This window comes from Uranotaenia lowii, chromosome 2, assembly GCF_029784155.1.
Source record: "Uranotaenia lowii strain MFRU-FL chromosome 2, ASM2978415v1, whole genome shotgun sequence".
Lineage (NCBI taxonomy): Eukaryota > Metazoa > Arthropoda > Insecta > Diptera > Culicidae > Uranotaenia > Uranotaenia lowii.
Genome location: NC_073692.1, coordinates 60590528 through 60662616, shown reverse-complemented (window position 1 = coordinate 60662616; position 72089 = coordinate 60590528). Strand labels below are relative to the sequence as shown.

Below are 72089 nucleotides of genomic sequence, written 5' to 3'. Positions count from 1 at the left end.
AAATATAATGAAATGTAAAAGTCTCAAACTGGGGGAAGGTTGAATCTCATCAAATAATTCATCATCGAGAGGATACATTTTTACTGATTCGGATACGTGCGTCTTTAGTAGGCAGGAGCAGAGCTTAGGGGCCGTTCACTAATTACGTAAGCACACAGGGGGGGGGGGGGGGGGGGGTTTGCATTTGCTTACGATCTCTTACTAGGGGGGTAGGGGGGGTTTCCAAAAATCTTACGTAAGAAATGTTACATTGATAATTCATCACAGTAATACGAAACAATAGTACAAATCGTACGAAACAAAAGTTTTTATAAAATTTATAGAGATCCAATTCAAACCAACATGCCACCAAAAACACTAAATCACCATATTTAAAAAGATAGTCGCTTTTCGGTTTTCATCATAATACTCTTTTTAATTTGAAATTTTTAGAAACAAAAGTAAGTGGCGCGTGTCACCACGATTTGAATCTTTTATATTTCGAAAGACTTCATCATGAAAACATCTTTAAAAATCAATATGAGGCGCTGTTGAAAATTAATTTCTAAACAGTTTTTTCAGTGATAGACACTAACAAATCTAAGTTTTACAATCGATTTACCAAAAAAACCCTAAAACTTTATCGCTTACCACTGAAACGAGTCGGAGCTTTTAGGTTATTTGACAACGTGATTGTCGTTTAACATATTTGCACCAATCCTAGTGGAATGAATGAATTTTTCTTTAGATTTATATGATTTTCAGGTCAAAAACATAACAATTTTTTATGTTATCTTGTGCCAACCTGATATTTCACTCTTTTTTAATCGAAATTTAGATTTTATATTGTTTATTCGATTGTGGAAATTTATTGAAGATTATTGTTACCCCGAACATGTTATGTCTTAAATAATGTTTTCTATAACCGTTTATGATATTTCATCTGTTGTTTTGTATACATTGTGCTTTTCAAATTAAGTTAACTGAAAAGTATTACTAAAAAGTGCTTTGGTTTGAAGGTTAGCTGTATGTTTGGATTTTTTTTTTAGTTTTCAAGTTATTTTTGATAAAACGTGTCAATTTCTCAAAGAATGAAAAACGTAAGATCTTACTAGGGTAAATCAACTTAATATCACTATAATATCAAGATATTTATCTTACTGCTGGGAGGGGAGGTTTTGAAAAATCTTACTTTGTCTTACCAGGGGAGGAGGGAGGGTTAAAAATTTCCAAAATCGTGCTTACGTAATTAGTGAACGGCCCCTTACTCTGTTTTGATACTGGGATGTATTTCAATCGAAACTTAAAAGGCTGATTTTCCTTTTTTTCACATTTTCTGGTATATGAAATATACACGGGATATTCCCACATTTATGTTTACCTTCGTGGTAATAATCAGCTGTATTCAATGTTCGAATAATCATTGGTTTTATACATTTTCTTTTGATGACAAAATTTTTGCTATAACATTTGTGCTTAAACAATGCATACATAAAGGAAAAAAAAGTTGAATTCTTAATTCAGGTGTGAGTTATTTTACAATATGGTTCTGTATTTATTTCATCCTAACATTCGAAAATAAGTCCAAAAAATTGCCAATTTTTTATAAAGTTTTAAAAGGGACCATTTAAATATTACGTAACGTGTTAGGGGGCGGGGGGGGTACATGGGGTTTAGCACTTTGTTACGGTCAGTGGATTCTGGATAGAAAATTTGGAACGAATGTGCTACGTAGGGGGGAGGGGGGTTGAAAATTATAAAAAAAAATATATTCAAAAAAAAAACTAAGAGATTAAGTTTGAAGTTCAAATCAGATTTGTTTTAGTCTTGTAAACTCGATTAAAATTTAAAGATTTTAGTTTGTGCTTTGTTTTTAAAAATTTATCATTTATAAAAAGAATCTTGCGAATATTTAAAAAAAAATTAAAATCGAGATTTTTCTAAGAAAAAAATTTTTTAAACGATCTCAAATTCAAATATGATCAAGCTTCTACTCAATATGCTCCTCGCCCTTTTCAACACCTTAGTAACTTTCTTCCTATGGTCTATCCGTCTATCATTCAAAATCTATAATATTCACGGATAAAGCCACTTTAATTAAAAAAAAATTACCTTATATTTGTAATTTCTTCTTATTTGATTTTCCAAACTGGATCTAAATGTATAAAAAATGGTTTTTAATCCAGAATTAAAATTAGAAAACTGGGATCTCTTCCAACTTGAATCCTTAACTTCTCACATTGATATTTTATTTTGATAAAAAAAACTAAACTTCGATTATAAATTCAAATTGAATTATTAATTTAAATTCCAAAGCTGAGTCCTGCCATTTGAATCTGAATTCCGAATTTGAGAACTATTTTAAAATCTCATTTCCAGATAATAATTTCATTGAATTATGATCCAAAATGCGAAATATGTATCAGAGCCATTAGCCAGAAATCCTTCATTAGAATTTTGAATTTTTGGATTCTCAATAAAAATTGCAAATGATGGGACTGTTTCGAATTTTCCATTCTGGATTATAATTATGAAACATTCTCAACACATCTTATCTATCTAGGTTTACCAAGTTTTGATTGATTAATATTATTGAGTTATTCAGATATAATATCGTAGGTATTTTAAAACTAAAGAGTTATTCTTTTAAGTGTATCACACTCGCAGAAAAGCAGCTACAAAATATCTCGAATTTAGTCCTCAATATGATAAGTTCCGATTGTGCTTAAGAATTTGAAGAAAAAATTTCAAATTCATATCGTAAAAAAGGTTTAGAATAAAAAAAAAAATTCTTTTCATATTCCGGTATGGTGTGTTTCGCATCTAGTTTAAGTTTGAAATGCAAAACCTAGATTCAAATCAGGATTTCATCCAATTGATGATCCAAACTGAAATTCATGATCAATAAACTGGATGCAGAAACCAACATCTGATCACACATCAAATTTAAATGTTTATAAGGAAATTTGAAATTACAAAATCTATGAATGAATCTAACCTAAACTTTACTGAAACCCTATAAAATTACTTTACTCATTCATGTTTTTTTCATAAAAATCATGAAGAGAAACACCTGAAAAAGAAATTTTCTATTGAAACAAATCAGTTAATTTTAAATAATATTTTAAGATCCATAAAAATCGTTCATGATCAAATCATTTTGATAAAATTTGCACAAAAATGTTGGACGCAAAATACATAATGCTTAATTTTGATTATTATTTGATTTTGCGAATGAAGTGAAAAAAAATCGTGCTGAATAGAGGCAATCTGACAAGCTTAGTCTAATCTTATTATAACTCGGTATTCGGTCCTAAGTATCTGTCAACAAGTATGAAACGTTTTGAAAAACTGTAGTAGAATTGTGGACTAGGGATAAAATTGTAAGGTTTTAGCTTCAGTTTTGAATCGAGATTATTATTCTTCAATCATTTAGGTCGTTTATCAAATTTTGATTAAAAATTTGAAATTTTGAGTTTAGTGAAGAAAATTTTGACCGCAAACCCCCTAAACCTACGGTTATGTACCGAAGTATTATGCTTCTGCAACTTAATTCATTGATCTGTTCTTGAATTTCAGGTTAAGAAACAAAATTTTCAATTTGAATTGTACTGAAACAAATACAATAGCAACAAATAAGTTTTGAAGAAAGTGTAAAATCAGTTTTTTTCTTCATGTAGGTACCTAAATAAATGTAAATGATATTGATTTATAATAAAAAAAAACATGAAATTAAGCAATGAAGGGTTAATTTAGTGAAGAGTATTTATCAATTGCAATTGAAATAGCCAAACTTTCAGATGTAGAGTATCAAACCTTGAACTGGATTTAAACTTAAAATTTCAAAATTATTTTGTGGATGAGCTGAATGCAGTTTCGGCGATATAATTGGTGTAGATCTTGGAATCTAGCAGTATAAGTCAAAAGTCATCGAAAGCTCTTTCGAATGCTTGATGCATTGCCTTGTTGTCGAAAAAATAATCGGTTGATAACGAGAAAGTATCAATCCACAAGGGAAATAATAAAACATAGACAAACTGATTTTGAAAAATTTTTGCGTCCTTTACTCGAATTTTTTTCTGCCAGATTTTTTGTCAGAAAACTAATTGGTTTAAAGTTTAATCGATCAATGATATCTGATGAACAACAAATAATTATTTCGAATCTATAAATTATCTTTTATTCATTCTTCGATGCAGATATTAGGGAAGAATGCCACTAAGTGGCAAATTCCCGAAAAAACGATACAGATTTTGTTCCAACAACGATTTGAAAAAAATAAATTTAACCTTTTTTTCAAATTCTATAATTTTGTCGTCCAGAAGTCACGGTAAATTACTCACCGTCTTCAGAAAAATTGATCATGAAGTTAGAACCTTTTTTTTCTAAATCTTTTTGAGTGCACAGTACTTTTGCTAAAAAGTTTCTGTTTGGAAGTGATAGATCTCAAACGAAATTAAATCTAATTGGATCTAATTTTTATTTTTTTTATTTCTTAATATTTGTTAGTTTAAAGTTTCATAATTCATATTCGAATGATGTAAAATGGAAGGAGAGATAAATTCGTGCAAGAGTATCTTTACTGTGAGTCAAAAACTCAATTGTTATTTTGCAATCTAATTATAAGTTCCTTGTAAACGCAAGTGAGAATAAATAGTACTGCATTCGATTTTGGAATGAGTTAGACCTCACTTTGTAAAGATTTAAAATTGTCAATAAACCAACTGTAGAAAAAAGAAAAAAAACAGAATTGGAAATTCTAATTTATATTTGAATTTCAGATTCGTCTTAGCTTTTAATTCTTGAAGTAAAGTTTTATTATAATTTTTCGTCCCGATTCCTACGGTTTTTAAGATATTTTGAACCACAAAAAAAACCTAATGAGGAACTTTCGTTGCCGAATCTTCCTTGAAAATAGATTTCATGCGGTCTCAACATGTTGTATATTACGATTGAATTTATTTTGTGAAATATTGGTGTCAAACAGAAAGATAAGAAGGTACCAAATACTGTCAATTAAAGTCACACGTTTCTTTAGCGCCTATTGGAAAACTGATCACTCCAATGGAGAATGTGACTACAATTTAAATTTCTTGTAAACGCAATGTGATTTAACACTTTAAGTCCAAAGGTATTTTTTCACTTCTTAGAATGATCAAGATTTGAAATCCATCAAACATGATAGTAATTTCTGAAAATTGAAGGAAATTTCCAATTTTATGATTCAGTATATATGTATATAGTTTGAGAAATTTTATTGTTTTCTTCTATCTGACCGAATAAAAAAAGGCTGAATGGTAAAGGCAATCAATGTATGACTTCAGAAAAAAAATATTCAAGTATTTCAGTGTTACAACAATATTCACTACCCTATTTTTTTTTCAAAGCACTATGAAGAATTAATAAGCTCAGACTTTTAAACAAAAACAAAATTTATCAAAATTTGCTCATGTAAATTTAGGCATATGAGGGTTGTTAGTGATAATCCCGATCAACCCCCCCCCCCCCCCTCCCCCCTTCCTCATAGGACTGCACCTGCCTGCTCAAAAATTTTTGTTTTGGAGGCTTAATAAAAAAAATTAAATAGATTTTTTTTTATGATTTGCCAAACAAAGTGAAAAAATTCGGGCAAAATCCGGGAATTTTTCAATGCAATCCGGGCAAGTGGGCCAGGCCGGACTGTTCCCAAATTTTGTATCAAATATCCGGGCAATCGGGCAACCTTAGGTATAACTCTGTGCTGTGTTAAACTGATGCTATAGCGTAGGTGGGCAAAATGCTGAGAAAATGCAAATGGCGTTCGAATGAGGTGCAATCATGCGGAAAAAATCGATTTTTGTATGGCTTCATTTTTCTGCCAAGACACTAAATTTGGCTTATGTTGATATTCGTTTAAGGGGATCTCTCGAGTTGAATTTTCTACATGACTTTTTTTTTATTTTTCGACTGAAGATGACCTGTAAACTCTTGACATCCATGGCTCGGACATGGCTTGTGGACCTATCAGGCCCGCGTTAAATCTAAAAAAAAAGGCTCTATTTGAATGAAATTCCTGGCAACAGGTGCCCTAAATTTGCATTAATTGAACATCCATCAATGCTAATGTGCTTCGGCCTAATGCCACTATAGTGCTTACATAGTGCATAAAAGCATTAAAGCAAGCTTGTGTGATGCCAATTTAATGCTTAGAAAATATAGCATTTGTCATTCTGATTTAGAGCTATGTTGCATTTCAAAAGCATTGTGCAAAGCTGTCAAATGCTACACAGCAAAAATTATTTCATGTAAAATTACGCAAATGTCCTATAACAAATAGGAGCAGGGCATTTGCCGTAATTTTACAGGTCGAAAACATGATTACGTGACATTTAATTTTCAGTGTACAACTTTTTTACAGGACATTTGCTGAAATAATAAATGAATCTTCGTAAACTTTCAAGGAAAACAATTTAAAATTGCTGTTTTCAGTGACACGTAATAGTCAAAATTTTTCTCTGTGTAGTTACATTTCAAAAGAGTGGAATAATTCTAATATGATGCAGCATCGAACTCGAAATGCTGTTATAATGCAAAATTGTACTTTATGTGCTGTTATAGTGTACTTTAGCACTGAAATGCTGATATAAAGCTATAAAAATGCATGTCTCGACCCTATGCTAATCGTTTTCGTACTTTTTGACGCAAATTCCTGTCGTTGAGGCTTGCAGCATAGCGATGTAACTAAGTACTGCGTCCTTTTGGTTGGGCTTTTCCATCAAAATCAGGGAGTCAATTAGACCACTCCTGATAACGTAAACTGCTGTAAGTGATAGTAAATATAAATTTTCGCTATGAATATGAGAGGGCAATAATTTCTCTGAATCCTCTGCTGTTTCCAATGATGATCAAGATAACTGAATCAAATTTGTTTCCTTTCCTTGGGTTCAAATTCAAAGCACATTGTTCGTGAATAAAAATAATAAATAAATTTAAACAAACCTAAGAGAAAATGCACATAGAGAACTGACTGAGGGTTTCTTGCAACTATTATTAATGCTATTATCTCAGCTCTCAGCAATTTCTCAGCACGTCTATTTCATTGTTAGCCTTGTTTGTGAGGATAAATATATCTAAGGTTTCTATATTCAAAGCCTAATGAATTACCAAAAAAGTTTTGGTAACTCTGTGTCCAATATAAAGCATTGAAAAAATGGACCTGAGCTTCGGTTTGAGCGGTCGTCAAACGTTCAACGAGCTTCAATGTGTACACGATATTCAAGAGTAAATTATTCGCACAGGTATCAATTTCAATAGCATTCGTCAACTTTCTGAATGGATTCAACTTCATTTTTGTTTGGGAAATCTAAGTCGATGTTCGTTTTTTCAAATCCATTTGCTCTTATAATTATTCATACATATTTCAAACTCATTTATTAAATTATTTATACTCCTTTCTTCATTAGTCATAACGCATTGCTTTGAATGGCTAATGTGCTGGCTGCTGACATCGACCGAGAAGCAGATCGATGCCTCCAGTGCCAATGGATCGGATCGTTTCACGGCCCGCAACGAATCCCAGGTGTACCGTGCCCGGGACCTCACCAGAGCCTATGCCGAGTACTATGCGATGATCAGCTTTGGGTAACATTTTCTTCAAAAGTGCAGTAGAAATATTTTATCAACTTGTTTTTTTTTGCAGAAAACGTTGCGCGAGAGGTGATTTTCCGGAGGAACTTCGACCTGTTCTGAACAGTGTGTATCTGATCTACGGAATGTGGTGCATTGATCGACATTTGGCATCGTTCTATGCCGGTGGATTTGCTAATGGACCACGTTTTGCCGATGCCATAAGGAACACCCTACTGACAGAATGTGGTCGGTTCAAGGATTCTGCAGTGGCTATTGCGGATGCCCTGGCACCTCCGGATTGGGTTCTGAACTCAGTGCTGGGTAAATCGGACGGACGTCTGTACGAGAACATTCAAACCGAATTCATGACCAATCCTGGAGCGCTGGAAAAGGCCTCCTGGTGGAAGGACATCATTCCTACCAAGATGAAATCCAAACTGTAGTGACTCAACTTCAAAGCAGCCACTTTAATCAGATGTAGTAGAAACCTAAACTTTTTACGGGTCACAAAGAGTATATCAACGGTGAACATAAGAATACCAAACCCATAGGTGTATCCTATCGTGTAGGAGTGTGCAATCAACCCCGGTTGTGTTAGTTATCAACGTTCGTACCTCGTCTGTAAAACCTACGTCATCTACGAAAAACTTAAACCGGAAAGCGAAACAAGCACAAAACGTTAAAAAAACCAGATACAGGCCACCGTTTCTCCAAGGAACATTCTAGGAACGTCTGAACTTATACCAACGTAATGTATTTTTTGTCCGAAAAAAAAAAACAGACTTAAACAATCAAACCCCGAATCCAGATTCGTGAAATCAAGCAAAATGTGTCTTATCTTACAAACCTAGATATTTATATTGATTGTCATTAGTGTTTTTTATCCCAGAATCTAGAAGAAGTAGAAACAACTCGCTTATCGAGTCGAATTTCCGAACGCGTTATATTATCACCTAAAGAAGAAAGTGTACGTGTTGTGTGACATGTTTAAGATGTTTGTTTTATCGTTTCGCCTAAGATATTTAGAAGAAATTTACTATCTACCGATTGAACCTATCTGTTGAAAAGAATCTACATATTATTCTACACACCAAGTGAACTCTATCCTTCGAAATTTCCGTCGTAGCGGAAATTTTAAGTTTATGAAATATATATATTTTAACCAATAATCTCTCGAGTCAAGATTGATATCTTCGTTAAATGTTACCGTTCAATGTTTATGAAACCCGCAAAAAAAACACGGCGAATGCTGAAAAAAAACTTCTACTGCTTGGCTACAAGTTGTGAGTTTGATAAGAAGAAAATCAGATCGGAAACGAACCACCATGCTACAACTTATCGTAGATAATACTGGAACAGTATCCCCCCGTTTGTTGTATTTCTTAGTTAGTCTAACGAGTACTAAACAATAAACGAACTATCATGGAGCATTTATCTGACCGTTCAATTATCTGTTGGTAATGGAAAGAACATTCCTTGATTCAGAATAATATTTAGGGGAGAATGAGGATACTTGATTCCTTAATTATATCTCGAAACTGGAATGTCTTACAAAGATCAAATGTTCTAGCAAAATGTGCCAAAATGAGCAAAATAACAATGCTTGTAGTTTGAAAAATTTTAACAAAATAATTGTTTGAGTAATTGAACTTTGTTTGAAAAATTTCACAAAATGTAACTTGAAGATCTTTTTTCATCACTTTAGAATGTTCCTTACATGGGAAAATTATAAAAAAAAATATTTGTTCCAATGTATCAATCGTTCGAGCGTAAAATGAACTTCATAATGCCATATTTTCACGGCAATGGAAAACTCTCGACTTTTTTCAGAAAAAGTTTTCTAAAATGTTGATTATGGGTACTATTGATCCCCTAGAGTTGGGTACAATTGATCCCCCTTCCAAACGGCATATTCTTCTTCTGAATTGATCGTTATGATTGCTGATTACGAAATTAATAATATTTATCCAAAAACTTATATTTATCAAACAACTGTCTGAAGAAAAGAGCAAAAATTATTAATTTTCTCTTAATTATAAAAAATAGCGCCTTTAAGTATGCAATGTTTTTAGCGTTGAAACAAAGTTATAGAATTTTCTTCTTATGTCTGCTATAAATTGTAAAATGAGAACAAACATGACTAAATAGTCAATTAACATTCTATCTTGGGGTTTTGTTTGATTTTTATACAAGGATGAGGGCTTCCTGAATAAAAGATCAAGTCTCGTTCAATAGGGGATCATGTCTCCCCTAACTTCAGAAAAATCGCAATTTTTTTACTCCCACGAAAATGCTTCTAGTTCATCAGCGGGTTCAAGTATCGTTCTAATTTTTGGAGCATAGAAACTTGAAGTTACAAGCTGTCAGAAAATGTCAAAGACGGCGAGTTGCTAAATTTTTATCAAAAAGATATGGTGAAAATAAGAAAAGGGGATCAAGTATCCCCACTCTCCCCTATTTAAAACGTTATTGAAGAGGCGGGTTAAATGCGCATACTAAGGAGAATACTTGTTTTCTCTTGTATTCCAATAGATAAAGTACGCACTTGCTATAAAAATTTTCAATTCCCTGTATCTTTTTTCTCATAAGGAATTTCAATTTATATTCTGATTATATTCTGATGAATTGTAGTATTTTTAATAAACTAACGACAAGTGAAAAAATGGTCTAAAAATACGTTCTTTACACTTAAGCGTAGTTGTAGTCAGTCAGTTTTCGCCTGGACAAAATATACATGCACTCTTTATAACCTTAACAGATCGCTATTTCTCTGCATAGAACGTTTTTCAGGCTTCTAATCAGTCAAAAAGGATTCAATTCTCAGAGAAACGCCTCGGAACTTATATGGTTATCCTTTTCAATGCACGATTAAATCAACTAATATGGTGGGAAAGCAAGTTTCCGTAGATATTCGTAAACTTCAAGCTAACACTGCCAAGAAGTTTTTCTTTCAAAGCAAAATTTGTTGAAAATACTTTTAAAATTATCCAGGAAAACGGATTAAAACCGTTGCCATTCAGCACGAACAAGCGAGTAAGCAATGAAGTGTACAATCAGAAATTTAACTGCTGAATAATTTGTCTCAATTTTCAAAACGTTAATTTTAGAGCTTATTATCATTTCCCATAAATTTATTTAAAGATTATTGATGTCTGGAACAAGCACCTAACCTCACACTATTATACTGCACTTTGAGTGCTTCGACTTGTTTCGAATGTTCTTTATCCGAAAATTTCTCGACAGATGTCGTGACTCCTGCTCGTCTTTTGACGCCTAAGAGCTCAAATTTACTATTGTGGCTTCAGATAAGGTGTGTCTAGAGTTCTATGAGCTTATAAATACATTTTAAGCAAATTTGAGGTGTTTGAGGCGTCTGAAATAAAAAGCAGCCAAAATTGTATGCTGAATGCTAAGTAATCAAATCTGTCAATATATGAAACCAAAGGTTTTCGTTGTACAAATCCATTCTATTACTCCGATTTCAGTTACCTTTTTCTTATAAAATGTTCATTAACATTATGATCAGTATTTTTAAGAATCATCCAGACAGTACAAACATATACTTTTAGCCTCCGGTTTTTAGCCTCTGGCTCATAACTCTTATTCCTGGCTCATTTCAATCGTATTTTCAATCAATTTTTCTTTCAATAACAAATTCTGAAGGAGTTTAGCTTGCAGTTTACGAAAATCTACGGAAACTTGCTTTTTCACCATCTTATCGGATTATGATAAATAAAACCCTTTGTTTAGACGGCTTTTTCAGGAAATTGAAGCCTTTTTGATTTATGAAGAAGACGGAACAGTTCTCTAAGCACTAAGCAGAGAAATAGCGATCTGTAAAGGTTATTTAGAGTGCGTACTTTAGATGTCCCCGCGAAAACTAACTTCGTTTACAAACTACGCGTAAGTTTGAAGAACGTCTTATTTTTTTGAAAAAAAATTTCCACCAGTCTTCAGTGGATTAAAAATACAGACCCCGTTCGATTTTGGCAACACGCCCGAACATTTTGTGTTGCCAAAACCAAACGGTTTTTTTTCAACTTTTTTTTTGTGCATTTATTAACAAAAAAACTATTAACATTAATTTAAGTCAATTTTTGACAATTTTTTGTTTTTTTTTTCAATATTTCTCATTATGTTTTGATGCATTAAGACCTTTTCTTATTTTGATTATAATGTTTATTTTTTGTCATTTTTGCTAGTTGTGTCATTCTCGATCAGTTTTTAGTTATTTTGTGCCAATTTAATCTTTTGTGTATGTTTGTTTTTGAATATTATGAAATTTTCATTATTTTTGTTATATAATTGTTTTAAAATTCTTCTATTTTTATTGGACCCTATTACATAAGATGAGTCACGAGTCATTTTACTCGAGTGAGCCATTTTGGTATTATTTACAGTTGTCGAATCGAGTCGAACTTCAGTCGAGTAGCTTGACTGAGTCGACGGCGACAACTTCAACACTCAAATTAATTTGATCAGTTTAACTCAACTACCGTAATACGACATTTCGCTCGACTCGACAGTGACTGGAGTCAAGTCGATTTACTCGACTCGTTTTATGTAATAGGGTTGAATTTCATCACCATGTGATGTGAGAATATAGAAAAATTATTATGGTGTATGTCTGAATTATATTGGTCCTGTTGTAGCGAGTACGATAAGGTAATGTCGACCCAAAAAACTGATCGATTTTGACACATGTGCCAAAATCGAATGTTGCAAAGAACATTACTAATATGTACTACAATATATCAAAATATTTTGAAGTGATATTCCTATTGTGAAAAAAATATACGTGGTTTGTGCTGTCTGTTTTGCCGAATGTTGCCAAAATATACAATTTTTCTATAGAAATTTATTTTATTTAATTTTCCTTCAGTGCCAAATTCAAATTTTATTTCTTTAATTTAAATCAAATCCTTATTTATCTTCATCTCATATCTACATTCCTTCTTCAAATATTCAGAGACTTGTGTAAAATTTCCAGTGCTCTCTTTTAAAGAAGCCGTTAAAAATGAAGAAAAACAGTGCCATCTATTGCTTGATTTGTAGCTTTTGAACGGCGCAATAGATTGCACTGTTTCTAGGTAGTTTATTTTTTTTTTTTTTTTATTACACATGGTTTAATTAAGGCATTTTACTTATAAAGTTTTTATGTGCCAGGAGTATAGGTAGCTCTTTTGAAAGTGAAAATTTTTCGAAAGGACGCAATGGTGTTTGAACTTATCTATATTTATAAAAATGAATTTCTGCCTGTCTGTCTGTTCGAAAACTATTGAACCGATTTACAGGAAACTTGCAGGTGGGAGTATTGAAGGCCGGGGAAGGTTCCTATAATAGTTTTGAACCCCTACCTCTCACTGGAAGGGGAGGGGGTCTATCAAATAAAAGCAACATGTGTCCATAACTCGAGAACTGATCATGCAAATGGAACAAAATTTGGCATAGGAGTGTATTTGGTTACGAGAAATGTTCCAAAAATGGTTTGGTAGTCCCGCCTTCCAATGAGGAAAAAAGAAGAGGCTCCCATACAATTTTTCGCTCAATTCGAGAACTAATCAAGCAAACGGAACCAAATTGGGCATGCTAGGGTATATGGGTAGAAAGACTATTTTAAAGATGGTTTCAGTGTGAAGATAGAAAAAAGGGAGAGGCCTCCCATACAATTTTTCGCAAAATTCTAGAAATACAATTAGATGCAAAATTTCAAATGCTATCATTTAAACAAACTGAATCAACTTTTGAAGTGCTTCATTCTTGGAAGAGCGCAATAGTATATGATCTCAAAAATAAATAAACCAACATCGTAGTAAAACGGACGGCTTCAATATATTCACAACAAGGTAAATTTATCTGATTCATTTTACCTTGATTCTTTTTACTAAAGAGACTTACTAACAACTTTGAACAAACAAGACGAATCAATTTAATATTTTATCCAGTTGAGATTAAAATTAACAATCCAACGAATCAATACCGATTTTAGGCTTCTTTGAGCAGGCATTATCACGCATCATATCTGTTTCTATTAAGTGCTTCCTGCTAGTTTGAAGCAATACGAAAATCAGCCTCAAGCTCAAAATTTTCATTACGCAAATCATAAATATGTTACGAATTTGCTCAAAACTCTTCGAATAGTAGTACGACCTTTTCATACCTGACAAATAATTTTTTATATTGTTTTGTTAACATTGCCCTTTCTTTTTGATAGTTATTTGTGGTGTCCTTGGAGTCATCTGGTGGCTCAACCAAAAACATAAAATTAATTCAAAACGGTCGTCGGAAATTTTCACACTTTTCAAGGCTTAGCTTGTACATCTGTTTATCTGTGTTCTAACCACTATTCTCAAAAAAAGAAACTTAGTATTTATCGATTTTTGTTTTTCTCTTAATTTAAGTTTTTCATATAAACTTCATTTAAGTTTTTCATTCACGCAGAGAAAACTAGTGCATTGAATCAAAAGAAATACATTTTTGAATCAAGGTTCTTTGAATCTAAATCTTATTCCTTTGATTAATAAAAAATGTTTTTATCGAAACGAAAGAAAATTTATTTCAAATTTATATAAAAAAAATCGAACAAACTTTCCAAAATCTGGACCAGGAAGAAATGCAGTGACAAAACCTGTTTTGTAAGATGAATAAAAATATTTGTAAAATAAAATTATCGTTATTTTTCGTAAGAAACTGATTTCAAATTAAAATTATAAGAACTTGGAAATGAAGGAAAAATGTATGGCATCAAACGAAAATGCTGTAGATTCAAGGGATTCAAAATTTTGAATCAATGTATTTCAAATTTTGAATCAAAGAACATTTTTTGATTCAAAGGAATGTGAAGGGATGAATCACCCGCGAAGTTGAAAATTTGAAGAAAAAGAATTGTATTTGAATCTCAGTAATTTTTATTTATCCCAAAATCAAAGGAAAAAATCCATTGTTTAGTGGTACTTTCCTTTGAAACTAATTTTTTTTTTGCGTGTTCCTTAGAAAAAACGATTGTTTTTTCCCAAATATCCTAAATCTTAAATCCACATCCCATTTTTAGCTAAATCATTTCAAATCTGTACTTCTCCTGCCGCTTTCTCTTTGTTTACCAGAGCTGGAACATAAACAAACATTCGTATTAGCAGCCTTCAAAATCTGCGCTCCTTGAGCCAATCCGTCTTTTCGCCGGTGACCAAATCATAAACAAACAATCGTTGCACAGGTTAGAAAATCTGCGCTCCTTGTGCTTATTCTACCAACTACGCCATTTTCGGGATTTGACGATTCTTACGAACTCAACTCAGAGATTCACTCAGCCACGTAAGTGGCTCACAAGAATCAGGATATATTTGTAGTTCTTTACGAACACTACCTTACTGAAAGGCCTCAGCCCTAATCTCTATACAAGAATTAAAAGTTTTTACTAAGACAAAATTTCCTTTTTCGCCCCTTCGAGAATCCAGTTGGGTTTTCAAAGTTTTGATTTTGAATCCTCCCAATGGAGCCAGTTCAAATTATTCAATATTCGAAATGATTTTTTATAACCTCATCTGAAAATCATTGTGAAAAAAAAATTTAATAGCAAATTCCACAATGTTTTGAACGGGGCCCGGACATTCGGCCGAAGGCCGATAGGCCGATAGAAGTTAGGCCGAAGGTCGCTAGGCCGAATGGGTTAAAAGGCCGAAGAATGTTCGGCCGAATAGGACAATAGGCCGAATGGGACATTAGGCCGAAGGTTATTTAGCCGAGTATTATAAGGCCGAATGGTCATCAGGCCGAATGGACGATAGGCCGAATGGTCGCTAGGCTGAATGGTCGTAAGGCCGAATGGTTATTTGGCCGAATGGTCATTAGGCCGAATGGTCATTTGGCCGAATGGTCACTAGGCCGAATGGTCATTTGGCCGAATGGTCATTAGGACGAATGGTCGTAAGGCCGAATGATCGTAAGGCCCAATGGTCGTAAGGCCGAATGGCCGCAAGGCCGAATGAATGCTAAGCCGATAGGTAGTTTGGCCGGATGGTCACTAGGCCGAATGTTTGCCAGGCCGATAAGAAATATTAACACTTGTTTGCATTTTGGAGCGAATGGTAGTTAGGCCGAATGGACGATAGGTCGATTGTTCGTATGGCCGAATGGTCATTGGACCGAATAGTCATCAGGCCGAATAAATGCAAGGCCGACCATTCGGCTTATCGTCTGTTTGGTCTTACGACCATTCGGCCTAATGAACATTCGGTCTTACGAACATCAGGCCTATCGTTCATTCGGCCAAACGGAGTCATGGAGTAAAACAATAAAATAGATAAATAAAATTAGAACAATCTGACGGAACGATTAGTTTTTAAGAAGAAGAAAAAGAAATGAAATATGTACGCCATATTAAAAGATTGTTATCTTACGTGGTGACCATTCGGCCTTATGGTCATTCGGCCTTATGACCATTCGGCCAAATGACCATTCGGCCTAACGGCCATTCGGCCTGATGACCATTCGGCCTAATAACCATTCGGCCTTATGATCTTTCGGCCTAATGACCGTTCGGCCTAGTGACCATTCGGCCGAACATCCTTTCGGCCTTGCGTCCTTTCGGCCTAATAGCCTTCGGCTGGTTAACCGGCGGCCGAATAACCCATTCGGCCTAGTGGCCTATTCGGCCAGATAACCCATTCGGCCTAACGTCCATCGGCCGAATGACCTTCGGCCGAATGGCTTTCGGCCTCATGACTTTCGGCCGAATGACCCAGCCTCGTTTTGAACAGTCCTGTTCATATCTCAGTTCAAATAATAAAATTAACGTAAAATGTATACATTAGGCCGCTACAAACTTTGTATGAAAATATTAAATTTATACATTTTTACACTTCCCATAACTTTTTTGGGTTGTTTTTACTGCCACAAACAGCATTCAAATGTTGTATGAAAATTTCTATGGGAAAACAAAATTTTTCATTTAAAAATCGCCAGAAATGTACTGAAAGTTAAAAAACAATGTATCTTTGAATTTTAAATATTTATTGACTCTTGCAGTATTTTTCATGAAATTCAACTTATAACCTAACTTTTACCTCAGATATTTATTCGATGTTATGCAAAAAAATATTTCAAAATATTTTTTTTTTTTAAATTTTTTACATTTTTAACTAATCATTCAAAAGCTGTTTAACCGTAGGTTGCAAGTGAAAAATGTCAAAAAAACTGCTTTGCATAGCCAATGAGTTTTTTGACTTATTTAATCTTGACACAACCATTACTTGAAATTTATGATCTCTTGCCAGTTGAATCTAAAATTTGTTAAATAATTGTCTTTGGTTATAACTTTTCCATGAAAAACTTAACTTCTTGGCATTTTTAGCAGAAAAATAAGCTTAAATAGAAGCAAATTCAATAATTAAAGACAAATTTCATTTCATGCTTATTTGATAGCAATATTTTCGTATTATTTATTTAAAAACAGTTAAAACTGTTGATAAGCATACGTCAATGCAAAAATTTTTGCATAACTCACATATCATGTTCTCTTTTGCATAAAACATAGTTTGGGAAGCTATTTCATGGTAATTTTTCGTCCATATGATATTTTTTTATGAAATCAGTAGGTATGCGTATGAAGCTTTCTTATTTTTGCTTAATTCCAATTTGTTGATTTTTTTTTATTTCCATCTGAATTGGAAACAAAAACCACAAAAAAATTTGTTTAAAGATTCTGTACAAATGATCTTTAAAGTTCAATATCAATATCAATTACATCAAAATGTAGCAAAACCATGTTTTAATTTTTTAATTTTTTGGACTTAGTATCTTTGTATTTAATTAAAATTTTCAAATACCATGTGATCAAAACGTATTTCCCTTAAACTAGACTTATAAGATAAGTAGATTTATCGGCCGTTTTGTCAGATGTATGTGCATATATATTACAAAATATGCGCATTTAGGAACACTTCTCCCTACATTTTGATACCTGATATTATTTTCATTTTGTTTTGTACTAGGACCCTGAAGTTTTGACCTAAAATCTTCATTGCTGAATTGATCTTGATCTCTCCGGAATACCTAGCAGAGGTTGTAGTGTGCTACCAAGGAACTTGCTGAATCCAGTAGCCGGCCGATTGAGCTCGACTTGTACGCAAACTGGAACCTATTTCGTCACGATATGAGGAACTTGGGAAGTTGTTTGCCGGCTTATTATTGGTTCCTCCTCCGGGACCAACAGATCTGTTGGCTTAATTAGGAATAATCAATGTCAAAGCATCCTTTACTTCATTATACCAGGAAAATCTGGCTAGAGTTCAAAATAAAATTCTGGAAAGGACTTTATTCCATAATTTTCTTCAAGGATAGAAAACAAAACATGGAATGAGTAACTCATAAAATATTTTATTTTATTTCCGATTTTTTTTTACAATGATAAACTTATTTACACAGATAAAGTTTGTTTTCCAATCTACATCAAAACATGAAAAATTACAGAATCCTTTTTCCTTACATTATCGAGCATTGTTCATTATTTTTATCTGTCCCCTCGGCAGTAGACCCTTGGCCACTGACGCCAACCCGTGCACCTCCTTCCTCCAAGAAGTACTTATCCTGGGGTCCGACCGAACGACTAGTCGATCTGGCTCGAATACGCTGACAGTGAGCGATCTCCTCACCATCCGCATTGATAAGTACCGTTACATTTTCTCCCAAACCACCCCAGGAAGGTGCCTTCATAACTAGGCTTGTGGGAGGATCGGCTTTCTGCTGGGATGCTGAACCGTAAATAGTAACCGTTCCTTCGCCTTCAATTTTCGATGATTTCGAGAACTTGAACGTTATATCGTTGCCATCGCTTCGTCGAACCAGTTTGTAACCTTCAAGTTTGTATGGCTGTTTGGATTTGTTGTGAATTCGAATAAACTTTCCCTCGGAGTCACACTCGGCAATTTCCAGGTCACCCTTGGCCGTCGAGCTGATGGAGAAATCTACCGAATCATCGAGGGCGTTGCGTCTACGCTTGAGCGAAGGCGTTCGAAATGGAGGCCGAGATGTGCTCAGCGAAGCTCCAAGAGCCGTAGTACTGGACACGTTTGGTGTGATGTTTAACCGCGTTTCTTCCGACGATAGCAGCTTGTCATAGGCTCCGATTTCCATGTCCAGAGATGTTTTGATGTCCATCAGATCTTGATACTCCTTGAGTTGAACCGACATCTCATCTCGCATTCGACCAAGTTCTTTCTCCAGCTTCTGGCGCTCATCTTCGTGCTGAGCTCGTTCTTCATTCAAACGACTTTCCAAATTCTGAATTCGAGCATCGTACAAATCGGAAATTTCATCACGATTCATACGAATCTGTTGATCGTACTGATCCCTTAAATCCTGTAAAGTTTGCTGTAGCTTAGTTTCGTATTGTTCCATCAGCAGCCCATCGATCTCGCTTATCTCATTCTGGCGACGCATCTTGCTTTCCGACAGTTCCTGATTGTGAACCTGCTCCTTGAATGTCAACTCTTCGCGCAAACTTTGGATATTGTTTTCCAAATCCACCCGAATTAACGTCTCGTGTTCTAAATCTTTTCGCATGGTTTCGAAAGTTTTCTTCATTTTCACATTGTCCTTCTCGAGGTCCTTCAGCTCGTCTTGGAGCTTCTTCCGCTCCGAGGATGCATTATTGTAGCTGGAACTCAGTTCGATGATTCTGGCCTCGCTGATTCGCGCCTCCCGTTCGAGCTCGGCCAGTTCTTTGATTTTCTTGTTCAGCTTGACCCGCAGCAGCTCGGTTTCCTCCATGTACCGTTTGGCGTCGATTTCGGCCTGAAAATTTAAAATTCAGAATGAAAGAACTGCTTTGCAATAAACTTAGTTAGTAGTTCTGAAAGATATTTTTTCTCCAGCTGTTAATAGTGTTTGGTAAAAGGTGCCTAACATCTACTTGATTGATTAATTGAAAAGCCTTTATTTGAGAAGATGAGTGCGATTTATCTACATGAATGTTTATGGACCTATTTATTTGGATTTGGTTATTTATATAATTTTTAAGTTAAATAATTTTTTTTACTTTAATTAATTACAAACGTCCTAGCGGAAAAATATATCTATTGAGCTGTTTAATCTTTCAAAAATTTGTGTTTGATAAAAATCTGAATTACCTGTCTTACTATCTGTTTAAAGATCTTATTTGAAAGTCGCGGGTATATGTTTTGAATCTTTCCGGTCAATTTTTTCGTATTTAATAGCTATTTTTTGAAGGATTTTCCTAAGAATTATTTTAAGATTGTTCATAACCATTTCCATAATAAGAGCTCAGGCACAATTTTAAGCCTAATTTCCTCCTCCCTCCATTTTGGATGGCAACACTGCGAACTTCTAAAAAATTAAGAACTTTTTCTAGTCGGTATACCTTTGAATTTCAAAATGTTCCACTCCGTGAGGATATTTTTCAAATAAAAGAAATTATGTTAATTGCCGTTCTGGTAAGAAATTAAAAAGGCTGGCTAATTTTCCATAGGGATAACCAATTTTCCAATAGAACGAAGGACTTCTACTGGCAGTTTGGCAGTTTAACAACGTCTAACTTTCTTAACTCCTTCGTTTAACATTGTAACATTTAATCAACGTTAACCGTCTTAAACCCAATTTTTCTATCGTTGAAAAATTCATAGAAGTTTAGTTTGACGATTATTCCAACTTTAGATCTACGAAAAACTTTATCATTCAAGAAACAATTTTTAATTTTTTTTCAAAAGTTTCATAACCACATGGGCCAAAGATCTTATTTTGAGTACTTATAAGATTGCAAATATTGAACATAGTTGTCGAGTTGCAATCGTTTTTCCCAACCCCGCCTTTATACGTGGTATTTCTGTACAAAAAAACATGAAACATGTACATGAAAAGGATGTATATCCATATATGACGAATCGAGAAAAACGCGCTCGAAAAAAATACAGCCTATTTTAAATCGCTAATTAAAAACCACTTGAAATTTTTGCACAACACAGACAAACAATTTTTAGAAGCATCCCCTATATGTTAGAATAGAGGAACATCAATTTTCATAGAAAAACAACGCGGTATCGTAGATAGAACCTAGCTCACGTAATATTTTGTCTAACCTGTTTATACACCCTTTGCTATTTTCTTATTTTAGCTTTAGTTATAAAGCTTAGTTCTTTTAGAAATGGGACACTTTCATTTGCTAATAGCTCGTTAACTAGTTATTGGATATTAAAAATTTTAACAGCATTTTGTTGCCTGTAAAAAGTACTATTCGACCTATTTTTTTCAAAATTTAAAATTTACGCGTTTTTGAGATATGTACGATGCAAGAGAAAAAGAAAAAAATAATTTTGCCCAGTTTCCTATAAAATTCGTCATTATCAAATTGATAGCTGACAAAACCGTTGATTATTCAAAGAATTACTGAGTTTTTGTGGTGGATAAGTATGCAAACACTGTCAATAATGTCCACAAAGTTCAAATCAAGCATTGGAGTGAAGCAGATGATCGGCAACAACGGTTAAGGATCATCAAGGAATGCAAGTCTCATACCAGCATTTTAATTTTCAATAAACGAAAAACCAAGGGTAGATCGCTGAAATGTCCAAAACAATTTTCTCCGATAAGCTGAAAGTGTTGCCTAATGATGACTCATTGAAATCCAACCTCAAACAACCATTTTTTGATAGTTCCAAAGCTCTTAAGCTGTAAAACCGGTACCGAAAAAAAAAACGTTTAAAAATGTGGTCAAAAATAATCAAATTTGTTCATTTCGAAACAACTGTATCCACTAGAATGCTTCCAGTTTCCAGTTTCCAGGGAAGTATTGGACCAAAAAGTATCAGAAATTGAAGAAGGAAGGTGAAGCCACCTAAAATATAGATTTTAAGAAGTATAAGTTGGAGAAACTGATCAATACCATGACTGAAAAAAGTGTGCGCCGGCCAATGGGAGATACCAAGAATAAAGTAGAAATTTCTTTAACAAAAAACGGTAAATATTTTTTTTCAAATTTTTTCATGAAAGATCATAACATTGCCTTCTTTTTCTTCATAGAAAGTATTTCGTTCAAACGAATGGTTTTTGAGATACAGGCATTCGAAACTGTCCCATTTCTAAAAGAACTAAGCTTTAAACTCGCATTCATTTGCAACTATGTTTTTAATTTGAATAAAGAGTCAAATAGATTATTTTGAGTTTGTTTGTAGAGTAGTAGCGAAAAATTGTTCCGGAGTAAAGGGTGTATATCCATGTGATGGCGGTTATGGTTTTAGAATGTTTATAGATCCTTTAATCAAATTGAGTTTTTAATGCAACGGAATATTATTTTCTCAAAAGGATTTTTCCGTTATGTAGTGCAAATGTTAGCCTATCATGAGGTACTGAAAATGGTTTTTGTTTACTTTTGGAGATAGATTTTTTTCACGTGTTGGTACAGATTTCTTCTTTCCTGACTAACATAGCCTTTTTTTTAATCTAAAAAAAACTATTCCAGAATAGTGATAAACTTTAGATCCATCCTGTCTATCGATATTCAAAATCGAAAAACTCTTAGAGTAATCATTTCTAACGCTAACAAAATGATATTTTTTCAACAACAAAAAACAGACATGTAGGTTTTAAATTATATTTAAATGATAGAAAACCTTTAAGTCCTTGAAATCTTTATTTGTTTTTTTTTTTGAAAACTTTAAAAAAATCAATTTCAAATTTTCTGAGAAACTTCCAATTCCTTTTCTTGAAAAAAGACAATTAATTTAACTAGACCAGTTTTTATTCAAACTTTTTTCACTTACCGCTTCCTTTTGCCGAATTTTCGAGCTCACTCCTTTTCGATCGAGAAATGGCCGTACTCTTCTTTTTGTAAAATTTTACGATATGTACTCTTTTTTGATGAGAGCCATTTAATCAGAAATATGAACTTGTTTGTTGCAGTATATGAAGTGTGTTTACCACATAGTATACAAGAAATATGAAAAAATATAACTTACAAAAACTTTCAATATCTTACCTAAATATCCCGTACTCTTGAAAACATCTTTGAATCATAATTTACAGTGAGGGCGATAAGCGCCGATGAGTATGCAATAATCCTCCGACCGAACAGTTATTAATGAGCAAAAAAGCAATATGGGTACTCAAATCTTGTTTGTTCAAAGAAAATATAGTTTCTTATCGGGTTTGGTGTGGTTTGTCATCATAACATGAAATACTAATTTTCAGCGCCGATGTGGTCTAGTGGATAGGCTGGCGCGAGTCTGGTATTGGTACGCCAGGCGTACTGGGTTCGATTCCCGGTATCGGCAAGAAAAACTTTTGGGTTCGAATCCCATATGCGGGCCGACAGGTAAGATGTGTTTCATTATATAACTGACTATATAATTGGAATGTTCAATCAGTTGCCAGCTGGCCAGGTATATACACGGATGCCGGAATACCTGTAAGTAAACTAGCCCACCTGATTGATTCGTTCTTCCAAAATATACCTACATCAACACACGCAATACATTCACCACATAACAGTTCATACGAAGCCATGGGGTCCGGGTATGGTGGCGCGCTGCATTGGAGATTTGTCGAACCTAATAATCTAAGGAATGTATGTGAACCCATACTTTGGCAGAAACTGCGGTGAATCCGTGCACCCATGGTGGATTACCAACATACATACACATACATAACATGAAATACTAATTTTCCTTTGAATAATCCAAAAAGGAATATTCAGTCTCTGACTTTACTCTTTTCATGAGTTGAAAAACAATTATGAAAAAGTATATTACTATCATACACGCCATTCCTAAGCTTTTAAGAAATTTTCCTAAGCGTTTTTGGGCTGGAAAAATCCGGACACTTTTATTCAAAAATCTGGCAAAATCCGGGCATTGGATTTTAAAATTTTCAGTAAAAACAACCGTGTAATATCCGGGCAAATCAGACAAAAATCCAGGCTTTCCCCTTGAAAATTCAAGTGAAAATTGAAAAATTAACACATGAAAAATTATTTTTATTGAATCAAATCAGCGGTGTTCAATTCCAATGTTATATTTCCAAAAAAAAAAATTGCATCTGTATTTCGATGAAAAAAGCTAAAAATCTAATATATTGTGTGAAAAAATGTTGTTTTGGTTTGGTTTTCGCTTAGATTTTGGATAAATCCGGCCATTTTTCTCGATATCTGGGCAACGTACAGGGCTTTTTCAATTTTTTTTTTCAAATAGTAGGTCATCTGGTATGCTTAGTCATGCCTGTTACTCCCAACAAATTGGGAGTATTAGAATGACTAAATAGCTCAGTTTTTTTAATTATAAAAATTTTCTTTACTCTTTTGAAACTTATTTTAATTGTACTCTTTTTAGCATTGCGGGATATGGTAACCCTATACTGGCTCAACCAAAATGGCCCATGCAAAGCATACTGTCAAGCGAAATACCCCTAAATATATACAATGATTTTACATGTTTACGTTTTCAATTACTAGAACATTTCCTGTTCAATATTTGAATCACTGTGTTCAATCATTGGGGGAAAAGTAATTTTGAATAAAAAGGTTTAAATGAAAATGTAAAACATATTTCCGCGAAAAAATATATCGGTTCGAAGCTGAGAAACATGCTTAAGCTACACTATCAAAATTTTATCCGAGAAACCTTTCGTTATTATTTATTGGCCACAAATGCCTTGAATCCCAAAGATGGTGTTCAAAATATCGTGTTCTTACCCTATATGATAAATTTTTGTGTGTTGTACAAGGCTAAGATTCACCCGAAAACATATAGTTAGGTTTTCTATTTAAATAAAAATTTCAAAATCATAGTATGTAGTATGTAATTATAAAATTACAAAAAATGAAAAACATAATCTAATCAAATCTTATTCAAGTTCTCACAATGTTACAAGAAAAAAAATGAAGGTCTGCTTCATTAAAAAAAATAACTGAACATGAATTTCAATAACTTCATACATAATCAAACGAGTTGCTTGTAGCATAAGGGGTATAAGTTCAAAAATTATTAATTTCTAATAAATTATGCCAAACATTTAATCCCATCATAACTTTCAGCTGGTGGAAGTTAAGATTTATAAAATTTTATCTTCATATTTATTTCCTTCGATTGGATGGAAAATGTAAGTTTCGAAAAATATATGAAAAACGAACAAAACAACACATTTTTTTTTATATCGATTGAATTCATTAGAGTAGAGTAAAGATGATACAAACGCAATATTTGGAACATTTTCATTATTATTTCAATTAACAGAGAGGCACGGGTAATTTGTACCATGAACTGTATTCAATATTTTTTGATAATTACTGTTACGCCTCGTCATAAGATTTCATGCAATAAGAGAATATGAAAAATAGATAGCTAATAGCTGATGAACCTACATGAAAACGGAAAACTAATTTTGAATCATTGTATTAATCTTTATTTAAATCATGGTACAGATTTTTCCATTTTCAATTTTCAAAAATTGAATGCTTTAGAAAAAATGAAATTCTCAAATTTTTAGAAAATTTAATTGAAAAGAATACATTTTTTCAATATCACAAGTTGTGTTTTGAAATTTTGGATTTTCCTGAGACAACCAGAAGTCGTATTTTATTTTTCAAATTATATCGTATAGAATTTTCGTATAAATATCTGCACCTACAATGTACGGCCCATGCATGTCCTTTATCATTTTTATATACATTGCATGATTTTATTACGACAACACAATCCAAATCAAGAATATGTGTGCTAATGTACCTATATGACCTCCAAAATGATACGTATATACTGGTTTTTCTGCTTTATATACGATATGTTTACACGGGTTGTACTCCATTTACCCGAAAACCATTGCCCAGAATGAAAAATCCCCAGAATTCCAATCGCCAGAAAGAACCAATCCCCAGAATTTTTTTCCCCAGACGAACCATTCCCCAGAAAAATTTTCGCCAGAATGTACCATTTCCCAGAAATTTTTTCACCAGAATGAACCATGTACCAGAATTTTTTTCGCCAGAAGGACCATTTCCCAGAAAATTGGAAACATTTATCCTTACTACAAATTATAAAAAAAAGGAATTGTTACGAAAAAAAAAATGGGGTTTCATAACTTTATTCTTTTGCGGCAAGGCCGCAACCAACGAGGATGAAGGGGCTGAGGCGGCACAAAGCCGCCGAAGCTCCCAAATCCGAGGAGGCCGCCGACCCGCCGTCGGAAGCGGCGGCCCTATTACATTGGTCTAGGTCTGCCGGGGCTTCCTAGGTCTGCGTGAAAGCTAGGGGTGATCCCTTAGTCCCGTCCGCCACGCGACAGCGTGAAGGACAAAACGTCTTTCAAGTTCGAACGCGCAGCGTGAGGAGTCGGATACCAAAACGGTTTTTTAAAGGACCATGGTAAGCATTGAATCAATTAAAGTACCCAAACCATAAACAAAGCACAATATTGGTTCTAAAATAAATTTAGTTGGAAAATTTCGAAGTCGTAGTTTCATTCAAAAAATCATTTTGAGAAAATTAATTTCGAATCATATGAAATATTCAAGAATTCATTAGAAAAAAAAAAAACAAATAAAAATAGGGGAAAAAATCTGGGATTTGTGCCATTCTGGTAAATGTTCCATTCTGGGGAAAAAATTCTGGGAAATGGTCCATTCTGGGAAAAAAAATTCTGGTAAATGGTGCATTCTGGGGAATTTTTTTCTGGGAAATGGTTCATTCTGGGGTTTGATTTCGGGTATTTGTCATTCTGGGAAAAATTCATTCTGGGCAATGGTTTTCGGGTAAATGGGATACAATCGTTTACACGTATATATGCACGTATATTTGTGTTGCAAATTCGAATTACCCACCAAATGGTTGTGTAAGTTAACATTTTAATTTATTTAACAGCTTTGAAGGAGTCGTACTTAAAATCAAAACAAACAATCAGCGTCAATAGCCTTAAAAATTTGCGCTTCCTGAACAAATTCCGCCTTTTTCCCCCGGAGGGCCAAATCGAAGTAAACAATCAGCACCAACAGTCTTTGAAATTTGCGCTTCCAAAGTCATTTCGTCTTTTTCCACCGGAAGGCCAAATTAACACACACAATTAGCAGCAGCATCCTTAAAATACTTCACTTCCTGAGCCAATTCCTTCTATTTTCCACCGGAATCCCAAATCAAAGCAAACACTCAGAAATCTGCGCTTCCTAAGCCAATTCCGTCTTTTTCAACCGGAAATCTGGGGAAAATTCTGGTATCATTGTGAGTTTTTTGTTTGATTTCTTAGTCTAACTGTAGTGGTTCGAAAGGGCAAAAAGTGGGAATTGTTTCGTTTGTCTTTCATTTTAGCTCTAAAGAGTTTTCAGAACATTTACTCCTCAAACATGCTTCGTAACTTGAAAGCATCAGAAATAAGTCTTAATCTACAATGAAAAATGGTAATTCTAACTTTTTTGTTCCAATATATAGATTTTTATTTTGTTTTACAAAGTTGTAGAATTCGCAAATATAAGAAACTCTGCGTTGAAAACATCAAAACTTTATCTCTGTTCAGAGCAGAGTTATAGAGGTTTTAATTTGAAAGTTATTTAAAAGTTTTTTCATAGTAGTTTTTAAATTTAACAATTGTCAGATGAGCATAAACATGAATGAGATGTTCAAAACATTTGTTGAGGCATTCAAATCACACGTTTTGCACAATATTTAAGTATTCTACTTTCAGAAACATATTTATTATATCTTTGTCAAGCATCGCATCACCAATGTAAATACATCACTAGATCATCGGAATAAAATTCCTTTCTTGTGCATATAGTGAAAACCTTGTGTTAAAATACTCAAAATGAAAGGTAAAAACGAATCTAGGTGCTAGAATAGTTTCAGAAAAGACAGATTGATAAAAATGTGGAAAAACGGCTACCTTTTAAAAGTCGTCTTAAATTCTGTGTTCCATATTTTGAGAATCTAAAGATGCCAAAATGTGTCAAATTACGTCACCTTTACAATTTTTTTTTTTACTTTGACGAAAACAGCTTGGGTGGTTTAATGATTAAAAATTACGGTTTTTACACCACTTTCCAACATTTTTTCTTTCCATGAACCACGCAAAACCAATTATTGTGTTGTGTTAGACTTAACCCTGTCCGATTCTAACATTTCAAAATAGTTGATCCGTGCTTGAACAAAAGTTAAGTATGTGGTGAAAATGCTTCTTAAAAAAAACTCTACCCGTCCATTTTCAACACCTGAAATTTTTTTTTTTTTTTTACTTTTATTAGAGACTTTTTAAACACTGAGTGCTCATTCGAGTCTAAACAGCTGTAATTTTCTTCTAATCTTCTTCTATCTATCTTTAATTTTTCGATTCTTGAAAGATTTTCACTATGAGAACATAACATTCACCTATAAGGGAGTGAAAATTAATTTCAAAAAATAACGAATAATAACGAAATTCCCTATTTTCAACTTATTTTAGCAAAACAAATTTGGATGCATTTTTTCGAATTGTAAGATATAATTTGAGCTGTGCCTTGATCAAATTCATTTTTCGTGTGTTTATTTTTTTTACGTAATAAATAACGGGTTAAAATTAAATGTACACATGGAATTTAAATACAAAATTCCAAAACAAAGAATTGAGATTTGCAAATTAAAGTTTGACAGCTTTTCAAACTCGGATCAGCATTGGGAATGAATGGAAAGTAATTAATCTATTTGAAAACTTTATTACAGGCTACTTTAAAAAAAAAAAAAACGAACACACACATAGAGAATCTAAGTGAAACTTCATGTTTCTTTGAAGAGATCTAAATACAACTTAAGACTTAAGCGTGCACTAGACCGCTGCAAAAAATGACTTTTTGCTCCCATATGATTTTTCGATGTCTATTGGGTCATAAAGCATCAGTGTAAAATTTGATATGATTTGGTTGATTCCTGAGTTAGCGCAACACGTTTTAATTTTGTATGGAAATTTGTATGGAAGAAGAAATTTTTGCACATTAAATTATCCAGTAAATTCAAATAAGCTTGAAATGAAGTCGATCTTTGATTTTTGGTTTTGACTATTCTTAAGCAACATTTTTTGCTAACATGACAAGCAGCTTAGAATTTCATGAAAAAAGTTATAACTATTTCAAAATAAAAAATCTGAATTCATTGAAAAATATTCAAAAATGGCAGACTTTGCTTGCTAGAGCTGTTAATAATCGCATGAAATGTTTTTGCAAAGGCTATATAAATCAATAAATTTTCTGGCAAAGTAAAACAGTTTTTCGAGTTTTTTTATTTCGATTCTATTCTTATACAGCTTTCAAATAAGCAGGCAAAACCGATAAAATTGAAAAAATAATTTTGAAAACAAAAAATTTATATAATATTGAATATCTTTTCTGGGGTACAATTTATGTTTGTGCTTTGTTCACGTGAAATGTACAGCAAAAATCAAGGAACATTTTTCATCCAAAGATATATTTTTTGGAACTTTCAGAACACCTCTGGCGATTTTCGAAACAAAAATTTTGTTTTCCCATACAAATTTTCATACAAATTTAAAACTCGTTGCGCTAATTCAGTACTGGATGGATCGCTTCCAAAATTTTTATTGCTATTTCTGGCAGAAAAAATAACCAAAAAAAGTTGTGGGAGGTGTAAAAATTTAAGAATGTGAAATTTCCATACAAAGCTTGCAGCGGTCTAGCGTACACCTTTCAAGGATATAATGGCTGGTATCTTACTAATGCTAACACCACCAACCCACAGAAAGAGTACTATGTATGCCGTGGCCGAGACTCGATCTCATGACCTCTGGCTTAGAAGACTTGAACGCTATCTGTACGGACGCAGGATTCCGTTATTGTTGTCCCAGGAATTGGGTCCCAAACGGCTGACGAAAACGGTTGAGCAGGAAGCAGCAATGGGTCATCAATCGACCAGCGATGCGGAAATGGCCTGGAGGTAGGGCCTCGAGGTCCGTAGGATTATTGGAGCGGGAAGTAAGCGGCCGGGGTTTGAGGCACGCTTCGATTCGTGTGACCTTAGTGGTCATTTCATCTAGCGTCTGAAGGACAACAAGATTCGGATGCGGGTGATGTTCGACGATGTATTTGTGGACTGTATTTCGGGGTCTGTACGGACCATCTATCGACCAATCAAAACGACGAACTACAGTCAATAGATGCGGAGGTCCAGCGTTAGGCGTTTCTTCGTGAGCTTCGGGGAGTATGAAATTCGTTACGAAGTTTTTCTTCTGAATGATGAACGGATGCTTTCGGTCGAATGTTGTCGGAGCGTAAATAAACATTTTGCAGGAGAGATTTTGAAGGCAACTGGAGAAACTATCGAGGTAGCCAAACGTTTCTAGGATCCAATACTGGTGGGTGCAGAATGCAACGATGTATTCTGGAGACAGACTACGCGAAACTTGTGTAGCCAGATTATGTTCCGTACGCAAATCCAGCCACGCAGCGTTTTCAGTGAGCTGCTGAATCTGTGAAACCCGAATGGCGACGAAAGAATTGGCCGCGTGACTGGCGCACAACCCAAGACGCGCAATGGTCGCGCATCTGGATTTCTTCGTAAGGGCGATGCTGGATGTAGCTGTCGTCAGGTAGACTGTGAATGCACCCGATGTTAAAGTCGAACTATGGCAGGCATCGTAGACACACAGCGCCGAATAAGCAAGTTCATTTTCCGGCAACACGAAACGAGCAATCGAAGGCAGAGTCGGCTGACCGATCATTTCCGGTTTTTTGGGCAGGCTGACGTTGTATTGCGCGGAAACATCCTTTCGTGTAGCTGATTCTAAATAATTCTTACAAAAGCGCCCCTCTGGTGATGATGAATTCGTCTGCCCCTTTTCACTTACATTATGTTCGGAATCGTGAAATCTTGAAACATTGCAATGGACTCGAACTGTATTCTTATTGGAACCGCAGTCGTGAATACCGGATACGAGCCAACCAAACACAGAATTCTGGAGCATCGGTTTTCCTTCGCCAAGTTTGAAATGGCCGCTTCGCAAGAGCTCGAAGAAAACTTGAGCACCAATCACCATATCGATAGGAGCACGTGTAGCAAACGATGGATCAGCGAGACGAACGTTCTCCGGAATCATCCAATCGCTTACATCAGCGGTGTTTATTGGCAGATCGCTTGTAACCTTCTCCAAAACAATAAACTCCAACGGAACTCGATATTTGTTGAACCGTGAGACAACCGTGGCGGTAGTTGAATATAGCGAAACTGCAGAAATATTTCCTCCTATTTAAGCTTCGATGTGACTGCGTACCAGGATGTTGAAGTTCTGATACCGATCAGTCAGTAATTTCAGCGCCACAGAGTAATTACTTCCCGTAACAGACATTTTTTACCACCCGAAAGTTCGTTCGTTCTTGGTTTTGTTCTGCTCCGCCATCGCTGGTCGATTGATGACCGAAATTGTTTGCTGCTCACCCAAAATTCGATAGCCGTTTGGGACCCAATTCGTGGGACACTAACAACGGAATCCTGCGTCCGTACACTATCCTATTAGGATATATTGACAGTTTTACACGAACACCACCTTAGCAGGAGGCCTCAGCCCTAACCTCAAACCATGGGAGAACAGAATCAATTTTTGAGAAGGGCGCAAGATAAACGCGATTTTGCGGTACAAATATCGACAAATTCGCCCTGTGGAAAAGCGACACACAGATGCTCTTGTTTTGATTTTTTTGGGTGGTCAGGGCTGCCAAGTGCATTGATATTTGGAAAATGATTATATTTTAAATTGAATTTTTATTCAAAAACGTTTTCATGAGTACTGAGAATTTGCAACTTTCCCCTAGATTTCTATTAGAATATGAAATTAAACGCAACATTTATCTGAACTGAATAACAACTGTCTGTATCGCACACTTAAACGATGTAGCGAATTATGTGAAAATGTTATAAATAATCAGAGCATGCAGGCTATTATTTTCATAGTCAACATCAACGTGGCTTTTATTAATTTACTTTTTTTTTGTAACAGTGAATGATTTTGCATTCGTTTAGAAGTTGGAAACAACTCTTTTTACTTTACCGAGCAGTACATGAAAATATATTGCAGATGTTTTAAACTCACCTTGAAAATTCATTAGCGGAAGATGGCTTATCTTCATCAATTTTATTAGAGACGCCCCGTAATGAATTCAAACGATTAGCTGTTGATAGTTAAAAAATTTAATCAATTCAGAAATATTATAATTACTTTAAAAAAAACAAATACTGATTTTAGTAACGCGCCTAGCATCACTGGTGAGGCCGTCAGCTCATCAAAGTTTGAGGTTATGGCTGAGGCCAATTTTTCGCCAACACTATCGTCCGTATATACCCTTATAGGCCACGGTCGGCGGCAACTTGTAATCATTAACTACTTAAGTTGACCTGTACATCCCGCAGCAGTTTGTTTTATAATTAAATTGTATGTATTTAAAAAAAAGTTAACATTTGAGTCTTTGAACATACTTAAAATTTCAAGTGTGATGCCTGCAGCCATAATTTTCCAAAAGCACACAAATTTTGTACGAAGATTCAGTAACGGATTTTTTTTATTCAATTTTTGATTAAGAGTTAATCACCGTTGATTTGTTTTTATAAATCTTTTAAAGTGTCCTTGAACTGATTTATCCTTTTAAAATGTACTGTATCTGTATTATTTATTTCAAATTTTACATGAAGGATACAAAATCACCTTAGACAGATTTTTTTTTGGATTAAACCACAGATCTTATTATATGCATTTTAAATTTTCTTTATTCGATGTAAGTCAACGCATTAAAATTGGTATAAAATCAAAAGATGTTACAAGAGTTGACGATCCAGAAGATAATTCAAAATTAAACGTTTTAAAAGAAATATTCAAAAGTGAGAAAAAAACTGAAGGGTTTAAAGTTATTTTCGTTAACTAATATTACAATGTTCATTGATCATTCTTTTTTTTTTTTATTAAAAACAAAAGAAATAAATCTTTAATGTGGCTTTTTCAAACTCCGAAATTTTTAAAGTTTGACGTTTTTGACTCTTCCGACTCAAAAGGTTGCCGACCACTGTACAAGGTGATTTTTTTTCTAGCACTGAATGACTAGCATTCTTTCCAAAGCATTTTTTTCGTTTTTCCTTCGACTTTGAATAAATTTTATAAAAATAATTGTAGCTCAATTTTGTTTGAGAATCGTATTTGAGTCACTCGCAGGAGCAAGATAACACGTGGTTTAACACCTAACGAATGCGCTTTACACACAGAGCATACGTACTTCTAAACACTCGAAAAATATATATTTGAATATTATCTAATTGATAAATTTCGAAAGATTTTTTAAAAACGTACCTTTCTTTTCAAATTTGATAATTTTGAAACAATTTTTAACTTTTTTTGTGTGAACATTTTCTTGATTTTCATTTGAAGTCTGTGAGTTTGATAGTAATAAGAAGTCAGGAGCTAGTTCTACTCATTTTCTGTTTATAAATTTTATTTGGGTAAAATTCAATCTGTGAATAAATAAAATGTTTTTTTTTGTAAATAAAATAAATCGTTCTAACAGCATTTTTGATGAAAAGTTTGTAATTTAATAAGTTTTAAAGGAATCTAGCGTCTTTTTCGAATCTGGTATCATCTTAATTTTTCTTTAACCTCTAGTTTAAATACATGTTTCATGGACTGAAAATTTTATAATATTTGGGGAAATCAGTCTTTTATGATTGATAAACATAAAAATACTGATTTTTAATAATAAAAATTGTTGATTCGATGTCGAATTTCGATAATGCGCCAATCTCACTGCGTTCGAAGATTGACAGCTTAAAAAGCTCACAACAAAAATATTATTATGTTTTTTAAAATATTTTTTTACAAAAATCAAATATCCGTTAGCTTATTTTAAGAATCAAGATGTATGTCTTCAATCGTATTTTTTTTTATTTTGTCACAATCGCCCTCTTAAAAAAAAATTTTTTTTGATGGTTTTTAAAAGTTCATTTCAGTTCATTTCATTTCAGTGTGGTTTAGATCATGAAAAGTAGTATCATTGCCTTCGTTTCCTCATTGATTTGAAACCACCAGGATAAATTGTATGTTTTGTATGAAGGAATTTGGATTTTGTGTACTTACCAAAGTAAACCACAGCATTTAGTTCAAACAGAAACTCAATGCTTAGAATCCAAGTTGAAATTTTAACAAATATTAAAACAATCATTAGAAAAACGGAGAGTTTCATAACTCAAAAAAAGAATTTTAACTCTGAGTTTTAAATCGTTTATATAAATTATAGTATTATAATTTTAAGCATAAATGGTCGGAATTCGACCAGACTGAACTGAACGCCATCAGCATTTTATAATATACTTGAAAATTGTGTGCAAATATTTTCATCTAGAGACAAAATCTTTGATGTTTATCAATCAGAGTCGGTAGTTTCTAAACCAAGGAATTCATTGTAATCAATAGTAATTGTCTTATCGATCTAGAATATGAATTACAACAGATTCAATTTCTGTTGTTTCTAAATTTTCTCCTGGCGCTCAGTTCAGTCTGGTCGAAGCCCGACCAAATAATTTAAAGTCTGCAAATTAATAAGACGCTCTTATATTCGCTATCAAATTGCGGATTATTTTGGATTTATTGTTCATAAATTATTATGGAAGCTGCAATAATTAAATAGCATTTTCACTGTTTATTTCGCAGTTTTACGTATTTGAATTAACCCCTCCCAAATCTGTTAAGACTAGCTCTGCCACTTTTGGCACCACAGAAAAAATCGTGAGGAAAGAAAGGAAAACAATTTTTTTTATCAAAGCACATCAGCTGATTTAAAGTTGTATTCCAGAATTTCAAAAAAGAATGGCATTCATGTTTGAAAAAAAATGTTTTTTGGATTAAAAATAAAAATTGAAAAATCAAAATGGGCTTTTTGCTTGATTTTTCAAACACAGGGAAAACATTTTGGGCAGAATTTGGACTTTATCACCGAAATATTGGTAAGTCCGAGTCAAATCGAAAAATCTGCAAACTAAGCCTAACTACAAACCTTTGCCTTATCCCGGGCCGTTTCGTCCAGCAACTTCCTCGCATCGGTAAGCTCTCCCTCGTAGATATTCTTCAGATTGGCCACCTCTCTTTCGGCATTCTCCTGATAGGCGGACATCTCCAGCGACAATTTTGCATTCTCCTGCTCCAGATAGCGCACCCTCTCGATGTAACAGGCCAACCGATCATTAAGATTGATCAAACTGTGCTTTTCATGGAGACGACTTCTCCGGGAGGGACTCAGAGCCGTTTCCGAAGACCCAGTCATACTGGAGATTGTCGAGGCTGACGAGGACACCGATTGGGCCCCTGACGTCGAGGTAGGGACCGGAGTTTTCTTCGAACGTGAAGACATTTTTGGTTGTCACGTGTTTAGCTTTGTTAGGGTCTACAAGGAAAGGGAAGCCATTGTTTAATTTATGGTGAAGTAATTAATTGAATAAAGATAAATACTTACAAATGATTTTCTTTTTTATTGTTTTAATATATTGTATTTTGTCCAAACGAATTATTGAGCTACTAAATCAGTTAGATTTATCAAAATTTGTTATTTTGTAGCATCATGGTTCAAAAAAAAATTCTTCACAAAACAAAAGCATCAGACATCAACGGAATCACTTACTGTATTGGAGATCAACCGAAGTTCTATTGTTTATTTTTTATAGCACATCACAGTTGATTCTTAGTGTTTCCACATGCAATATCTGATTATACACTCTTAAATCAAGTTAATTGAAAAAGTGTTTTTGTTAAATTTGCTTGAAATTTTAAATTTTGTTTCTACGATCGTACGTTCAAAGATTATATTATTTTATTTCCAGATTTTGACTGTTTCTTTTATAATAAAAACAAACCAATTTTCATGCCTAAAAGACTTGAAAATTTATTTATTTCAACAAATGAACATCGAGACTAAAAAATGAAATTGAAAATTTCCATATCCTGTTAATAAAGAAGAAATCTAATTCCACACTTGTCATCGAGTCAGCAGTAAAATACGATGCTTAATCATGTAATCTGCTTCAACATCAAGATGCAAAACCATCATTTTCGTTTTTTTATATTCTTCATTTCAACAAATAAGCTCCCACTAACGAGTCCCGGAGATTTATCTTCTCTCGTTTGATTCAATCAACTCCCTGCCAGGAGGAGTTGTCGAATCATCATTAGGTATACCTACTCCAGCTATCGACCGACATTTTTCAGGAATTTTTGCAACCGTTTTGAAAGAGCTCCAAAGCTTGGTCTCGCTGTGGGTCGTCGATGATTGCCAACGTGACTGGAAGCGGAAACGGATCCACCGGGCTTTACCACGGCCTGGGATGCTGCATGCGTTTGTGAGGAGCCACTCGTTGAAATCGTACCACTTTGACTGTAGGAAGACGTAGGATATTTTTAAAATGTTTATGATTAACATTTTAGTGCAATCTAAAAATCCAAAAATAAACTCGAGATTTTTATGGAAGTGTGTTTTGAGCCATGAATTCAAGCTGAGTTTTTATAAACAGGCATGACTTTGAAACCAAATATGTCTTTCGCCCTTTTGTTACTCATCTGAGTTATCTGAAATAAGCTCAAAGGCCTTCAAAAACCGTACGCTAAATCACATTTGGTTATTTTACAAATTTGTATCTTACCTAATAGCGATGGGTGTATTGGCGACTGATGTTGCCAAAGAACCTGTATGTGAAATAGACACCGAAGGAAGTGCTTGGGCAGCTCCACCACCAATGATTGCCGGTATTATCTGTCCAATGATAGCTGGGATGATGATCTCAGCGCTGATAAAATCAAGAAATCATAGATAAATATATAAATTCGTTGAAATTTGTAAAAAATTTTAATAGAGTCATTTGAACAGATTCACATCGAGAAAATAAATACTTGAAAAAAAATTATTTTGAAGGAAGAACAAGGACTGGAATTTTTTTCATCTGGATGTAGGTGTGATATCTTGCTTTTTTTGGTACTCTTTCTATGGGGGAAATTGCGCCCCAAAAGCTGTAGCCTTTAGAACATGGGTGGCCAGCATTTTCAACAGGCGGGCAAAATTTCAGAAATGAGATTGGCTGGCGGGCCAAACGAAAATTGTTCTGGAGTATTAAAAGAAAAATAATAATAACAGGTTCTCGAAAACGCCTTAAACAGGCATTTGCCTAGGTCACATCGAGTGCGATTGTTCTTAATAAGTCATTTTTCCCCTCATCTATATATATAAAAAGCAATTATCTGTATGTTTGTTTGTTTGTTTGTTTGTTTGTTTGTCCTCTATAGACTCAGCCGTCTTAAGAGCTAGAGATCTGAAATTTGGCATGGATGCTCATTAGGACCAGGAATGATGAAAAATGTTTTTAGATTTTTGGACGACCCCTTCTGAAGGGGGTCGTCCATACAAGACAAATATTGTTTTCACGTTATTGACGTTATTTTCCGTCGGATTGTGATGAAAATTTGCACATGAGTGTTTTGAGAGACGAGCAATCGATTACAGTTATCAAATTTAGGGTCAGGGGTCGGCCAAAGGGGTCGTCCATATCCATTGATTAATGTTTTTGCGATATTGGCGTTATTATACACCGGATTATGATGAAAATTTGCACATGAGTGTTTTGAGGGACGAGCAATCGATTACAGTTATCAAATTTAGAGTCAGGGGTCGGCCAAAGGGGTCGTCCATATCCACTGATTAATGTTTTTGCGATATTGGCGTTATTATACAACGCATTGTGATGAAAATTTGCACATGAGTGTTTTGAGAGACGAGCAATCGATTACAGTTATCAAATTTAGGGTTAAGGGTCGGCCAAAGGGGTCGTCCATATCCACTGATTAATGTTTTTGCGATATTGGCTTTATTTTACATTGCATTGTGATGAAAATTTGCACATGAGTGTTTTGAGAGACGAGCAATCGATTACAGTTATCAAATTTAGGGTTAGGGGTCGGCCAAAGGGGTCGTCCATATCCACTGATTAATGTTTTTGCGATATTGGCGTTTTTATACAGCGGAGTGTGATGAAAATTTGCACATGAGTGTTTTGAGAGACGAACAATCAGTTACAGTTATCAAATTTAGCGTCAGGGGTCGGCCAAAGGGGTCGTCCATATCCACTGATTAATGTTTTTACAATATTGGCGTTATTATAGATCGTATTGTGATGAAAATTTGCACATGAGTGTTTTGAGGGACCAGCAATCGATTTCAAGTTTCGAATTGCGAATCAGAAGTTGGCTGAAGGAGTCGTCCATACCCAACTTTAATGTTTTTGCGATTTTGACGTTATTCTACATTGGATTGAGATGAAAATTTCCGCATAGGAGTTTTGAGGGACGTTCTTTTGCTTTCAGGTTTCAAATCTTGACTCAGGGGTCGGCAAAAGGGGTTATTATCTGTTCACTGATTTTACGATATTCTCTTGATTGAGCATAGAATTGTAATGAAAATTGACACATGGGAGGTTAACAGAAAAGATTATTGATTTCAGGTGTCAAGTTTTGAATCGTGGTCAAAAAAAGGCCGTCCATGGCAAAAGGGAGTTTTGAGGAACGTAAAATTGGTTTCAATTATCGAATTTCGGGCCATGGGACAGAAAAAGAGGGTTTCATTGAAAGTTCAGTGTTTTGTGCAATAATTTTGTTGGAGGCAGTTAATTGATACCAATTTATGTGTGAAGGTCAAGCAAAAGAGTCGTGCACATAAACAAATAGTACATGTTTCTGCCATAATGTCTAGATTTTGCAACCGATCGAGAAGAAAACACTCTCACATAAATTTTAATAAAAAGCCAATCAACCGTTTAATTTGAATTTCAAGTAATAGTAACAGTAGCGACTTTAAACACTGTTGAACTTTTTCCCCAAAATTGTCGAAAGAATGTTTAGAATTCATTTTCTAAACTCATTTTGACGTACCAATGATTTAAAGCGAAACGAAGTTCGTACGGGATCAGCTAGTATCATTATAAATTTTGATCCGTTTGAATGGTGGAAATATTACGCAATACGAAATGAAAATCACGAAATGGAATTGTTTAAAAAATGAAGTTCATAAGCTTTTGACATTGAAAAGAATATTTTTTTCAACGAACTTAGGTCAAGGTTGCTGAAAAAAATTCTGTGTTTTGACGAAAAAAAAATCTAACTTTCTGTGATTTTACCCAAAAATTCTGTGACGGTTTTCTGTGATGCTTTTCCCAATAATTTAAATCAAAAGTCATGTCAAATTGCGACTTTTCTACATTTTACTCAAGAAAAATCAATTAACATTACAAATTTTTTCATATTTTTCCAATTCAAGCGATAATTATCCAAAATTTATATTGAAATAAAAAAATCAATTTTTGAAAAAACGTCCAAAATTTTAAAAATTCTGTGAAATCTGTGAATATTTCTAAAATTCTGTGTTCTGTGACACAGATTCTGTGATGAAATTTGGCTCAAAATTCTGTGAAATTATAGATTTTTCTGTGATTTCGGCAACCTTGCCTTAGGTTTTATCATAAATAATATTGATTTTTCAAAGTACGCACCTCAACCTCAATTCAATCTAACTCTTTCCAATTTTTCAGTATCTCGATTTAACAAGTGTATTGGGAAGGCTTCGAATTTGATTGTTTTATAATCATTGCACCTTTTTGAAGTAACATTTTATCTAAAAAAAAAAACGTTCTGCTGAGAGATTTGTCAGTACCAAATAAAATATATTTGGATTTGTTTTAATTTTCATAAATATGCCCTTTTCTGGTAAAGTTAAATAACTAATTGGAAACATTAATAGAGCAAACTTTCGATATTTTACAGAGTAATTAAATTTTGACGGTAGAATTGTTTTTTTATTCAATGACGGTAACCTTTTTTGTAAAATTAAATGAGGCCCCAGAGTTGAAGGGGTTTAAGTGAAAAAAATGATCGATTTTGAGTAGATAATACCAAATAATTCTCCATGTTTCAAATTTGATTTAGTGGTTTTCTTAGATTTTTAAAGTTATATTCGAATATTTCTACGTTCTAAAGAAAATTTCAAGTTTCCGAAAAATGTATGGAAAATGTCCATACAACTTAGAAGCGCGTTTTCTTGAAATAAGTTTATATGAACTGTTACCCCGGCTTACATCAATTCAAAGAGCTTTTCATTACTTTTTTTTGAATGTAGTTAGTGTAGATTCAGGTATATTTAAAAAATCGTTTAATTCTTAGAACATGGAATTTCCAGAAAGAGCTTTACGGTTTAACCACCCATCAGGTATCAGGTATCAGAATGGGGGTAGGCTTAATAGCGGCACGTTATCCAAACATACGGGAAAATTGTGCCTAGCCCTTTTTTTTATCCAAGACTAGCTGACCCGGTAAACTTCGTTTTACCTTCTAAAGTATAAATCGTAATAAATGTTTAATTTCATCTACACGTCCTTAACTGCATCGTGCTCGCGAATAGATTCTTATGGAAATCGTAACAAATAAAGTTTAATTTGTATTGGGACCCCCTATCATAAAAAGTGAGATTCTTGAAACTATTATACAAACCATCTCTGACCCAAAAAACCCTCGGATACCAAATTTCACTTCATTCCGACCGACCATTCATACGTGATGTTATCACAAAGAAAACGCCTCCATTTTTATATATAAGAAGATGTGAAGAGATAATTTTGTATGGGGACCCCCCTTTCATAAAAAGTGAGATTCTTGAAACCATTATACAAACCATCTCTGACCCAAAAAACCCTCGGATACCAAATTTCACTTCATTCCGACCGACCATTCATACGTGATGTTATCACAAAGAAAACGCCTCCATTTTTATATATAAGATTTCATCATTTACCTGAGAAACCTGAAAAACCTATAAAAGGAAGAAATAAATTCAATCTATTTAAGATGGCATAAAGCCTTTCCACTAGGGATTATAAGCATTAAAGCTCTTTTCTACATTCGGTAAGGAATGATAGAATGTTTTTTAAGTTTAATTTCTTAAACTCAGATTCGCTTAAAGCGTAAGATCCCACAGTACGAAAACGTAGTCTGGCAAATGAGGGACAGTTACATATAAGATGGAAGGGATCTTCCACATCTGATTCACAACTACCACATACTGGAGATTCAGCACGCTGAATGTTGTGCATGTGATAGTTGAGTTTACAATGACCGGAGAGTGCTCTGATCAAGATGCTGCAATCAGATTTATTTAAAGTTAATAAGTAACTCGATATGATTGGAGATGGTTTTTCTAAAAATAATTTTGTTTGGCGACAAGTGTCCAACTCTTCCCAGTATCGTTCATGCTGGTTAGAGGACCAAGTTTGAATTTGGTTTCTGAACCAAAATGGTGATATTGGGACAGCCGGCTCTGGTCCGTAAAATTCCTTTTCCGACCCAGCTCTAGCGAGTTCGTCGGCGCATTCGTTTCCAAAAATTCCCTTATGTCCGGGTACCCATAGAAGGTTTAATCCATTGCCTTCAGCAAGTTCTTCGATTGCTTTCCGGCATGCGATTACCAGTTTTGATCTAGAACAGGAAGCACTGAGTGATTTGATAGCTGCTTGGCTATCTGAACAGAAATAAATTGTTCTGAACATAATCTTCTTTTGAAGTGCAATTTGCACTCCATACATAATAGCATATAGCTCAGCCTGAAAGACTGTACAATATTTTCCTAGAGGTTGAGCATACTCTATGTTCAACTCGTGACAGTAAATTCCTGCACCTGCACGGCCGTTTGATAATGAACCGTCAGTATAGAATACAATATGAGAGGACATTTGGTCCTCTACGAAACCTGATAACCATTCTTGAGGAGAAGGAAATTTGACTTTAAACCCCATGTAGGGAAAACAACTCGAGAGTGTTGAATCGTTTGGCGCTAGATTAAATTTGTTTAATCTAACTAATTCAGGCCACACATTTGTATGACTCGATGATCTTTCGATATTTCCTGACAGCCAGAGACCAACTGCCTGTAGACGAAAAGCACATGAGAAGGCTTCCTGTTTTAGGAACAAGTGTAGAGGTTTGATAGAAAACAGAGCATCTAGTGCTGCAGTAGGAGTTGTAGTGAACGATCTGGACATCCCTACCTAAGAGACACATTCTTTGAAGGTGATTTAGTTTAGTCCGAACTGTTGCAACTTCTCCTTTCTGCCACCACACTAGACACCCATAGGCCAGAATTGGTCTTACTATTGTGGAGTAAATCCAGTGAATATGTTTGGGTTTGAGTCCCCAGTTTTTTTTCGATTGCACGTCGGCATTGTCCGAAGGCCATGCATGCTTTTTTGATTCTGAATTCGATGTGATCAGACCAGTTTAATTTGGAGTCAAGAATGACACCCAAATATTTAACTTGATTAGACACGGTGATTTCGGAACCATAAAACAGCAGAGGGCGCACCCCGCGGGTGATACGTTTTTTAGTAAATAAAACAATATTAGTTTTTAGAGGATTAACTGAAAGTTCTACATGAGAACACCATCGTTCAACAGAGCGCAGAGCTTGTTGCATTATATCAAATAATGTGCTTATGCACAAACCTCTTACCAGCAGAAGATAATCATCTGCGAATCCATAGGTTGGTATTCCACGGTCATTGAGTTTTCTCAACAAGCCGTCTGCAACTAGGTTCCACAAAAGAGGTGATAGTACACCTCCCTGTGGGCAACCACGTGTGCTAATTTTTGTAATTGAAGCCTGTCTTAAAGACGAATGAAGATTCCTGTTACTTAGCATTGCGCTAATCCAGTTAGTTATAACACTAGGCACTCCATGAAGTAGTGCCGCATCCATTATTGATGTAAACGAGACATTATCAAATGCTCCTTCTATGTCCAGAAATGCCCCTAGACATGATTCTTTCTGTGAAAAACTATTTTCAATATTATGTACTACGTTGTGCAGAAGAGTTAATGTTGATTTTCTTGTTTGATATGCATGTTGTGTCGCATTAAGCGGATGTTGGACAAGGCATTCTTGCCTGACGTTCAAGTGCTTTTAATAGAAATGAACTTAGACTAATAGGACGAAAGCTTTTGGCTTCGTCGTATGATGATCGTCCCTCTTTAGGGATGAATTTCACGACTATCGGCCGCCAAAGTTTAGGAATATATCCATGAGAAAAACTGCTTATCATTATTTTTCTTAATATGTGTTTGAAATGATCGAAACCTTTTTGAAGCAAAACTGGAAATAAACCGTCACTTCCAGGAGATTTGTATTGAGCAAAACCATCGATTGCCCATTTGATTGATTCTGTAGTAACTATTTTCCGAGCAAAATGCAAGGAATCTAGACTTCCAGAAAAGAACTCAGGCTCTATCGATGAATCTTGATGAACACATCCTGGAAAGTGAGTATTGAATAGACAACTTAATGTTTCTTCGTCGTTTGATGTATAATCACCACTAGGGGTTTTAAGGTATGAAACCTCATAATCTTTTGATTTGGCTAAGACTTTATTTAACCTACTTGCTTCGTGCAAGCCTGAAATGTTTGTGCAGTAGTTCTGCCAACTTGAGCGTTCGGCAGCTCTTGTTGCTTTCCGGTAAGCTCTGCGAGCCAACTTGAAGGCATCAAAACCTTCCGTGCGCCTTCGGTTCCAAGAGCGTCTGCAGTTTTTTCGTAATTTACTGAGATTTGAGTTCCACCATGGTGTACTGTTTTTGTTGAATTTCAACGTTCGTAAGGGACACGCTTCTTCATAAGAATTTAAAATGATTTCGGTGGTTTTTGCAACCACTTCATCCAACTCAGAAGGAGTAGTAATTTCAGGTGTATATCCATGAAATTTAATAGCAATATGCTCCAAATATAGGTCCCAATTAGTTGTTCTTGGGTTTCTGAATGTAATTGTTTCTAAAAACTCAGCTGAGTGTTCAAAATAGATAAACCTGTGGTCAGAAATCAATTCTTCGTTAGGCACATGCCAATTTGAAATTTCCTGAGAAATTGTTCTAGAACAAAGTGTGATGTCAATCACCTCTTCTCTGTCACACCTAACAAAAGTTGGTTTATTTCCTACATTTAGAATTTCTAGATCAGTGCTGCTTAAATATTCCATTAAATTTAAGCCTCTCAGATTGATATCTGAGCTACCCCATACAAAATGATGGGCATTGGCATCACAGCCAATTACAAGAGGTATATTTTGTGATTCACAGAATGAAATGACATTTTTTAAATCATCCGTAGGGGATGATTGTTCATATGGTGAGTATGCTGAACAGTAGATGTATTTTCTATCAGGCAGCGAAACCTGAACGACGCAAATGTCTCTTGTTGTTAGATTGGGTATAAGTGTTGCATTTAAAGAATTGTTTATCAATATACATGCACGAGGCATTCTTCGGGCACTAGTCATTCCAATTACACTGAACACAGTAAAGTTTGGTTTGAACAAATTCCCTAAGTAAAAATTTCCATTTCGGAAATAGGGTTCTTGGACCAAGGCGATTGATGCAGTTCCATTAAGGATTAAACGACATAAGTTAAGTGTAGCGGTTCTTTTGTGTTGCAGATTTATCTGTGCAACCTTAATAGAAAGCATTTCTATCAAAGAATTCCACACATATTTCCATCACACACAAGAACCACTGCACCTTCATATCGACGCATGAAGCGGGGTATCCCATACAGGATGAAAATTTTAAAATCGTGTATATAATCTGAATCCCACGAGTTGCCAGGAAAAATACGGCCCTTTGCACCAGTGCCTGGCTATAGTGCAGACCTTAACAACGTTCTGCTTAAGATAGAATTATTATACACCCTCCTACCCCCACTTTGGGGCCCGCAGGCACAGAACCACCTTGAAGCGGGTGTTTACAAAATTTAGGAGAATACAACTTGTGCATGCGCATTAATAGCAATAAGCACAATTGGTGAATCCTCCCTGAAGAAACTTGGCTTGGAACCAAGCCAAGGTTCCCCCCTCCCAATGTGATAGTCGCATTTGAAGAATGACTAACGCATATGGGAAGTACTGGATAAGTCGCCTTTTACGACGTGGACCAGTATCCCAGTGGTAGTATTCTATAAGCCGCCACCACACAGCCTGAAAAATTTAAAAAATCGTTTAATTCTTAAAACATGGATTTTCCAGAAAGAGCTTTGCGGTTTAACCACCCATGCTTTAGAACGTAAATCCGTGCATATTTCTATATTATTTTTAGACATATTTCCATTTCCTACAATATAGCTTTCACTCTCAAAATAATGCAATTTTCGACGAGAGAGAGTTGCTCTGCATACATTTAAGCTAAGGTTGCCAGATTGCCCGCTTTTATCCGAGTTTTCCTGGATATTTAATGTTAAATTTGAGAACAGTTCGACCTGGCCCGGTTGCCATTGAAAAATGCCCGTTTTTTGCCCAGATTTATTCACTTTATTTGGAAAACTAAACAAAAAAACAAAAAACACCTCTAAAACGAAATTTTTTGAGCAAGTTTTGTAAAAATAATCATGAAAGGTTTTTTGGAAGCTCAAGTAAATAAAATCCTTTAACTTAGTATGTATGGAGTCATGTAATTTGAAACTTTTTTTTTAATTTTCAGAAATTTGTACCATGTTGATCTTTGGCCTTCCAGTGTTGAATTGTCTTTATAGTAAGAAATTCAAATTGTAGTCACATTCTCTATTGGAGTGATCAGTTTTCCAATAGGTGCTAAAGACACGTATGACTTTGATTCGCAGTCTTACTTTCTAACCTTTCTTTTGAACATAGTCATCAACCGAATATATCAATAAACATGTTGCCGTATGAAATCCTTTTTTAACAAAGATTTTGGCAACGATTTTTTTAAAGTGTTTTTTTTATTTTTTTGTATTACATAACATTTTCGAAATCGGAGGAAAATCATCAACTCTGAATCAGGACAAAATATTCTCATAAAACTTTACTTCAAGGATAGAAAGCTAATACGTATCTGAAATTCAAATACTGAAATTCTGAACCACAGTAAAGGTTTTTTTGCACGAATTTATTTCACCCTTAATTTTCCATGATTTAAATATGAATTATGAATCCTCAAATTAACCTATATTGTTAAATTGAAAAATGAAAATTTAAATTTAAGATCCAATTTAATAAAATTCTGTTTGAAATCTATCACATCAAATTCATATTATGCATGACCGTGAAAAACATGCCTAGAAAAAGTACTGCCAAACCTAAATCGAATATGAAATATTAAGAGTTTAAATTTTAAAAACCTTTTAAAGTTTTCTTAGTTCAAGTTAATGCGTGAAGACACAAGAGATTCCAGTTACAATAAACCAAAAGAAGAGATAGTGTGTTTGTAAATTTTGCGTTCCTATGAGTTTTTGTGCCAAAAAAAAAAATTGTTTTTATGAAATCTGTGTCAATATGAAGAAATTTTTGTTTTGCGATACAGTTTTAAATTCATCTCCAGAACTCATTTTTTTTGTATTTTATATTTTGAAAATACAAGGTAAAAATTTAATGGAAAAATTGACCTTTTAGCAAAAGTGCAAAATATGAAAAAGATTTAGAAAAAAATAAACTAAACAAAATCTGTATAGTTTGCCGAGAGTTTGCCACTTTATGGCATTTTTTTAAAATTCTTTATCGTTGAATAAATAAAGGATGATGAATTGATTCAAAATATTTTTTTGTTGTTCATGTACATAGGTATTAAAGCTTAGTTCTTTTAGAAATGGAACAGTTATGAATGCCTGTATCTCAAAAACCATTCGTTTGAGCGAAATACTTTCTATGAAGAAAAAGAAGGTAATGTTATGATCTTTCATGAAAAAATTTGAAAAAAAACATTTACCGTTTTTTGTTAAAGAAATTTCTACTTTATTCTTGGTATCTCCCATTGGCCGGCGCACACCTTTTTCAGTCATGGTATTGATTAGTTTCTCCAACTTATACTTCGTAAAATCTATAATTTAGGTCGCAACACCCTAGTTCTTCAATTTCTGATACTTTTTGGTCCAATACTTCTCTGGAAACTGGAAACTGGAAGCATTTTAGTGGATACAGTTGTTTCGAAATAAACAAATTTGATTATTTTTGACCACATTTTTGAACGTTTTTTTTTCGGTACCGGTTTTACAGCTTAAGAGCTTTGGAACTATCAAAAAATGGTTGTTTGAGGTTGGTTTCAATGAGTCATCACTAGGCAGCTTATCGAAGAAAATGGTTTTGGACATTTCAGCGATCTACCCTTAGTTTTTCGTTTATTGAAAATTAAAAATGCTGGTATGAGACTTGACTTCCTTGATGATCCTTAACCGTTGTTGCCGATCATGTGCTTCACTCCAATGCTTGATTTGAACTTTGTGGTTATTATTAACAGTTTTTGCATACTTACCCACCACAAAAAATCAGTAATTCTTTGACAAATCAACGGTTTTGTCAGCTATCAATTTGATAATGACGAATTTTAAAGGAAACTGTGCAAAATTATTTTTTTCTTTTTCTCTTGCATCGTACATATCTCAAAAACGCGTTAATTTTAAATTTTGAAAAAAATAGGTCGAATAGTACTTTTAACAGGTAACAAAATTCTGTCAAAATTTTAAATATCCAATAACTAGTTAACGAGCTATTAGCAAATGAAAGTGCCCCATTTCTAAAAGAACTAAGCTTTACTTCAGTTATTTTTGATCGATTTAACTCTAAACTGACTTGTTTTGAAACTTCTAAACGCCACAAATCTAGAAGTGATAGACAAAATCTGACAAAAAAAAAATCGAATTTAGAAGGCAAATATCATTCCAAATCAATTGCCCTATGTTTTAATTTACCCCTTGTGAATTTTCGGCAACAATGCGATCTATCAGGCTAAACATTCGGAAGATTTTAGACTAACACTGCTGGATTTCAAGATCTACACCAATTATTTCGCTGAAAATTTTTTTTGCTCATAAAATACAGTTTATGGTTTGATATTCTGCCTCTGAAAGTTTGGCTGTTGCAATTGAAAAGACTTTTCACAAAAGAATAGTTTTAACTATCAGGATTAACCCATCATTTCATGTTTTTGTCAAAATCATTTAAAAATTGGAATTCCAACATACAATTTTTACTTTGTTTATAATTTATTTGTTGCAAATTTGTAACTAGTAGTTACTAACAATATATTTCATTCGTTTCAGAACAACTATAATTGAAAATTTTGTATGTTAAATTGAAATGTAACAGTAAATCAATTTAAATTAAGTTCCAGAAGCTTCATACTTCAGAGAATGATTTCGATAATTTATTTCCAACTACATTTAAAGTGTTAACTTTTTATATCGAGAATTTGAAAAATAAAATTCAAAATTTTGAACGAGATTTGTGTTTCAAAATTGAAAATAATAATGCAAAATTTCCGAATCACGATTCAGTAATTATACTCCAATGAAGAATTCAACATCGTTAATCAGTTTGAAATGCATAGTAATAATAAACAAACAATTATCTCATAAATGTGCTTTTTCAAACGTATAGTTGCAAAATGAAAATCATTAAAACTATATTTTGAGCCTAGCGCTGAAACTCAGAAACTCAGGAAAAAATGTAGATAACTTAAAGAATTTGATTCAATTTTTTCATCTCTCAACAACGTGTGACAAATGACATTTATAACGAAAAATTCTTTAAAGAGCTTTTAAATAGAAAATTTTAAACTATTAGATATTCAGAAATTACAAAAATTTTTCTTCTAGATTCGTTGGTTGTTCTATAAATATTGAGAAAATTTGTTCAAAGTTTTCATTATTCTTCTCTTATTTCTGAAATACATCTTATTTGCAGCTTATATTGTAGATTCAATTGAAACTGACCCTCCCTCTCCTTAGCTTTCTCAAAATTGTCGTTTTTTCACGCCCCTAACAGCCAACTCTAGGACCGCGCCTGTCTTTAATCGACCTTAAGGAATATTTTCATCCGATTTTTTTTTTTGTAAGATGGTTGTAGGAACTTTGGAAGCTGGTTTGATCATGATTCGATCCACTTATTGATGAAAGATGGATGGAAAACCATTTCACTAAATGACGCAGTTCGAATCCGATTTTTCACTTATTTTTTCATGTTAATAGCATTTTTCACATTTTGTTAAATTCGTCACTTAAACGGCTTTTTCACTACAGAAAATTTTCTTAACGACTAAATACTAAAGCGTGGAATAATATTTTAAAAGGGAATTGTCACATTAATTCACTGGCCACCCACAAACTTACCCCGGAAAAGTTTTTGTTTCTGCGGCAACTGAAATTTTTATACTTGAAAGATTAAACATGATTATCAAAATCATCAATCTCATTTTAATAGTTTTGTCGTTATTTTGAAAAAAAAAAATTGAAATCCAATTCTAACGAAATTTTTGGAAAACTTGAAAACAATTCCCGGAGACCTAATGAACTGTTACGATGCACCCGAATGGCTTAATAAACTATGAATAATTCACGACAACTGTTCGAAGAGTTTGTCTTCTCCCTGATTTGCAAGCCAAACCTACCTAGTTCAAGGTTAATTGTTCACGATGAAGGTTGCTTCGGTGATAGATATGGATCAAATGAGGGTGGCAATATCAATAACGACGCGTTGAAGATGGGCCTGAATGCATTAAATTGGGAAGGGACTTGAAAGTGACCGTAGGTGTTCAATTTTAACCAATCAACTGTTTGCTATGTGTTATTAAATGTATTCTAGAAGAAGCGAAGTCGATAGGCCAATTTTGCATTAATCTATGCATGTATCATTGTATGAATCGAAGCACGTGTTTCGTATCCCGATCGGAACACGTGCTGAGATCAATCCATGTATCATTGTATAGATTAATGCAACATCGGCCTACCGCATTTGCCTCTTCTAGACAATAATACGGTGCGGATCAAATGGTCTTGTACGTCAAGAAGTTTTCTCATAACACGCTCTTGGCTCATTTTCAACACCTTTCATGCTTTCGAATCTAATATCCGTCTATAATTTTCATTACTTTCATTTGATATTCTTCCTATTAGAATGTATAGTTCACCGAAATGCCATTAATCATTCAACTAAAATCATCATTAGATTTGTGTTAAACATTGTAATTTTCGAAATATTGAAAGTGTCCGTTTTACCCACTGTGTCCGTCATCTCTTTTCCTTATGGTTTTTTGGGATCCTGATTGCTAGGGCATTTATGTCTAGTTGTTAACCTCAATGAGCTGAAACTGTAAAATGGAGTCTACATGAAAAAAATATTGTTGAATGCTGAAATTAATAAAGGAGGCATCCATTTATTACGTAACGCTCCTATGGAGGAGGGGGGGGGGGTTGGAAGGGAGTAAATTCAAGCGTTTCGAATTTTGACATCCATTTTTCTTTTCAACATATTAGATATCTGATACATACATATATACATACATATATTCATACATATGTATTGCAGATACTACTAAGGCCAGGCCAACCATGTGATGTAAAACACAAAAGATACAGTAACAAAAGGGAGGAATGAAGCTTGGAGTTTCCTGCCAAACGCTTCATATGATTCTATAGAATTCGGGTTAGAAGTGATAATGTTTAATTTGTAAAGTTGAAAACTAAAAAAAATATGCAAAAATGGTTTGGATTTACCAGACACTTTTATAGTTTGACGCTTATTCCACAGGCAATCCAATCTTTGCCACAATTCACCTTTTCCAGTTCTTCTCAGTTAATGATTCACAATTTTCACTGAACATCAACAAAAACTATCGTTTCTTCAAACTGAGATTTAGATTTTTTTTCTTACCTTCACGATAATGAAGAACATTTTCGGGAGCAACTGTCAAACACGTCTCCGAACGATCGATGTTTACTTAGATCCATCTGGTTTGTGTCTTTTCCTTTCATATAGATTCTGAGAGAGACATTTTAAGATCTGTACTGAATATTCATGAAATAACTGTTGGAAAATCGTATTTTAAACCTCAAGTCTGGTAAAACGGTAATTGCTGGGTCCATTGATGACATGGGTTCGATTCCCATCTCGGTACTGGGTGTTAAATGTTTATCTTAAGTTGTCCACGTCTATTCAGTAGGTGCCAAAATGAGCAAAATAACAATGCTTGTAGTTTAAAAAAATTTAACAAAATAATTGTTTGAGTAATTGAACTTTGTTTGAAAAATTTCACAAAATGTTACTTGAAGATCTTTTTTCATCACTTTAAAATGTTCCTTACATGGGAAAATTATGAAAAATGTATTTGTTCCAATGTATCAATCGTTCGAGCGTAAAATGAACTTCATAATGCCATATTATCTAAGTAATGGAAAACTCTCAACTTTTTTCAGGAAAAGTTTTCTAAAATATTGATTATGGGTACAATTGATCCCCTAGAGTTGGGTACAATTGATCCCCCTTCCAAACGGCATATTCTTCTTCTGAATTGATCGTTATGATTGCTGATTACGAAATTACTAATATTTATCCAAAAGCTAATATTTATCAAACAATTGTCTGAAGAATAGAGCAAAAATAATAAATTTTCTCTTAATTATAAAAAATAGCGCCTTTAAGTATGCAATGTTTTTATCGTTGAGACAAAGTTATAGAATTTTCTTCTTATGTCTGCTATAAATTGTGAAATGAGAACAAACATGACCAAAATAGTCAATTAACATTCTATCTTGTTTGATTTTCATACAAGGATTAGGGCTTCCTGGATAAAAGATCAAGTCTCCTTCAATAGGGGATCAAGTCTCCCCTAACTTCAGAAAAATCGCAAGTTTTTTACTCCTACGAAAATGCTTCTAGTTTATCAATGGGTTCAAGTATCGTTCTAATTTTAGGAGCATAGAAACATGAAGTTACAAGCTGTCAGAAAATGTCAAAGACGGCGAGTTGCTAAATTTTTCCAAAAAGATATGGTGAAAATAAGAAAAGGGGATCAAGTATCCCCACTCTCCCCTATGTATAGCCAAAATCGGCCAAGACGGTGTATGTCTTTTTCTTAAGAATTCAATTCCACTTTATGGATCCTAACATGCAAAGTTTAATAGTTCCGAAGAATATTACTAAGTGGTGTATATTTTGAATAACAAGTTCTGTATCTTGAGTAAAATAAATTAAACGAAGACCATCAGCTAACAAGCACAGAGAAACTCGGAATAAGACAATCAATGAGTGTTAACTGAGAATTATCATTATTGAGTTTAAAGAAGCGAGCTGGACAGATTTTAACTCAGTTTATTTTATTGTATGTAATTAACCCTCATCCGCATTAGAGTGTCATTTTGACACAAAAGTGCGTACACATATACATAAGAGTCCACAAATATTGTGGAATTATTAAAAAAAATTAAAAAAGAGAAAAGATTTTTAACATTTCGTTGGATACCAATCAAAGGGTTTCGGACTATTGTTATTCGTGTATCTTAATATTTCATTTAACTAATTTAAGTTTTACAAGATATACAAGTATGAGTATAAATTCATGTACCATTAGATAACACTAATTATAACCAATATATTCCAAACAACAAATTTTAAATAAAATTTTCATATAGAATAAGTTTTTTTCCGAAAACCCAAATCACTAATCTTTCCAGACGATGTCATTTTTTTTGTTTCAAAATTCAATTAAATGATTCAATTTTATAGAAAAAAAAATACTTTTTTATTGAGTGTCATTTTGGCACTATTGCAAGTTTGAAGGCTTGTAACATTTTTCAAAAGCTTCAAAAAACAAAAATTTTTATGGGGACCCTAAATGAATTCAAAAGTTCTTTAACATTGCATCTTTACTTTTTTATGGACGAACCCTGGAAGCCTGAACAAAAAAACTCCTTTTTCCGACTTAGAGTGTCAATTTGACACTCAAAAAGTAAAATCAATCTAAGTCGTTTGAATTATAATTAATTTCATATAAATCATATACCAATAGAAACCTTGTAATGTCAGTAAAATATGTTTAGAACATTATATATAGCTAAAGCTACTAGTTTTCTCGTTATTCAGCATGTAAGAAAAAAAAATACGAAAAAACATGCCTCAGGAAAACTCCAAAAGTCCAAAATTCTATAGAAATCGCATTTTTAGGTTCATGACTTAAATATTGTACCTCGCGTTCCTTTTGATGTCATCGATAGAACTTCAGACATGCTAACTTCATATTTCAACAATAACTCTGCAAAATTTTAATAAAAAATTGCAGTTTGAATGGTAAAAGTCCATAAAGTTCGATTTTCGTAGAATTACTGTATCTTAGGCCACACAAACTCCAGAAAGCTCAAACTTTATGGTAAAATAGTGTGATAGTTGGTCTATCTAACGCAGAAAATTCGATCATCAGAGTAAAAAGTAATGGAAGTTCAAAGTCGAAGTGACAGTGTGCGTGCTTCCAATTTCTATACAATTATGAACGCTACTGTATATGCAATGGCTTTTAGATTTTATGTTAAGGATGCTTTTTTACATTTTTAATTTTCAATGGAACTACAACGAATACATGCACATTTATCTCTTACCAAACCTCTTTGTAGCGGAGTTTGCTTTTGGGACTATAAAATGAAATTTTTGTTTTCCAAAAAAAAAAATCTCTCCTGAAATTTTCTTTTTCAAATACAATATATTTTAACGGGGGCAGTGAAAATATATGCAGCTAAAATATTTTCTAACAAAAATGTAGCAGACTAATTAGCGATTAAAAAACGAACACAAACACATACAGGATCTCAATGATACTTGATGTTTCCTCGAAGAGATTCCTTTTTCTTACATTACATTTTTCGAGGATATGATGGCTAGCATCTTACAAATGCTAAAACCACCAACCCACAGAAAGTGGTACAATGTATGCCGTGACCGGGATGCAAGGTTACCGAAAAAAAATGTGTAATTCTGTGGTTTGACTGTGTAATTCTATGACAAGATTTTGTGATTTTTAATACGATTTTCACCGAAAATTCATGCCACATATGCTTATTTTTACAATAAATGTGAAAGAAATCGAAAACAGTGTTAACTTTATAACATTTTCATGATTTTGAGTCAAAAATCCATAGTAAATATGGACATAAGAATTTATTAGTTTGATAAATTGTACAAAATTTTCAAAATCTGTGAATTCTGTAAAAAAATTAAAAATTCTGTTTTCTGTGGCACGAATTCTGTGACAAAAGTATGCTCAAAATTTTGTGAAATTATAGATTATTCTGTGATTTCGGTGACCTTGCTCTGATGGTTTTCAAATTTTTTAAGGTTTTGAGTGAGTGAAATTAAATTGCTCTTCATTGTCTCCTCAAATCACTTGAGGAGTTGTCATGGCGCTGATTGAGCGCTTGAATGGATTGAGTCATATCTTACGGACCGGCGTGCCTTCACGAAAATTAAAAACTCGCGCTCGGAAGCGTTTGCCATCCTATCCGGAGTTCCTCAGGGGAGTCACCTTGGACCGCTTCTCTTCATAATCTTTGTAAACGACCTGTGCGCAACTCTTCAATCCATCACTCTTTTGTATCCCGACGATCTGAAGATTTTTAGAAAGATTCACAGCACTGTAGACTGTCTCGCCCTGCAAGCGGACATCGCTACAGTAGAGAGCTGGTGTCAGATGAACGGAATGCAAGCAAATGCGAAAAAGTGCAGATCATTAATTTTACCCGACCAAGAAATGTTATAAATTTTGACTACCAGCTATCCGGCCTCTGTTTGGAAAATACAAAATCTGTTCTTGATCTAGGGGTTAGAATCGACAACAGACTCACTTTCGCCGAGCACATCGCGCTAACCGTGGCAAAGGGATTTGCAGCACTTGGGTTTCTTCGCCGAAACACAAGGGATTTTGACGACATTTATGCACTGAAAGCAATCTACTGCTCGTGCGTTTGAAGTATCATGGAGTATGCTGTCCAGGTGTGGGCTCCCTCACAGAGCACTCAATGCTTCCGCCTCAAACGAGTTCAACGTACACTGAGTTTTTTTTACGCAGCATGCATTCCGTCGTTAACGTATAGGACTTGGAAGATTTTCGCTCAAAAAACGTGTTGATTCGCGAGAGCCGTGTAGAAGAATCATATCCATGGCAAAAAACCGCGTAAAATGAAGCCATGTTTGAAAAACTGAGCTAAATAAAACCGCGTAAAAAAAAACCTTAGTGTAGCTTCGTAAGATAGGGTAAATGATCTTGAGCGGAACTAAATGGCTCAATTCGACGCAACTCGGAACAGTTAATCAAGAGGCATGGCTGTGGGTTATATCCGAACAATTTTTTTTTTCAGTTCAGCGGATAGATCTTGGTTTCTGCTTTCTAATGATGATTTTTAGAATATTTTAGAGTAAATCCTAATAACTCTAGAGATGTTTTACTGAAGTAAGAATTCTGATCTTGAGCGGAACTAAAATATGATCTTGAGCGGAACCATTTTCTTCTGTCAACATCTTTAATAGCTCTCATTCCTAATACTTGTGTAACTGTGAAAACTTCAATTAAATTTCATCTTTGAAGATTTTAAAGATTAATAATTAATGTTTTTACGCAAAAAAGGGTCTTAGCGTTCCAAAGTTGTTCTCAAAATATCCGTTCAAATTTATTGCTTGCTTAAAAAAAGTTTGGCTGGTAAACGGTGGATAATGTGCAACACGAGACCACATAGTGGTCATATCACCTCTTATTCACAACTCCTATCTCTACCTCCCCGCGGTGCCGGCTGGGGTGCGAGTAACCTAAGCGGAGATCGGGTACCCAACCCCGGTGGATGCTTTGGTCGCATGCAGACTGAGAAGGTGGCCGCACGCGTCTGTTCCCCAGGTCAGGGGCGGCGTGCAACAACAACCGAGCGTCTGTTCTCCAGGTCAGGGGCGGCTCAAACAGCGTCTGTCTTGCAGCAAGCGGCTGAATTTATGAAATGCGGCTCCCGCCAGCTAAGTCCAAGATGGCAGCCCCATCGCGGGATAGGGACTTTAGGCTAACAACCTACTGCTCCCGATTCATAACTTGTTACGGAATCCGAAAGAAATGACCGATCTGAAACTTTGGCGACGACTTTTAGCATGAAAACACGGACACGAATTGGAACTTGGAATGTTTTAACCCTTGCCCAACAAGGCAAACTGGAACAACTTGCTAGAGAGGCTAGCCGCCTCAAGCTTGAAATTCTGGGACTGAGCGAAGTCCGTTGGCCTAATACTGGAGAACACAAGACACAATCCGGGCAAGTCCTGCTTTACTCTGGCATACGAGGAGAACATGCTACTCGGGAACAAGGAGTTGGTTTCCTGTTAAGCCCGCAGGCCTACGCGGCCCTCATTAGATGGGAACCGATAAACGAAAGAATAATCGTAGCCAGATTTAGAACACGGGTTAGAAACCTTACAATGGTCCAGTGTTATGCGCCAACTGACGTTGCCGATTTGCAGGAGAAAGAGCAGTTTTACAGTCAACTGAACAGCGTGGTAGAGAGAATTCATAAGGGTGACATTCAAATCCATTTGGGCGACTTCAACGCAAAGATTGGCTCCGACAATCAAGACCTTGAGCGCATCATGGGGCGCCATGGCCTAGGACAGATGAGCGAAAACGGAGAGCTGTTTGTAGAATTTTGTGGCAATAACAACATGGTGATCGGTGGATCGCTCTTCCCCCATCGACCAGCACATAAGGTCACTTGGGTATCCCGAGATGGCCGAACAGAAAATCAAATTGACCACATCTGCATCAGCCGAAAATGGAGAAGGAGCCTTCTTGATGTCCGCAACAAGCGAAGCGCAGACATTGCATCTGACCATCACCTCGTCCTCGGCGAGATACGACTGAGAGTTGCGCGTGTCCAACGGCGCGAGGAGAAAGTCGGGTGTCGATACGACGTCCGCCGGTTGGAGAATCCAGAGGTGAAAAGGGCATACGTTGAACAGCTAGAATCCCGAGCCTCGGAGCTGCCGACAGACGGAACAGTCGAAGAACAGTGGTGTGGAATCAAGAATGCCTTTATCACGACGAGCCATGGTACTCTCGGTAAAGTTTGTGGAAGAAGAAGTGAATGGATGTCGGATGAAACTTGGAGGATGGTCGATGATCGGAGAAAGGCGAAAGTCGGAATTGAGCAGGCATGTACCGGGTCAGCCGAAGCAGCCGCCCGCTTACGATATGCGGAGCTGGAAAAGGCAGTTAAACGAGCTTGTAGACGAGACAAGAGAGCCTGGACAAACTCCCTAGCCGAAGAGGGGGAAAGAGCCGCCGCCAATGGAGATATCCGATTACTTTATGACATTTCTCGCCGCCTAAGTGGTGCAAGGACTAATGCAAGAATGCCGCTGAAAGACCGAGCAGGTCAGTTATTGACCGATCGAACAGATCAGCTCAAACGATGGACTGAGCACTTCGAACAACTCTTCCGAGTCACGAATAGCGATGGCCAACAGAACCCGCAGCTTGAAGTGCCAACAGTAAGTCGCATAAATGGCGTCAACTCGGAAGCGCCCTCGCTGGCTGAAATAGAAACGGCAATCAAAAACATGAAATCCAACAAAGCACCTGGGATCGATTGCATCCCTGCTGAAATGCTGAAAGCCGATCCTGCCCTGTCAGCACAAATGTTGCACCGTCTTTTCGCTGACATCTGGGATACTGCAACATTCCCGGCCGACTGGATGCAGGGTATTCTCGTAAAGGTCCCGAAGAAAGGAGACCTGACAGAGTGCGGTAACTGGCGAGGCATAACGTTGATCTGTACAACCCTCAAAGTACTCTGCAAAGTGATCCTGAACAGGATCCAGGAGAAAATCGACGCTACACTCCGACGGCAACAAGCTGGATTCCGATCCGGACGATCATGTGTGGACCACATCACAACGCTACGAATCATACTGGAACAAATCAACGAATTCCAGGACTCTCTTCTGCTGGTGTTCGTTGATTTCGAAAAAGCATTCGACCGACTTAATCATGAAAACATCTGGGCGGCTCTAAGGCGACGAGGGGTCCCAGAGAAACTAGTCCATCTCATCGAAGCACAATACGAGGCATTTTCGTGCAAGGTCTTGCACGATGGTGTCTTGTCCGAACCAATCCCGGTAACTGCTGGAGTGAGACAAGGATGTATCTTATCACCGCTACTTTTCCTCATCGTAATGGATGAGATTCTGACTGGATCGATCGACTGTGCACCGAACCGAGGATTGCCGTGGAATCCTTTAACAATGGAGCAACTGAACGACCTTGACCTGGCTGACGATATTGTTTTGCTCGCCCAAACACAACCGGACATGCAGAGCAAACTCGACGACCTCACCGATAGTTCCAAGGCAGCAGGTCTCAAAGTCAATGTCGGAAAGACCAAGTCGATGGAGATCAACACAGGAAATCCCTCCAGTTTCATGGTAGCTGGGCAACAAGTTGAGAAAGTGGAGTGCTTCCAGTATCTTGGTAGCCAGATAACGCCTGATGGTGGTACCAGGAAAGACATCGAAACCCAGATCAGAAAGGCCCGATTTGCGTTTGCGAGTCTCCGAAACATCTGGCGGTCACGCCAGATCTCTCTACGAACAAAAATCCGAATCTTCAACTCAAACGTCAAATCCGTATTGCTGTACGGGTGCGAAACTTGGTGCACATATGCGGTAACGACGCGAAAACTGCAAGTATTTGTAAACCGCTGCCTGCGGAACATCATCCGCGCTTGGTGGCCTGGCAACTGGATCTCGAATGAGGAATTACATCGCCGATGTCATCAAAGGGCGCTAGAAATCGAGATTCGGGAACGTAAGTGGAGATGGATTGGGCACACGCTGCGAAAAGATGAAAACGAGATTTGCAGAGAGGCGCTTGACTGGAATCCAGAAGGTCATCGAAGAAGAGGCAGACCCAGAAACTCGTGGCGGCGAAGCCTAGCCGCTGAAATCCGAACTGTCGACGATAATCTTGACTGGGACCAGGTGAAGTCGCTGGCTCCGGATCGTCAGCAGTGGAGGTCTTTTACCACGGCCCTATGCACCGGAGGATCGGCGCGGGATCATTAAGTAAGTAAGTTAAAAAAAGTCCAATTTTCACTTTGATTCACTGTATTCTATTTTGAAAGACTCGATTCTCTAAACTCAAATTTGAGTTTTTTTTATCTCCAAAATTAAATTTGTTAGTATATTTGATTGATTATTTGAATGTGCGTGTTTAGGGTCATATTGCCCCGAACAACTTTTGAAGGTAACGACAAAGTAAGTAATACAAAAGAAGATGCCTTAAATTACAGATTTTACAAAAAAAACTGTATTTTGCTCTAAACCAGGGGTGAGCAACGCGCGGCCTGCGGGCCGAATGCGGCCCTCAAGACGTGTTTGTGCGGCCCGCGAAGCAAGTCTCAAATTAATTTTTTTTTCTGTTTTTGTTAATTATCATAATATAGCAGTAACAACTAACCAAAATTTATTGGAAAAAACGTAATATTGGTTTAGTCTTTCAAGCAAAGCTAAAATTGTATGAAAAAGTGAAAATTTTTTGTTCTTAATTATTGACGGAAATAAGGAAAGTTTTATAATGAAGACTGGGTGAACGATTATAGATTTCTTATTGACTTGACTCAGAAATTCTGATTTCTCAATTACAATAATATCTGTAATTCTGTGATTCAACCAAAAAAGTTTGTAACAACTACACAGGAGGGCTGCATTTTTGGTGCCTATGATTCAATAACTGGTTTTATAAGATTTTGATGTCCTGAAATCAAAACATTTAACAGATATTGTCTATCACTTGCGTGTGGGAGTTTTTAAATTGATCAGTTTTAAGTATAATCGATCTTTCATAAATGACAAACCAATTAACCTCCATAAAAATCAAAAGCTGACTTTCAATAATTTACTACCCTTCATTCAATCAAGGACTCAGATATTGCCCATATATTCTTGTATTCAAGATATAATGCTCTTAAAAATTGAACTCTACTTACAATATATAGAACGAATGTGAGACGGAATACTATGTAAATAAATAAAATAATTACAATTTAAAGAAATTTGAAAAAAATTGTCATTGAATATTGGATATTAAAAATTTAATTCATTCAACAACTTAGTTTTTTTTTCTCGTTGGATTTTAAAATTTTAAGCGAAGTTAGTTGAAGACTGCGAAATGATTTGACTTACGTTTTTTAAAAATATCAAAGACTTAATTTAGTTTAATTTTTCTATAAACTTCGTCAACATTCCTTTTTTTGCAGGATTGAAAAAAAAATAACAAAATGAAAACTTCCATAACTTTTTTCTCAGAATTCAAAATTACTCGCGGTCTCTGAGAAAGTTGATTATTGAGTAAACTAGTATTTGTATTTTAAGTTTTGTCAAAAGAGTACGCAAATTAAATAACAATTTTTTTAACCTAGTTTTTATAGTTATCTCGAAATCTAGTGCTGACAAAAAAATTGATATTTGGACTAAGCAACTCTAAATAAGTAAAAATCATTTTTGAGATTCCTTGCACCTCGAGGAATGAGAATTTTGTTGTCTGGTGTAATGCTATTTTCAGAAATTTCAAGGGCAAATCAAGCCAAACTTTGATTATATTAAATTGATTGAATTGAGTCATTTGACTTCAAAATAAGCAATCCACATTACCAAGATTTTCATAGTTCAGCCTTAGAATGCCTATACCATAGGTAACTGAATTAAATTAAGAAAATTTGTAAAAAAAATTCTAGAATCAAAAATGTAAACTGTAACATTGACAAACCTGGTTTGAAATCTGTGAAATTATGAATTTTTCATGAATTTGGAACCAATTATAAAAAAAACCGTTGATAGGAAAAAGGAGGCTTCACGAAAAATATTAAATAAATTGTAGAGAAAACTTTTTCGAAAATGGACCCAGAAAAAAATCGCTATGGTCAAGTTCCATGAAACTTTTCAATGGAAGTGATGATGAAAAATACCATCGCATCGGTTCGAACAAAAAAACGTTTTTTTTTTTCAGAAAACGGTTCAAATCTTTTTACGAATCTTCGAAAGACTTTCGAAAATTTTCGTTTTTAACAAGTTCGTCGCCACGCTCATTTTGACAGTTTTACTAGCCGCCCCCAAAATTTTTTCGGAGCGAGGAAGTAAAGAGGAAAAACTCCAAAATTTGAAACGTGTTGCTAAACTGAGCGGGTAAAGCGTTTTTTAATAAAAAAAAAGGGAAGCAAATGATGTTTGCTTTTTGTAAAAACAGAATCTTCGCTAAACATTTCAAATCTTTAAAAACATTGAAATTATTGAAAAATGATCCGGTTTTAGTGATGAAACTAAAAAATACGTTTAATTCTGCAAATTATTATTAACTAAATTTTATTTTTAATGCGGCCCGCCGAAAGAATTTCATACTAAAAGTGACCCGTTGCTTCAAAGGTTGCTCACCCCTGCTCTAAATCAATGCTTATGAGAAAAAAAAAATCAGATTTTTTGTCATTTTTGGAAATTCATGATAAAATGGGCCATTTTTATATTTTAGTTGAGAAAAATCAGTTTACGTTGAAAATCTTTTCATACTTTTGAAATTCAAAGTAAGAAATCTAAATTTAATATTGACCAAAAAAACTATAATTATGGAAATCCATTCAAGATTAAAAAATTCTGTGAAATCTGTAAATATTTAAAAATTTCGTGTTCTGTGACACAGATGCTGTGATAAAAGTTCCTTAAAATTCTGTGAAAAAAACAGATTTTTCTGTGATTTCGGCAATCTTGCTCTAAGCAACTCATTCATAGAATAAAGTTTATTATGAATTCCAGTTTCTTATGAATCACGATAAAATTAATTTATATTAAAAATTTATGGAAACATTAATTATTTAGCTAAATTGATAAAACAATTATTTTTCAAAGCGATTTCCAGTTCGAGCTCTAGTGTAAAATCAAACACAAGGGAACGGATAGAGTTTCAATACCAGGCCACCAATTGAATCGTAGAGTATAAAATAGCTAAACCGGTGTGCTTTGCTACACTTTGTAAAACTGTGAAGGAATGTATGTTAAAAACAATTTAAATTTTCGTTTATTAGGTAGTATATCGTTTTCAATTGGAATTTGAATATCTAAAACAACCTCTTTAAATGAAAGCTACTTGTTAAATTACGAATAGTAATGACAATGAAGATTGATTCTTATTCTGAAATAATGGCTTAACCTTATTGGGTTCATTAGTTCTCGAATTATGCCAAAAATATGTATGAAAGCCTTCTTCCTCCTTCCCGTCGTCCCTCTGAAAGAAAGTATCAAAAACACATTTCTTGTACCCCAAAAAATTAAACATTTTGAGTACCTGGTTTGGTACGCTGTGACACCAATTAAAGTAATTTTTAGTTTAATTCGAACTTAATTTTATATCTTTTCTGTCTCTAAAGCTGACATACCTAATAAGAAAAATTAAAAGGTGTTGCTTACATTCAGGGGTAAAACCTACGTGTGAGACATTAGGCATAAGGCAGCGCACCTAGCGGTTTATTTCGGAAGCTAGTAGTTCCGCTCAAGATCATATTTTACTTTTAAAAACTAAGCGATTAATCAATATTTTGATGGAAAACTTGTAACAAAAACCCGAATAACGCTTTTTTTTAAGAATTATTCTACCATTTTAGTCATTTAGAATCAGTTTATAACGGCCAAGGGTTACATAAATTGACGTTCAAAATCAGCATGGATTGGTGAAAATTGCAACAGAAACGCATATGTTTTTAAAGCTTTTAATAACATAAATTTTAGCAAAAATGACAAAGCTTGTATGAAAAGATCTTGAAAAAGTGTTTTTTCCACATTTCGATAAGATTTATAAATAATCATTGCCTAGATCTTAGGAAATGTAAATGGTTCCGCTCAAGATCAGATTTCGACTAGTTCCGCTCAAGATCATTTACCCTACGCTCTCCGGCGTCTTCCTTGGAATTATCCACTCCGACTCCCGCCTTATGAGCAAAGGTGTGCTCTGATAGGCCTAACTACACTAGAAAAGCGTCGTATTGAACTGCAGCAAGCCTTTATTTTTGATACCTTAACCCACCGTGTTGACTCCGCATACATACTGCAACGTGGCAATATATACGTTTCCACGAGGACACTTCGGTGACGTCAGTTCCTATGGATACCCTGTTGATAAATGTTGTGAAAGTTTTAACTCAGTGAGTCATTTGTTTGGTTTTAATATGTGTTAACGTAGGTTTAAATTAGTTTTAAGCAGAGTTTCTTAGGCTTAAGCAACTAGTTTGTACGGTTACACGTAAATAAATAAATAAATAAATTAACCTAATCAAACCAGATCAGTTCAAATAAATTGAAGTATTTTATCTTTATATTTTTACCGACATCAGATTAAAATATTTTAGAAATTTTTCGCTCAACAATGTAACATTAAGTTACCATTTTCGATTTAATAATTCCAGCCACGTATTTCAATTTTTTTTTGTCAATTTTTCTTCTGTTTAGTGAAAAAAACGAGATGTTGCATAAAATCTAGCCGATCCTCAAAACAATAATATTTTTGAGGAACTGTTGTGAAGAATTTCTTGTGGGAGATATTCATCGTCATCTAAATTTATCCAATAGTACATAGTTTATTTCAAGTTCAGTTTTTTTAAAATAATAAGTGAGTTGGGATTATAAGGAATAAGCAATTCAATTACATTTAATCTGTACAAGCTTCTTTTCTTCTTAAGTATATTCAAGATTTAGTTTTAAAGTGATTTATCGTGATTAAAGCGATTAAATTAAATTGTGCATTCTTTACAATGTTATTTTTTATGAGAAAGGTGCACTATTGATATGATAAATTATGATAAATTCATCGCTCGATAGCCAAGCATAAGCATAATTTTTTTTGTCTTCTGTTAAATTTGAATATTTAAAAAAAAAAACTGTTTAAAAAATGTTCAGCTTTATTAATTTTTTCTAGGTACCATTCGAAATAACACAGACTGTCACTCAAAGTTTCTCATGAAAGCTAATCGTCCGAGCTTTTGAGAAATGGCAGCGCTTTCTCGCTCTTAAGTTCTGAAGAGAAATCGCACTTCCTACATTTACCAGTGTCATTCAACCAACTCACACAGGGGTAAAACATGAAAAAGGCGATCAAAACTATTTTCCGCCAAAACTGTGCGTTTTAGACCTATAGTGTCTTCGAGACAAATGACCAGCAATACAAGGGCTAAAAAATTAGTTTTTTGAAAAATTGATTAATCCACCTAGTAGTGAGTTAGAAAAACTAACTTTTTTAATATCCATTTTAGAGCTGTATTGTCTGAGAAAAGTTTTTAGCTTGTACCAATTCAACAACTTTGCTTAAGAAGTCATAGCTGTAACATTAATCGTTTCAAAGTTATGACAATTTTTAGAAAAATAACACCAATTTTCAGTTTTTTCAACATAACTTTTTTGCGCGTGATTTTTCATATATAATATGTTCTAGAGATTTTTGAAGACAAAAAAGTTGTACACTTTTGCTGAATATACTGTATAGAAATTTTGAAGTTTAAACGAGATATCTTAAAAATACTTAACAAAAGTAGTCATTTTGAACTGGTTATATCTGCTGAGTTCGGACGAGTTCGGTTACATATTTTACAGTTTTGCAATCAGATAAGTATCGCCTTTCAAACAATATACAATTCAAAGTGGCCAATTTTGATCTTCATTGTGTAAATGTCAATAGAAGTGAGATAAAAATGAAGTTTTTATACTAATTTGAGCCCATCTACCATCTCAAGTCCAAGTGGTTCAAGTAGGCCTACTTTTAGAAATCCTACATGTTGCAGCCTAAGACCAAGCCCACCCAATGGTTGCTAAACCACGAATCGAGCACATTCAGCAACATATCTATCAACCGATCATCGCACCAGCAGTCGCTAACTTGATTCGAGAAAAAGCATTCGAGCAGTAGGTTGTTACAGGATGCGTTTATGTAGCAATCCGGTAGCAACGCAGCCGGTCTTCGCTATCAAAAAATAAACAAATACAAATACCAACCTAGATGGCAACAATGGGTGCGAAAATCAGTAAGTAGATAAAAACGCAACCAATCAAACCATCTAAAATACCGACCGAATTAGCAACGCCCGGTGGGCTTGGTCTAATAGTAATAGTTATGCTCAAATTAGTATAAAAACTTCACTTTCTGCTCACTTCTATTGACATTTACACTATGAAGGTCACAATTGGCCAGTTTGAATTGTATATTGTTTGAAAGGCGATACTTGTCTAATTCTAAAACAGCAAAATATGTAACCGAACTCGTCCGAACTCAGGAGATATAACCAGTTCAAAATGACTATCTTTGTTAAGTATTTTTAAGATATCTCGTTTAAACTTCAAAATTTCTGTACAGTATATTCAGCAAAAGTGTACAACTTTTTTGTCTTCAAAAATCTCTAGAACATATTATATATGAAAAATCACGCACAAAAAAGTTATGTTGAAAAAACTGAAAATTGGTGTTATTTTTCTAAAAATTGTCATAACTTTGAAACGATTAATGTTACAGCTATGACTTCTTAAGCAAAGTTGTTGAATTGGTACAAGCTAAAAACTTTTCTCAGACAATACAGCTCTAAAATGGATATTAAAAAAATTAGTTTTTCTAACTCACTGCTAGGTGAATTAATCAATTTTTCAAAAAACTAATTTTTTAGCCCTTGTATTGCTGGTCATTTGTCTCGAAGACACTATAGGTCTAAAACGCACAGTTTTGGCGGAAAATAGTTTCGATCGCCTTTTTCATGTTTTACCCCTGTGTGCGACTTAAGGATGAATGGAGCTTTTCGGATTAACTTTCTTTGATGTTACAAAATAAACGGGAAAGTATTTTTGTTTTGATAGTTTGTTTTGAAAGAATGAAATTAATTCGATATTTTTGGAAATTTGTCATTAATTTTTAAACTTTTAATTTAACTTCAAATGTATCAAAAGCATTACAACGTTCTCACCTTTAAGATTTTATCTTTAGGCTGTATATAACATCCACCCATCTCACCTTTCCAGCTCATTGTGGTGTCGATCTCGATCGAGTGATCATCCCGAAGTGTCGTTTTTTCTTGCTATTTTGTTGCCAGAAGTAAGTCTGACTCTCTCTCAGTGTCCTCCCTTTGCTCCTCATTTTCATTAATATTTCCGATCCGACCAATCGTTAGCAAGTCCGTGAACTTGAACTCTTCTCTAGCTTGATCAGTCAGTGTGCGAAAGACCTTTGCCGAGAGCATATGTTTGAAACGCTCCATCCGCTTGAGTGTGAGAAACAAAATACTAAACTTTGCTAACAAACGGTGATCTATCCGCCCTATCTCGAAAAAGTCAATCAATCGTCGTTCTGCGATTGAGTATCGTGCAAGTGATTTGTGTCCGTTGATTTGCGGTAATGTACAAAGTTGTTTTTCTTTGCACTTGACTATATTTCATCTCTTGGGAACGGAAGTGGAAACGTGAAACAATAAGCGAAAAATGGAGCCTCAGTTTGGCACACATTTGAATGTCCCAGCACTGGGACTCGACAGTTGAAATCAGTGGACTGGGTTGTTTTTTTTCTACTTTAGCTTTTATCGTTTTGTGGCCCTCTCCGCGAACTTCTTTCAGTGGAACAAGTTTCTCGATCGTGCCCGGAGTTTAAAGTAAAGCGTCTTGTTGACCAAAGGTTGGGTTTTCTTTCACCAAACTGTGCAGAAGTTGGGAATACCCGGATTTCAAGCCGAATGACGCCGATCACCAAAACTCTAAGGCTGATGCCAATTAACACATTTGGCAGTGGCACATGTATGCAGACATAAATTTTAATAAGGAAGCCAGAAACTTTTGATTGTGCATCGACTTATACCCACCTAGTAGTTTGATAACATTCGAATCGCTTGGTTAGTCATATATTTACCTTCCTTTGCTGTCAGATTGTTGTTGGTAGAGCAGAGCAGATCTTCGGAAGACTCATCAAGAAAGACCGGTTTGGATTCAGCAAATAGCGTTATACAACGTTCTTTGTATTCCGGATATGTTTCGGTTGACCCGAGGGAGATTTGTGTAAAATTAGCAATTTACATTTTTAATATCAAGAGGAACTACATAAACGGAAATCAAAACAAAGGATAAATACACACGTTTTTGGTCCCTGGCTGAAGCTTTTTGAGGAAGAGTTTGCTTTTGGACTATGGAAGGAATGATTCACAAAAAAAATGATAACACTAATTTTCATAATTTAAAAAAAATCGTGAAGTTTATTGATCGATCTAATTTTTTGTATGTCAGATAGGGCGCTGTATCCAAAAATTAAATTCATAAAAATCTCAGTAGAATTTTCTCAAAATTTTCTCTGAATAAATGCTTTTTTTTTATCATTTTTCTATTATAAATTCACTAATATCAACCGTGATCATACGCAAAAATTAAGTTCAGATGATCGATAGAAATTAATTCAAAAAAAAGATTTCAATTCTGTGTTATGCATTCCGAGATATTTGAATCGGAATACATGTATTTTTTTTAAATTTTTCCAAAACTTCATATTTAAAGCCTAACATAAAAACTGTTCTACTGAGATTTTTTTTAAATTTCATTTTCGGATTCAGCGGCCGATTTCACATTAAAACTGATCTTCAGTTTACTTAGTTGGGGCTTGTGATATAGCGCAGTTGGCAAGTCTGTTGTCTCCTGAGCCGATGTCCGCGAGTTCGAGCCCAAGAGTAAACATCGAACACAGTTGTACCGGATAGTTTTTCAATAACGATCCGCCAACTGCAACGTTGATAAAGTCGCGAATGCCATAAAGATGGTAAAACGACTATAATCGAAACAAAAAAAAAAAAAAAAAAAAAAAACTCCTATCACTTTCTTCTAATCATTCCATCAGTCTTTAATTTGAAAAACTTAAAACTTTCTCAATTATAATCAATTTTTCGATAAGTATGTAAAATTAAACAGGCTTTCCAACGTTTAGTTTTCTACATCACCTTTATCAAGGAATTTAGCGGTATTCTTTGAAAGGTTATATAAAACCCAAAACGCCTGATGATGTGATAATAATTGTTTCCTAAATCATCTACTTGACTGATATCATAGAAAAACAATTTTTAAACACTAACCATACTGTCGATAAATATTTCAAATTAACAAAATTAAGTTGAAAAACACTGAACCCTTTTAATACTAAACGACGATGTTATGGTAGTGATTTCCATGCGCTATTTAGCACTCACCAGGAGTCTCATTTTTTAGAAAATGAAATATAAAATAAGCATTACCATTTCTTGTACTACACATTGCTTTTTTGATTCTGTAAGTAACACTTCTACTCCTGATTTTATCAGATATTTTTTTTGCGAACCAGAAAATAGGGCAATTCTCCTCGGTGTTAAAAGGTTTACCTTATCGTTGAACTAAATAAATCAAAGAAAACATCCCTTTCGGTTTAGTCAAGCCTCGATTCCAAAACGAAAAGTTTTCTTTCGTGAATAATTGATAAAACAGTACTCGCTCGTATATAAGACACTGTTGGGATCGAAGGGTGCGTCCTTCTATCAAAAACGTCCGATTACCGAGGGTGTCTTGGCATAACACTATTTTAGATAACAGTTTTGGCTCAAAACTTTTTTTTTTCAGCACAATAGTTGAAAAGTAGTTTGATTAATGATCGGGAAAGCGTCTAATTGGAAGAATATAAAAATAATCTTGAATTTAGTAAACTATTTCAACAAAACGTCGGATTATTCAGTGAAATTGGTTTTAGATTCAGCTCTTAAAAACGTCCCATTACCGAAAGTGTCCGATTCAAAGGCGTCCAATCAACGAGCGAGTACTGTATTACTAGCATTTGCTGGATCAATATAACTTTCACAGACACCAAATACAGTGAGCGAAACAAGAACAGTATCACTATGTGTTTTTCTTGTTTGAATATGAATGATTGAAAATCAACAATCTTTTCTTCTATAATTGTTCCACGAATAAATCAAGCATAAGTTTACTCTTTTTGAATGAAGCAAGTGGCGTGGAGGACCAAAAATAGGCAAGAAAATGCGAAATAAGAATTGTACCGCTTATATTTCTCTACAAAAATCAAAATTATTTCTCAAAATTTACTTTGAACAAGTGGTTAAGAAGGGTTTTACGAACTATTTGAATAGATCACTGCATTTTTAGACGTTCTTTCTTTGTTTTTTGGGGTTTTAAGAAGTTTTCCTCTAGCACCAAGGAGTTTAACGTTTGAGCTATAACACTCTATAAAACTCCTAAATTTCTTTATAACCATGGCGTGAAATGATAAAAAAAGTTCTGGGTTAATTTGAAATTGAAAAAAAAAACAGGTTCGAATTCAAAATCTTTTTTGGCTTTCTTACAGAAAGGCATAGCGAACGGTCAGTTGGGGATATCATTAATTAAGGGTCCAAGACCTTATAGGTACCAATCGACTCGACGAGTTACGATGATGTCCGTTTATTTGTATGTTCCATAAAAACGTTCTTACCACATTAACTCCTATTCTAGGTTTCACGATTTTGATGAATTTAGTATCAAAAAATTGCATTTTTTTTCCTGTAGGGCATATTTCAAAACCAAAAAAAAAAAACAAAATTGTTTAAAATTTGTCTATTCCATAGTAAATATAATGCTTATGTCGGCTCCAAAAAAGGTAGCCATTTGCTCAGCAGCAGTAGCCAGCAATCGTTAAATTAATTACGTAGGCGATCGAAAATTTGACAAAAAGTTCATCAAATAGCCGAGAATCGATCCTACGTCATCTAACATGAAAGATGGGGAGGCTAACCCTTAGACCTCTAGTGAGTGTCGAGTAATGTGGCTCTCAAACTTGAACAGTTTGAAATATTTCGAGAGTAGATGAGCTTGTTAATTATCAGTTCAATTATCCCCCAAAAAACGTACTGGCCACCTTTTTTAGTATCGAGTTTGATTATTTTTGCTTTCGAATTTCTTTAATCGTTATCTTTTTCATAGATAAATCATTTATAATTCAGATATAAGAAATCCATCATTGTGTCATATGTTTCAAAGATAATTTATACTCTGTAAGAAAGCCTCCAATCCACTGTTTAGTGTATTAAATTTCAGTTAACCACACTTATTCCAGTTTCATGAGGTAGATGGTAGCACCATCTAGCAGTTAAAACCAAATTAAGTCTCCATAAAGATTTCTTGGGTTTATTTAGGCCGATATTCACTATTTCGAGGTAGTTTTCCAACACAATTTCGTTTGAGTTTACGTTAAAGAAAGCATTTATTGATATGCAAAATTTCACCAGCACGAGAATATACCACCGCCTAAATTTCTGCTTATATCAACTCCCGATTCAATTGCAAATCATAACAATAATACGGCTAGCCCCCTTTTGATAATTTGTTCAAGAAATTCACTTTTTAGTGACCATGATCGATTTAGTTTTCTCAGAATTTTCAAGGCTTTCACGCTGTACCAAGCACTTTTATTTCTTCACCAAAGCATTCGGCCCACCTTAATTAATCCCGGATATTTGAAAGTGGGTCTTTTTTCGTTTAACAGCAAGACAGTGCTGCCATCTACTTCTTAAACCTGAAAAATAGTGCTTGACTGATTAAAAAATGAATATTTTTGAATGAGGATCCTTTTTTGTTAATCAAAATTCAGTCTATGTTTCTTCATTTCATGTCATGTTTTGAAGAAATTAAGGAATTTGATTAAGTTATAGCTCAAATGTCAAATTCCTTAGTGCAAGAGCAAAATCTCTTAAAACTCCCTTTAAAACCTTTGAAGTTCTAGGAAACGCCTGAAAATGCAGTGATTTATTCAAATAGATCTTAGAAACATAATAATTTATCCTAAAACAGAAAATTTTAAGAAATATTCTTGATTCTTGAAAAACGCAAGTGGTAGGTACTATTCTTAATTCGCACCCTTTTTTTTTTTTTCATATTTTTGACCCTCAAAGCCAATTACTTTGTAAAACTTAACTTATACTTGATTTATCCGTTGAACAATTTCAAACCAATTGTAGAAGAAAATTTTGACGATTTTAAATCATTCATACTAAACAAGCGAAACAAATAGTGGTACTATTCTTGTTTGGCTCACTGTATAAGTGATTAGTAACCAAAAAGATTTAAAAAATTGTTATGAAAATTCTACAATAATGACAATAAAAATTATATCAATAAATGGCCAAAAAGGTAAGAAAACTGAGTGGATAAAATGCGAAAATAGACAAGTAGCAACTACTCCAGTGAGAATCTTTAATGTCTTTAAAGGCAATGTCGCACACAAGAGTATTCTACTTAAACCTGGGCCAACCATTTTTTTTTCTAAATTTTTGAATATGTTCAAACTGACTCATAGCTATATATATATATATATATATATATATATATATATATATATATATATATATATATATATATATATATATATATATATATATATATATATATATATATATATATATATATATATATATATATATATATATATATATATATATATATATATATATATATATATATATATATATATATATATATATATATATATATATATATATATATATATATATATATATATATATATATATATATATATATATATATATATATATATATATATATATATATATATATATATATATATATATATATATATATATATATATATATATATATATATATATATCTATATATATATATATATATATATATATATATATATATATATATATATATATATACATATATATATATATATATATATATATATATATATATATATATATATATATATATATATATATATATATATATATACATATATATATATATATATATATATATATATATATATATATATATATATATATATATATATATATATATATATATATATATATATATGTTTTGAAGCTTCTCTTAGTTGTAGCAACTACTAGTATGGATTGTTATATAAACTTATCTTGAACTTATCCTGCTAAACAGTTGTAAACAGTTTTAAAACTTTTCAAAAATAAATAAAAAAAATCACAATCGATTCAAAAACGATTTTTAAAACTAATAAAAATAAATGAAACGTTTATTAACTCTCAAGTGCATATATTATAGTTTAAAATTTCAAGCTCTGAAGATTTTTCTCCTTCAATTGAAATGACAAGGACGAAAGGTAGAATTTGTGTTTTTCTTATTAAACTTGATACAAGATTTGGATTAAAAATTAAAAATTAAGAATTTAAGAACATAGTCAAAATTATTATTAATTGTTAAAAAAAAATTAAAATAGTTTGAATAGAATGCTGTCAATTTATTTAAAAATTAAAAAAAAAACTTTTCTTTGAAATTCAGTAGATTTATTAGAAAATATACACAAAATATGAAAATCAAAAAGATAAGTTTTTGAGAATATTTTTTTAAATTAATTTTTTTATCATTTAAAAAAAATATTTAAAGAATTTCAATGATAACTCAACAAAACAGCATTTTTGTGTTTTTGTTATTTCGGTAAATTTGTTTATCCTGAGATCGAATCTGTACACGGATGTTGTCTTTCGCTTCTAGTTTTAATATTAAAGAGTTAATATGTTTGAAAATGAATCATCATTGAGTTAAATCAATCATTGATAACTAATGAACTAACAA

At 34.2% G+C, this 72089-nt stretch overlaps 4 protein-coding genes across 9 annotated transcripts in view; 2 read left to right on the top strand and 2 right to left on the bottom strand.

Moving 5' to 3' along the window:
* The window catches only part of LOC129747429 (peroxisomal acyl-coenzyme A oxidase 3-like), a 49814-nt gene extending 40795 nt beyond the window's left edge, over positions 1-9019 (top strand). For all 3 annotated transcript variants that reach the window (XM_055741652.1, XM_055741651.1, XM_055741650.1), the window contains exons 6-7: positions 7422-7599; positions 7658-9019. In XM_055741652.1, the coding sequence (XP_055597627.1) occupies positions 7422-7599; positions 7658-8030 (551 nt within the window). In that variant the 3' untranslated portion in view covers positions 8031-9019. The remainder of the gene's footprint in view (positions 1-7421; positions 7600-7657) is intronic.
* An 8956-nt stretch (positions 9020-17975) lies between these two features.
* Positions 17976-35196, bottom strand: LOC129746982 (lamin Dm0-like). Its single transcript, XM_055740981.1, has 3 exons — positions 35042-35196; positions 34586-34972; positions 17976-19377 (listed from the first exon to the last, which is right to left on the bottom strand). The coding sequence occupies exons 2-3, from the start codon at positions 34937-34939 to the stop codon at positions 18067-18069; spliced, it is 1665 nt and encodes a 554-aa protein (XP_055596956.1). The 5' UTR covers positions 34940-34972; positions 35042-35196; the 3' UTR covers positions 17976-18066.
* Positions 35197-35598: 402 nt separating this feature from the next.
* Positions 35599-48955, bottom strand: LOC129748364 (uncharacterized). Its single transcript, XM_055742964.1, has 3 exons — positions 48767-48955; positions 36222-36365; positions 35599-35956 (listed from the first exon to the last, which is right to left on the bottom strand). Exons 1-3 carry the CDS (start codon positions 48847-48849, stop codon positions 35770-35772), a joined length of 414 nt encoding a protein of 137 aa, XP_055598939.1. The 5' UTR covers positions 48850-48955; the 3' UTR covers positions 35599-35769.
* Positions 48956-65498: 16543 nt separating this feature from the next.
* The window catches only part of LOC129745696 (fibroin heavy chain-like), a 45950-nt gene continuing 39359 nt past the window's right edge, over positions 65499-72089 (top strand). For 3 of the 4 annotated variants that reach the window (XM_055738981.1, XM_055738984.1, XM_055738979.1), the window contains exon 1: positions 65685-65853. The gene's annotated coding sequence lies outside the window, so the exon portion shown is untranslated. Of the gene's footprint in view, positions 65557-65684; positions 65854-72089 lie in introns of those variants that run through there. The other variant, XM_055738982.1, reaches the window with a different exon arrangement.

Bases quoted from the DNA above. Each gene is read 5' to 3' on its own strand.
- LOC129746982 (XM_055740981.1), bottom strand. From the start codon at position 34,939: ATGTCTTCACGTTCGAAGAAAACTCCGGTCCCTACCTCGACGTCAGGG. The intron at 19,378-34,585 runs GTTTGTAGTTAG...TTAAATTTTCAG, and splicing joins CGGCCCGGGATAAGGCAAAG to GCCGAAATCGACGCCAAACG.
- LOC129748364 (XM_055742964.1), bottom strand. From the start codon at position 48,849: ATGAGATTGATGATTTTGATAATCATGTTTAATCTTTCAAGTATAAAA. The intron at 36,366-48,766 runs GTAAGTTTGTGG...TGATTTTATCAG, and splicing joins GAAACAAAAACTTTTCCGGG to CGCTGAGATCATCATCCCAG. The intron at 35,957-36,221 runs GTAAGATACAAA...GTCTTCCTACAG, and splicing joins AATACACCCATCGCTATTAG to TCAAAGTGGTACGATTTCAA.